Source organism: Chelonia mydas, chromosome 1 (assembly GCF_015237465.2).
Source record: "Chelonia mydas isolate rCheMyd1 chromosome 1, rCheMyd1.pri.v2, whole genome shotgun sequence".
NCBI classification, from domain to species: Eukaryota; Metazoa; Chordata; order Testudines; family Cheloniidae; genus Chelonia; species Chelonia mydas.
In genome coordinates this window covers 151,968,738-152,034,627 of record NC_057849.1, presented here as the reverse complement: position 1 = coordinate 152,034,627, position 65,890 = coordinate 151,968,738, and the positions used below count along the sequence as shown (strand labels likewise).

Below are 65,890 nucleotides of genomic sequence, written 5' to 3'. Positions count from 1 at the left end.
CTGCAGCGTGTGTGGCCGTGTGTGAGCTAGCGGTGATCTAGCTAGCGCAAGTACCAATAGCAGTGAAGCTGGAGTAGCATGGACTTCAGTGTGGGACAGCCACCCCCGTAAGTATCCAGGGTCATGGGTGGGTTTGTCTGAAGTGGAACAGAAACTAGAAGAGAGAAATGCTATGAATAACAGAGCAGAATGGCAGATACAACCAAAGGCAGGAAAGCCAAGAAGCCCATGCTGAAGCAGCTTCTCTGCTATTGGTACTCATGCTACCTAGATTAAATTTAGTTCACATCTGGGCAACCCACACATCTGCATGTGTTGCAATCACGCCTCTGACGTACAGATATGCCCACTGGCATTTTTGAAAGCTCTCCAGGGCAGGGACTGTTTCTCTCAATGTGTTCACACAGTGCCTAGCTCATTGGGACTCTGAAGTAAATGGGTTTATGATAAGGATGAATTTGACTCTTTGGGAAGTGTCACCCACCCATCCCAGTTGTTATTATTAAAATATATAAAATAGTAAAGTGAAATTAAAAATTAGAGAGCACAACCTGGAAAACATTAATAAAGTTTGGAAAAAATAATAGATAAAAATATTTAAACACAAATAGTTAACAGGATGCTAATAAACAATTCAATACATTTGTGTTTATCAGTCTATAGTATTTGGGGTGAACTTGGCCATATGTCTATATTGCGCAATGGGAATTAAACAATATAAGATGGATGTGATGATTTGGGGAATCTATGTACAGTTTATGACGTCTGTTTGAGATTATGAACGCTCTGTATATGTCTTTATGAAGCTGCAAACTCCAATTTGATTGTAAGGCTGGTCTTTGCTTTCCTGCATCCTTTATCTCCATCTTGGACTAAAATGCCAAGGTTTGGTGGCACAGGGCTAACAATGGAATGTCATTCAACTTTGATGATCATCCATTTAAATGGAGTACCTTGGACAAAAAGAGCTGGCTGCCATGCAGGGAAAAGCAATTTTTCAAGTCTCAAGTTGTCTAGGAGTGGTGACTAAGCAACAGGTCCCCTGTTAGGGGATTTTGATCACCTGTTGAGGCTGATCAGGGAGTCAGCTGACAAGGGGGCTGGTGGTTATAAAATTATGGGGCTCTCACCAGCCATTTTTTACAAAAAGCTTGAACAGGCAAGAGATGGAGAAAAGACCAGAGAGATGCCGTGTGCTGGAGGAGGAGCCTTGTGCAGGAGAGCCGGAAGGATCCTGAACTCTTTAGAGGACTCAAACTGAAGTCCAAAGAATACGTCAGAATGGTGAGGAAACTGAGGCAGGGAAATGCATGTAGGTGTTTTTATGATGTTTTTCTGGCTACTTATATCTACTGTGCTATCTGAGGAAAGAGTAATGTGTTTAGAAACCTTTGTAAAGCCTACAGGTGTGTCTGTTTGCGTCACATATTATATGTCCCTGAAGAGCTAAACTGTAAACCTAGATTATCCATGAAGTTGGAGCTGTGGAAAAGGGTGTGCTTGAGCCACTGGGGAATCTGAGGGGTCAGCACAGGTCCAGGGGATTGTGGGGCTCTGCTTCTGTGAAGGGGTTACAGACAGTCCCTGCTTAGGAAATGTGGCAGAGAGATCAAGGAGAGAGAGACAATACTGCAGCCTACTCAGACCCAGGGAAGCTTATGAGCACATGGGGCTGGTGAATTGGTACCCAAACACAGCAGCCTGGTGAGTGTCAAGCAGAGGGCTGTGTGTGACAGGGGGCTATCCCTTGTACAGGGGTGCTGTTTGCCCCTCCAGACTTTAATCAGGGCTGAATTTTAATTAACGTCTGAGCTCTGTCAGGTGCAACCCAACAGCCAGAGGTTCAAACCTCTGAGCAGAGGCTAATCTCTGAACCCTTTATGCCAAATAAAAGTGAAGGTTACAGCAATAGCTTGGAACTTGGAAGCCAAAGGTCCCATGGTGTGCCACAGACTGCCTGTGAGACTTCAGGAAAGTCACTTCGCCTCTTGGGCCCTCAATGCCCCACCTATAAAATGGGGCTAATAGCCCTTTCCTACCCCACAGGGGTGTTGTGAGGATAAATACATTAAAGGTTGTGAGGGTCTCAGGTCCTGTGGGTATGGTCTCTGAGACAGACAATAAAATAGATGTTAGAGGGCTGCAGCACATATTCTTCTCTTTGTATTGTCTGGATATTTTGACAACTTTTCTTTGTTGTTTGTTTTATGTCATTGATAATATGTAGCTTTTTCTTCTCGCATTTGTTCCCTCAATCCGTGCTTCCTCTGATCTCTGTTTTACTACAACACATCAAATATCAGTCTTCCCCCTTGAGTTCCCTCCCCCATACTTTTAAATGGGATTTTAACCCTAATGTTTCCTCTTTGGAGATTTTATTTCCCCTTTTTCTCTCCTTCACTAGCCCTTATTTTCCTGCGGTAAGCCCATAGCATTCCCCACCTTTACAAGAGTCCAGGGGCTTGTTCCATCATCTGCCACAGGGGGCTGGACCGGGTGGTATGTGGTACGAGCTAAGCGATGATGCAGAGGGACACTCGGCTTCTGCGACTGAGCCAGCTCAGTCTTCTACAAAGACAAACCTCACGCCGGCCATTCTGAGGGGCCTAGTGTAGGGCGTAGTGCAGTCACTCCATGCTGGTAACTTGATACTGTACTTGTCCTTATCGACAGCACACCAGGGGACCATCTGTGAGGATAACTGTTCAGTGTTTCCTTGGGCTTTCCCAGTGGGCTAGAACATCGTCTCCTTTCTTTTAATCAGGAGATGATGTCCCTGGAGAACTGCAGGTCACTCCTGTTACCCGTGCATCCCCCGAGTCAGGACAATAACAACCCCATTCCACCCCCTCCTTGTTGCAGTGCTTCCTGGGCCAGGGAGTGTTCTGGGGTGGCCTGAGGGAAAGGCATTGGAGGGAGTGTGGCTGTTCTGAGGCCCTGCATTAGCCATGGGATGCAAAGAAGGGCAGCTCTAAGGCTGCTGTAGTCTGTGCTGTGGGACCAGCTAGCACCTGGCAGTCCCTGACTAGAGGAGGCACAATCCATTTCCCTCCTGTTGAAGTACTGATGCTTGCATTAGAGCAGGGATGAATCTGGCTCAATCTGTCCAGGGGTTTGGGCCTGCAAGATGCTGAGCACTCCAGCTAAATCCAGTGCAGACCTTAAGCACATGCTTAACTTTAAGCATCCATTGACTTCCTAGCCTTTAAAGTCAAGCATGTGCTTAAGTACATTACTGAAATGGGCCAGGATGCTCCGCAAGAGCCCCCGGTGAGCGGAGAGTTGCACAGGTGGGGCAGTGCAAGGACGCCGGCGTTGCTACTGCTTGCCTGTGCTTATCTACTCCCCTTGGCAAACTGACAGCCCTGAAGAGTGAGGGCCTCTTCTGACACATCTTTCATGAGTGCTAAAGTCATGTGTGAAAATAGCAACAAGACATAACTTAATATGCATGGCCAACTTCTGCTAAAAGGCTCTCAGTGGAAGGAAGTGCTTCTACTTTTGTTTTAACAGCAGTACTTTAACGATGGGAATGGCTCCATTTGAGCCCAGGCAGAGATGATGATAAACTCCATCCTGTTTTATCTTCACATTGGTTTCAGAAAGAACTTGGCTGGTTAATATTAAAACCAAATGTTTAAACAGTAAAGTTGTTCTGATTGTCAAAAGGGTATTTTACCAGTTTCCCTTCTGCTTTATAATCTCTGCCAGAATCACAACTGCTGTCCTTTTTCAGCAGCAGCATGGTGCCTTCAAGGCAGCAAGAGATTCTAAAATGCCAATTTTAATCAAACACTTTTATTTCAAATACCATTTACAGTCTCCACAGCAGTGAGGAGCACTTTTCACTGTGCTGTTTTGGAGCACTCACTGGGCGATGTTAAATTATTCAGGACGGTTCAGCTGAATTATTCCATCACTGTAGCACTGAAGTATGTTGTAAGCATTGCCTGTGTTTAGCCGGAAAAACTAAAAAAGAAAAATGTCCACCACTAATAATACTGGTGTCTCTTTGCTTTAGTCCCACTTTAGCTATGGATATTGTTGGGTTAGTTCCTTTCACTTCCAATATGTGCATAAAAGCTGTCTTAGAAGCAAAACGTAGAAATCAATTTCAGATGAACACAGACAGATGTCCTATATACACAAACCGGTGAATGTATTTGAGTGGCTAGATATATAATGTATTAAGTTAGTGAAATATTCAACCCCTGGTGCAACTTAGAGCAGCTCAGGGGTGCTTTAAGTTATGCCTGTCTGCAGTGGCCCATAGGGCCATTCCTGCAGCCAGGGATTGCCAAAGTGTGGCACCACTCAGGCCATCTTCCCTTCCCCTGGCCATGCCCCTGACATGTTGCCCCTGTGAGGCGTGGTGGCATAGGATTTCTTCACTGCTTCTGTACTAACTCTGCATTGCTGGAGGATTCCCCAGTGCATGGGAATCCTCAGCTGGCCACTGCTGGAGTGGTGTAAAGAAGACTTAAAGGGGTGGCCATTTGTCTGGCAAATAACATGGGTAGCTGCTGCTCTTCCTTTGTCAAACTAAGCAGAACTGAATCCCCAAATGCTCCATTTTAAACTACTTTCTGCAGGGAGTCTGCCACAAACTCTCTTTCAATAAAGTTTGGCACTGCCACTGAGAACATAAGAACGGCCATACTGGGTCAGACCAAACGTCCATCTAGCCCAGTATCCCGTCTTCCAACAGTGCCAGGTGCCCCAGAGGGAATGAACAGGTAATCATCAAGTGATCCATCTCCTGTCACTCATTCCCAGCTTCTGGCAAACAGAGGCTAGGGACACCATCCCTGCCCATCCTGGCTAATAGCCACTGATGGACCTATCCACCATGAACTTCTCCAGTTCTTTTTTGAGTATATTAAAAATCCAACATTTCCAAGGGGCTTCCCTGCTGGTATTATTATGTCCTTTCCCAACAATTAAATTCAAGAGAGAATGTGTGCACGTACCAAATGGGTAAGGAAGTTGAAAACTCTCCAGATCATCTTATAAATAATGGTGCAGCCTGGATGATTCTCATGCAGTGGCTTTGAGTGAAGATGTAAATAGTTTGGAGCTCTCTACTGGTTGAAGTACAGTAACTCCTCGCTTAAAGTTATAGTTATGGTCCTGAAAAATGCGACTTTAAGTGAAACCATGTTAAGCGAATCCAATTTCCCCATAAGAAGTAATGTAAAAGGGGGGGGGGGGGGTTAAGTTCCAAGGAAATTTTTCACACACACGCACTCTCTCTCTCTCTTTTTTAAACAAACAATTTAATACTGGTACACAGTGACGATGTTTGTGAGGCTTGGTTGAGGTGGTGAAGTCAGAGGGTGGGATATTTCCCAGGGGATTTCTAACTGCTAAATGATGAACTAGCAATCATCTGAGCCCTCAAGGGTTAACACATTGTTGTTAATGTAGCCTCACACTCTACAAGGCAGCACGAATGGAGGGAGGGGAGACAACATGGCAGAGAGAGACAGAGTGTGTGTGTGTGAGAGAGAGAGAGAGAGAGAGAGAGAGAGACGCGCATTGCCCCTTTCAGTACACTGACCCCACTCTAAGTAGATCAGCAAGTTGAGACAGAAGCTGCTGCCAGAAGCTCCCTCTGTCCTGAACCCTGTCCTGTCCATTCCCCCCCCCCCCCCGCACTCAACGGAAATGGGGTAAGCGCGGTGCAGGAGTAGGAGGACACCCTGACATCAGCCTCCTCCCTCCCCGCCATGCACAGCAAGCAGGAGGCTCCCGGGAGCAGCTCCAAGGCAGAGGGCAGGAGCAGCACAGGGCAGTGTGGGGAGGGACACCTGAACTGCCCGGCAATTGATAGCCTGCTGGGAGGCTGCCGCACAGGGAACTTAGGGGAGCTGATGGAGGGCCGCGGGCCCACCCTGGTTCCAAGCCCCCACCAGCTGGCTCCACCGGGCTGCTCTTCCTGCAAGCCGTGGACAAAGCAGGTGGCTGCCAAACGACATTATAAGGGAGCATTGCGCAACTTTAAATGAGCATGTTCCCTAATTGATCAGCAGCGTAACAATGAAACAACGTTAACCGGGATGACTTTAAGCGAGCAGATACTGTACCTTTCTGCCTGTGGTAGTTGTGATCATTTGAGTGCTGGCACTAACCGTGCCCAGTTTTTATTGGAAGGGGACTGGTGACAAGCTGTCTCAGTGAAAAGTCCTTTGCTTTGGAAGTAGCGTCCTGTCTTGGTTCACCAGAGCCTACACTGAGTTTACTCCAGAATGACCTGCATTCATGTGTTCTCTAAGGCACAGAGGGTGAGTAAAGGGAGGGGTTAGGAGAGAGGTCACATGGGTTGAGAAGACTTCTCTTTCCGTGTCTGGTGATTAAGATCCATTGGATGTGTTTCGGTTTTATTGTATGTGATGTACCACGAGCTTTAACACAGGTGCAGATGGCAAAGTCTAAAATAAGTAGAACACTGGGCAAACTCACAAAAAAGACGCAAGTGAAAGAATCTGAAGAAAGCTTTACAAAATGGATCCTTTTATCAAGATCTGAGGACTATTGAAAGGCACATTTCACAACTGTTGAATTACAATGAAATTCCTGGACTTACATACAATATCCACATTCTTAAAAGCAGTTCATAACAATGGCACATTTTGAAATGTATATATTCCATTTCAGTTAATAACAGTGATTATTTGGTTAATACTTTTGGAGAACACACCACACCAACTATAGCCCAGCACCTGCAGAAAACAAGTTGTAAACACCGCATTAATTTAATCGGTAGACACACTCCGGCTTCTCTGAGCTCATCGTTTAGCATAAGAGAACTGCAGAAAGCAGTAGAGTGGTTTTAGGCATCCTAGTGTAGAAGAAGACAGCCTTGATTCAGTTTTTTCAAGAGGTGCAGATTAATGTTCATTCAGGGCCTGCATCTGCTCCCCTGAATATAAGTGGCTTCCGTGATGTCAGGATCAGGCCTTAAGCACTATTAAATCATTCTGTTTGTACTCTAAATTAACACGCTGAAAAGTGTTTATTTGGAAAACAAACACTCTAAAGTTCCAAGTGCAAGAAGCATTGTTGGAAAGTAGCAATAAATGTCTCCTGTATAACAGTGGGATGGCCAGAAGCATCCAATTAATGGCATTTACAAGGCAGTAATTCCAGCCCCACATGTATTTCCCCTGAAAGTAAGAGGGCAGTACAGATTATATGTGAAGGGAAACAGCAAATTAATAGGGAGCCAGGAAACTGCTGACACTGTGAAAATAATGTCTTTAGTATCCTAGGTCAGTTGGTCTATAACTTCGCTAATTCACTTCTGTCAACTTTAATAGTAGGCCAAGCAGCATTACAGGTGTATAGGACAGAAGGTAACAGATCCACATAATGTCCACATAATCCATAGCAAATTGACAACTGAGATACAGATCTCCACTGTCAGACAAGTGTGGCCATTTGTTCAATAACATACAGTCAAAAAGTTCATCTGTATTCTTTTTCTGGCTGTATTGAACTGGGGGGTGGGAGTAGAATGCTAATTATCTTCATTCAGCTCATGGCTAAGTTCTGTATCTCTATGTAATAATTACTCAAATATGTTTTTAATTAATTGTTGCTATTGTAAGTCAGATTGGCTTGTCAGTCTTATGTGCAGCAGGGATTTTACAGAAGAGCCCTCTAACCTACTCAACCTTTGCACAGAGATGGATTTAGAAACAAAGATATATATTAATTTTACTTTAAAAAAAAACAAACAAAAAACAGCAAATGGAAGAAAATATATTATCCAAGGGCATCTTGCCCTTTGCAAAGTTTCTGCTCTGGATTGTCCCCTCCAGATATTAGGAAATATATGCAATTGATTTTATGCTGTCAATCAAGACAAATTAATGTAGAAGGAAACTAGAAATGCCACTTCTTTCACCACAATAGATCTTTTTGTTGTTGAACTGACACTGATTTGAATGGTTTTGGTGTGTTAATGTAGACGTTCTTTTGAACACCTAAAGAAGGTCTCTTGCCCTTTCCAGCCTTCCGTGTGACTCCTCTCCAAAGATAACCCTTGGATTGGGAAGGGGAAAACAGCAAGTGTGCAATTTCCCATGGACACTCTTTAGTTTTGAGCTTGCAGCCCCTTTTTGTAGGCAAACAGCCCAATGGCAGCCACTGAAGTGAAGAAAGTGGAAAATCCAACGAGCTTCAGCAGTCCTGGTACAGATGGCAAGTTTCTCTCCCAAAAGGTAGTAGTGATTGGCTGGGCTGGGACATCCTGGAGGAGGAAACATTCAGTATTAGTGCAGGGTCACCTCTGCCATGAGAGGGAGAGTACAGAGCTCACGAATGTATTATATAAATCATAGGCTTCTCTTTCTTTTTAACTAAATGGGGGGCAGGAGGGGGTCCCAAAACACCTTCTGTTGTAACTTGGTCACAATATGGAAAAGGCTGAGAACCACGGATATAAACCAGACAACAGGTTAGGCAAGAAGGGTGGCCTTGTGGTTAAGGACCTAGACTGGGAGTCAGCAGAATCAGGTTCATTTCCTGGCTATTCCAAGACTCCCAGTAGTACCCTGAGCAATGAAATCATTCTCTCTGGGCCTTAGTTCCCCATCTGCAAAATAGCAAACAATATTTCCCTCCCTCACAGGGGTGTTGGGAAGATGAATCCATTCATAAGGTTAGGTGATCAGAAGCACTCATATGGCCCCATCGCTATAAGAACTTAGCTAGGGCTAGCAACCAGAACACTGTGTTTAGCTATTGCTCTATCAATACATAGGATATAAAGCTTGCCTCTGACTCTGGTTCAGGCATCCAGATTTCACCCTTTGAGATCTTTCCCATCTTGAACAATATCTGGAAGAAAAATAATGACACCACATGAACATTCATGTTTTATTTAATAATCATAGGCTGGTAATATATTAAGTAATGAAGAAAATGAAAAACTTTTTTTTTCATAAGCTAAAAGTCAGAGCAACTTGTGCAGCTTTCCCACTTGAGACCGTTGTCATAGGTTTCATCTCACCAGGCACAGGCGAAAAGGTTACCTGACAATCTACGACCTGAGAAATATTAAAGTAAGTTTAACCTTGTGTCACTCATGAGATTGAACATCTACTGGCAGTGATGCTGGTTGGATTGCCAATCACAGGGACAGGGCTGTAAATTTGTGCCTCTGAAGGTTCGATTGTGGAGTTATCCCTTGGCTTTTTGGGGAGTATAAAAATCAGTGTTTCTAAAACAACAAAAAACCATAGTGCTGTAACAAGGGCAGAGGTTTGCAAGGGCATAAAATGTCTGCAGCACAAATAGGTAAATGTCTCTGTAGCTACCACTGTTGTGGTGTGTAGAGGGAAAGAGAAGGAGGGGTGATCTGAAACACTTATGATTATTAAAATAATATACTATCATATCAAATGGAAGCCCTGGACCCGATTCTCAGTCCCACTAAGCCTCCTTTACACTGCTCTGCCAGAGTAAAGGAACAGTGGGGGGTAAAATATAATCTGTGCCCACTTGCAGGTCCTTTTATCCTGGGTACATCTACACGGCTGCTGAAAGCCAGCCTTCCAGTCCGGGGAGACAGACTCATGCTAGCTCTGCTCTAGCTATCACACTAAAAATAGCAGTGAGGACAGTGCGACAGGGATGGTGGCCTGGGCTCTCTAGCTGAGCCCAGACCCAGGAGGTCAGGCGGACTGGGGACTCGAGTGGCTAGTCTGTGCTGCCACCCATGCTGCAGTGTCCACACTGCTACTGTTAGTGCGCCAGCTCAAGCGGCGTGAGCACGAGTCCGTCTGTCTGGGCTTGGAGCAAGCCTCCCAGCTGCTGTGCAGACATCCCCAGTCTGACTGAGAAGCAAGCCCTGTATGTGCTATTTGTTTGCTCTTTTTTTTTTTTTTTTAAACAGACTGTTCGTTGCCCATGATGGATCGACAGACCTTAGCTACATGCTCTCTGTCAGAGAGAAGCAGAAGGGAGTGATCACTTGTCGTAGAAAGGTCAGATTTTAAGGGTCTATAACTGGAAATAATAGCTAGTGCAAGAAATACATAATGAGCTAAAACAAATAATGGACTCTGAGGGAAGTTGCATGGGTAGATCTGAGGGCAGAACTGGGCTTGAGGTGTTTATTTTTAGGCATAGGATACATTGCACTGGGTTGGATTTAATATTTCGGTAATGAATTTGATAACATTCAGATTTGTCTGAGACTTTAACTTGTAATGCCTCAAAGGATTTAATAATATACAGAATATAGTTAAACTTTGGCTCGTGGTGTTTTGGAATCTTGCCACTGTTCATTCTAGGAGCCCTCTTTCATTAGTACAGTTACAGTAGCTAATGAACCCAGGGTATGTCTACACTTTGAGCGGGGCAGATGATTCCCAACTCAAGGAGACCCACTTGTGCTAGCTCTCAGTGAGGGAGTAGGCTAAAAATCAAATGTAGCTGCAAGAGTGGGAGTGGTGGGAGGGGCTGCTAGCCCTGATTACGTACCTAGGGTCTCTGACCGGCACCTACTTGGGGTGGCCCTGTCACTCATGCCAGGACAGCTACATTCTATTTTTAGTGATTACCCCCCTGACGGCTAGTGTGGATGTGTCTCCTCTGGCTGGGAATCACAGCCCCAGCTCCAAATGCAGACATACTCCATGTCAGATACTAAGATCAAAATCTCCATGAAACATCTGGCCTCTTTTGGTCTTCAATAGCCATGATCAAGGAAAAGTGGCTATCCGTACCTCTCTTGCGGCTCTCTCTCCTGCCTGCACAGCCCCCTCCATGTACCCACTCCATTGGGTAGCAGTCTCTGTGCCCGCAAAGTAGATCTTGCCGACTGGCTGGCGAATGATCCTTTAAAACAAATGTAAAATGTCAAAGACCACTAACAGAAGGCTGACGATCATTTTAAAAGCAATTATTGCCCTTGACACTAGAGCCTGTTAAGTTTCTCAAGAATTCCTAAAGGGCTGGTATGGAAAGGGAAAGAAATACATTACGTTTTCCCTTCGGTTAGCATCTTACCTGCTCCTATTTACAACATGTTAACTTTAGTCAAGACACAGAAAATCAGAGAAAATCCAAGACGCAAACTGATCTCTCAGAAGATGTCTCATTTTAGTGCTTGGATAGGGAACAATCCTAAGAGGCACCAGAAATGCACTGTGGTTAAATGGATTTATTTCCCCTGTATGGCCGCTTTGCTTTTATTCTTCCATTACAACTGGATAGGAAGGATGCCTTTGCAGGGATGGGTTGCTCTTATATTTTGAGATTCAGCAGAACTTTCCCATTTGTATGGCTGCATGCTAAAGGGGAAGAGAGAGAGATGCTTCTGTGCGCAGAAGAGAAAGCTGCATCTCCCCCTTTAGGACCCTGCGCTGCTCTAGTTCAGACGCTAGCTGCACAAACTCCATAAGCTTCCTGGGCCACACAGCCACAGGAATTTCACTTCCTTTTCACAGAGGGAGAGTCTCTAGTGGTCACAGAGAAAACACTGGGTTAGACTTTAAACAGCTGCCAGAAACTAGCTCGGCCTCTGGGCAAAGCCATAAACCTCACCCATCACTCCATGGCACTCAGGCTAATAAAATATAGCACCCACATGTTCAGGGAATCCCCAGCATCCTGAAACATGGACAGGATATTCCCCAGATGACTGGCAGCCAGCTTGAGAAAAATCTTAAAAGGGCCATAGTGTGCCCCTGCCAAGGATGTATGGGTTGAGCTGTTCCCATTGTGTGCAGGAAGGAGTATCGTGTTCACCGCAAGTACTTCAGTAATAGAACTAGACTTCCGATCACTAGTAGCTGAAGTGGGCCATATGAACAAAGCAATTTTCCTATGCTCCTAGTTAGGTGTAAGAACTGTATGTCGTTGTTTGTGGGTTTGGGTTTACGTTATAAGAATTTTACTTATTTGTTCCTTCCCTGTGACTAACTGAATTAGCTCTGCCTGAGCCTGACCTTGCCGGTATTGAGTTAATGGCAACTCTCCCATTGACTTCAGTGGTCACAGCACCACTCTTCTAGAAAGCACTGAAGGAACATATTAAACATTTTAAGCAGCAAAAATGGTCAGTGACCTAGTGGGAAGAGGTCTTGTATTGCTGACATAGGTCCATTAGCCAGTGTGTTCTGTTTCACTGAAGATTATGGGTGAAATCCTGGTTCCACTGTAGTCAACAGCAAAACTCACGTTGACTTCAGTGGGGCCAGGATTTCACCTTATGCTGTATGTTCAACGTGTTTTGTATAGAAAGAATATTGTAACAATTACAAAGAAGTTACTTAAAAAAAAAAAAAAGCACAATGTTATCTTGTTTACCTTCCATATTGAGACATGATGCCTGGTGGGAAGTAGGCTGTATAACATCCCCCTGAATACTGTTCTTCACTCCAGTTCTTTTCTTCATAATGCACTGGCTGTAACAGTTAACAAGATGTGAAAGAAAGAACAAGCCCTTGGCTAGGATATTGGAAATAAAATAAGTAAATGTTTGGCTTTTAGGAAACAAAACTAGAATTTTTTTTTACAATGCTGATACAGGACTCACACTGCATGCTGTTAATACTATCCAACAGCACAAAATGAGCAGGTTTGTACTTCTATGGAGAACTGATCTCCCATATAATATAGACAACTTTGACAATTCTTATCCTCTTTTCTGGTATAGAGTCAGAGTTCTTGACTCCCGCTAGTGTTTGGGGTTCACCAGCAGCTGCGGAAGCGGGTATCATATGGCGTAACCTGCATTGCTTTTGAGAACTAAAATGTAAATGTTGTCCTTGCTTCACCATTCGGAAGAAACAAGTAGCACTACTACAATGTAAATGAAAGAACAGGCCATGGTTTCTCACATGTAAAGCCTCTTCTGAGCCCATCACTTTGGCATACAGCTCACAGATTTTTCTCTTCCTAAACACAAATATAAACAGCGATCAGAAAACAAATGAAAGAACCTCATTCTTTGCTGCTGTTCTTAACATTAAAATCTGTTTCAATACATGGTAAAGTTATTTTTGCACGTGCAACAGATTCCAAGTTCATACTCTTAGGCCAAATTTTCAAACACTGATGCCTAAGTGCTAAATCCTGATATCACATTTGGGAGGCTCATGTTGGACTGAGTGCCAATAAATGAACGTTTGTACAGTTATCTGAGGATGCAGGGTCAAATTATACTCAGATTCACTGGTATAAGTCTGGAATAGCTCCAATGAAGTCAATGGAATCACTCCAGATTTACAACAGGGTAGCTGAGAGCAAATTTCGACCTGTAAAATGCTCAATGGTATTTTATTTATTATGAATAACAAAATAAGTTTCAAACTGGACTCTTTTTTCATATATGGTTGTGGAAATAGTACTGTTGTAGACACGTATGTTTATACATGTATGTAAATAATAATAAATGTTAGAATATTTTTGTCTGGCCCTTAGGGGAAGGACACCGAAGGTTATGTACCTCAGCACTCCCTTCATGTCATTAATGGACCAACTATGTGAAAATGGTCAGGAAGGAAGCAAGCATTTTGGAATCTTTGCAGTAACCAGCAGTTGTCGCAGACCAAAACAGTGCCCCAGGACTATCTATGAAAGACAATGTGCTAGTGATAACATGAAAAAGCAGATTAAAATATCCTTAAAATGGATTCCCTGGGTGCTGTGCCTGCTTACGCAAGCTGAGTTTGGCCCTTGGCGTTTAGGAAATACTATTATCTGTAGTTGCTCTATGGGTATATAAAATTACTTGGTGAAGCATCCTAAAGAACAACTCTTTGAAATTTGTAAGTTCTTACCTCTCTTCTTTGCTGACCCGTGCAAGTCTATAGGCCTTTCTTGTAAGGATAAAACTAAAGACAAGAGGACATAAGTATTGTGCAGTGTCAATACACAGACTGATTTACAAAGCACACATATAAAGTCTTTGGTTTAGAAGACTTTACAATGAGTGAGGCAAACACACTCCTGGTAAGTCTCATTCTTTTACCAGATAAATAGCTTAATCATCACAGAATACATTTATCCATATTCAATAGCTTCTTGCATTATATCCAGAAATGATCAGCTTGTACAGAGATCACAGAGCGCAGGAGTAAAGTGCTACTTGCAGGAAGCTTACAAAACTGATTACCACGTGCTGTGCTAGCTGAAGCTTCCTAATGGGTTGAAGGTGTAGCCCCAGGTACAGCATAGTACAGCAATTCAAGGTGAAGGTGACGGAGGCATGGACTACTGACAAGGGAGAGTCTGGGGGAGATCTCAGAAAGGGGCCGAGCCCTTTGAAAGCAACTCCATCTACCCCTGCTAGGATCTGCACAGGGGTCAATAGTACCCTGTGGTAACTGGTATCAAAGAGAGCTCACAGTTCTAGAAGAATCAATAGACAACCCTATGGTGGAATGTTCAAAATTGCTCAGCATTGGCCTAATTCTCCTCTCACTGAAGTGAGCGGTGCAATGCCCATTGACTTCAGTGGGAACGGAATTAGGCAACACCCTGATCTTCCTCCAGTGTGAGGAGATAATCAATCAATACAAGACGTGCAGCCTCTCTTTCCATATCGAGATCTAAATCCGAATTGGCTAAGATCAAGACCTGAGTTTCCTTGAACTGGGCTTTAGTTTTCTTGTCCCTCTAAATTCCCAGGTAGCTGCCCCTCCTACAAGGCCACTAACACTTATTTTATTAAAAGATCCATGATTAGGTCAGCTGCAGGGCAATTGCAGGGGAGCGAGGCTACAGTATACACAACATATATTTTATGACAAGCAGTTTAGAAGGCTAGTCACATTCCTATCAGTAATTGCTCTAAGATGTTTTCAGCTAGAGTCAAATTGATTCCTGGAATAAGTCTATTGACCTCAGATGAATTTGGCTCCTGGAATCCTTCATAAAGTTGTGCATATTAGCAAAGAGATGATTTCGACATTGATTTTAGTAGCAAGAAAAAATATTTACATTCCTGTTGCTGACAGTAACTTGAGAGGAATGTTAGGGGGTTTCATGGTGTTCAGAACAAGGACATTTTAAAACTGGGTGTCCATAACGTTACACAATTCAATAGGAGTGTTAGGCTCTCTCTGTATGGTACTGTACTTGCAGTTATTTGGTATATATACACAAGTGTTTTTTCAGCTTGTTTGGAAGGTTCGCCTTGGATTTAAAATGGAAACATTTAGTAAACTTTTCTTTAATTTATATTCACTTAATTCACTCTTTTCAAAAGCCACTAAGTGCTGTTACACATTTTCCAGCTCTCCTTCCAAAATAAAATGCTAAATACTTGGCAGTTTCTCCAGAATTCCAAATCTGACACTGAGCAGCTGTGCTTTGACCGAATTACAAGATGCTGTGAGGAACAGTCCTTCATCTCTCCTCAATGCATTGCAGATTCAAGACAAACAATGGCTTCTGTCAACTGCATTTTCAGTATTCAGCATGGCCAAAAGAGAAGGCCCAGTATAGCCAGAGCAAGATGCTTGGTAAATTTGAGTAAGAGAGGTTTAATTTCTAGGGACCCAATTCAGCAAAACCCTTAAATGTGTGCTTAACTTCAACCATAGGAATAGGCACATTGGACAATGTACCTCCCTTCCCACCAGCCTCCTCACAGCTGGTGAAAAGCCTCTCTCCAAGGAATCCAGAAGCTTGAAGGGGCTGCATAACTACTTTATCCCACACAAGAGGATGCCCAAAGACTGCAGCTGGCCCAGTGTGCCTTCCATGCATCCTTACAATGTATGAATATCACCTATAGTGATTTGCATGCTTTCCAATCCCCTCTGTAAGTCCTTTAAAAAGCATCTAAAAATCTAGGAATATGGACTAGGGGCTCCTTACCCTATAATGGCAGGCACAGATCCATCAGGTTTGGAATCATCTAAGGTTATTGAAATTGGAGCTTCTTCGTCCTCAATAAGCATGCAGCCACAGTAATCTGACAGGAGAAAGGAAACAGATATAATAACTGCTGGGTGTTATTCACTGGTAGTAATGAAAAAAATTCCATAAAAAGAAAATGTAGAGCTGTTCTTCATTCACTGATAATACCAAGAAATCTGGAACCTCCTTCTAGCATTCTCTCTCTCCCTGTCAGTACAGTTTCCCAAACTGCGTGTATACACACATCCTAATTTGTTTTTAAATGGAGATTTTGTTGCTTTGCATGAATTTATTTGTGACTCACAGAAAGTTATGGAGACTTACTCTTATCAAATAACAGAAACTGAAAAAAAAATTCAGACTTAGTAGAAATATATTTTATTTGTTCCTCAAGTAGCTTGCCCAAAACAACACCAGAACCCTATTCTTGGCAAGCCTACTCAGTGGAGACTCAATCTTGTACTCCTTGTGGAACTCTCAATGGGGATTACACAGAAGTAGGGTAGAAACAGCAGGGGTAGGACATAACATAGGAATTGCCATAGTGAATCGGACCCCTGGTCCGCCCAGTCTAGTATCTCGCCGCTGATAGTGATCAGATGCTTCAGAGGCAGGTGCAAGAAACCCTGTAGTGGACAACGGTGGAATGACTTGGTGGCTGGTTGAAGAGATATAAATCCTCATAACATAAAAAAAATCCACCTGTTTAATGCAACGGTGGCTGTTCTGATATTGGAAATGAAGCATCCTCACACACAGTTCTGGAAACTTTTTTTTTTGCCCATTCTCTAACACTTAAAGACGATAAACCCGTGGCTTTAAAATTAGTGTAGCACTAAACTCCCAAGTTCTTCATTTTTCCCTGGGGTTGATACCCACATACCCATCTTCTTCCAGAAGGCCTCTTTATAGTACACCATGCATTTAATGACAGAACCCATAGGAAGACGGTGAATTAACTGGTTTCTCTCTGACGGTAGTTCTGGGTTGAAATGGATCTTTGTAGTCAGGCCTGGGGGGATGGCACTAATCACATAACTGCCCTGAAACACAAGGAATTGATATATCACACACACACCTTCAATCTTAGATATGAACATAAATATTATTTTCCTTTATTTAAGATGACCTTTGTGGCACTATAATATAAAATGACACAATAAAACAAAGCAGATAGAAGGTAGACTAATGTCAGAAGCCAACTAACAATACACTAATATGAGACCCAGTCATAAATAAATCAGTAAAGCAGATTTCAAAGACTTTTAGGGGAGTCTGAGAAGCAGAGACACACAAATGTGTGGTGCTGATTACATTTGGCTAAGAGCTGCAGCGGACATTTCCCCACACACACATACACTCTAAATGCAAATTACTATTATTTTTATTGAATTACCTCATATATCTCATGGTTTAGAGTCTCCACGATGACATTATCACCTGACTGATCAATGCAAACTACAGGCCTCTCCAGTTTAACTCTGCCTTTGAGGAGTTCCATTATCTTTTCTGTAATCTGACCAGAACCCCCAACAAACTTCCGCTCCTGGAAAAAAAAAAACCCACCAAGAAATCATCTTCAGAGTAGAGTCTATCATAAATTCTGTTAACACACGAGAAGATCAGGGTCAGATTTTCAAGTACACAGAGCGCACAAACAAGGCCAGATTTTCAAGAGTTGTTTTGAGTTAACTAATCAAGTTATCCAAGTACACTTTTTACTACACTTATATTTAGTTTGAACTACACTTGCTTTGTATGCTTGAAGGACACTCATACATTCAATAATAAGTGGCCATGGAAACCAAAATGGCAGCTATTACAACAGCAGCAAAAAAACCTATGTTGAAGGGATGTGGGGAGGGAAGTTAAATAAATTGTCCTGCTTTAACTTGAGGCCTAGATTGATTAGATGCCACATTGTACAGAGCTCCCATAGATGATAATCTGACACTTTCAAACACATATTGAACTCTTGCACTGTGTAAATTATTGATTGATTATTGATTATTATTGATTATGCATCTTTTCATTAACTGCAGAGAACTTGTTAAGTTTGTGCAATGGAAAAGGACCACCACACTTGTTCATTATGATCTCAAGAAAGGAAACATTTATGACATTCTGTACCTGCCCCCCATTGGTTACGGAAAATATCCTGGTTGTCCCCCCACACAGCTTCACGTACCACAGGAACCAGAGAGCAGAGACCTCATGTGGCTCAGAGGTGACATTGATATTCACAAAGAGAGTAGCAAACTCTCTGGCAGTTCTGTATGCAAAACAAAAGCAAAAAGACAACGAGGTTAGGAAGTAGATATTAGAGCTGGGTAAAAGTTTTTGGATAATTAGTACATTTCACCAAAAATGCATTTTTCAGGGGCCTGAAACAAAATCACAAATTCAGGTTGAACTTAAATAGTTTCAGCTGAAAAAAACTGGGGAAGTTTTTTTTTTTTTTTTTTTGGCAATATCAAAATGTTTTGGTTTTGACATTTTGTTTTGAAACTTCACTTTCAAAATGAAATATGATTTCAAAACAATATTTAAAATATTTCACTGCACCTGAACAAAATGTCTGTTTTTTTGTTTTGGTGAGAAAAACCATAACAATTCTGTTTTGGTTCAAAACAGGTTTTTGTTGTTGTTAGCCATTGAACTTAAATTCAATTAGTCACTAAGCAATAATAAATATTAATTTGCTGTTGGCTATTATTAGTTTTTCTTTATTATCTTTGAACAAGGTTATTTCCCGAAAGCGCACAGATCATTTTTGCTCAATTCAATTTTTTTGGCCGATAGAAAGGACTATTTGAATATGTTTATAAGAAGCTCCCTACCATTTACCCATTCTTATTTACCCTGCTTCTTAACTAGTTTCCCAGTTGCCCCTACTGCCACAAAACAAATATTTTCTCAACAGGAGATGCATTTGATAGCCAGTTAGTGGAGGTCTTCTGCCTTTCTCCTCCATGGGGAGCTCATCAAGTACACCACTCCCACGGTTTGATACATCCCTGGTAGCTTAAGGAGTACATTTCCAAGGCCACTCCTTACTCTCCCACATGTCACTGCAATAAATTTTATTGCCTCGTCAAATTTAAGTACTACAATGTACAGCAATGTACAGCAATCATAGTAAATATATATACAGAGGGCCAAATTCCCTGCTGGTGTAACTCCACTCAACACAACAGTGTTACACCACCAGAGAATTAGGCCCAGAGTATTCACCTATATTTCACTTGTGATTTGTTAATTAGCATACTAAATTAGATCATTTATGAAAGACAGTCAAAGTGCTTCCAGATAAAGTTTCATTAACAGAGAGAATCTCTATTCATCTGCTGAGGTAACCAACTTAGCAAGCTATCTCTGATGGAATATGTAACTTGTGAACTTTTACAGCCCTTTCTTACTTTGGCTCTGAGGGTAGATTTAATTTACTTAGGCATGCGCTTTACTTGCCTTTGCAAGTTATTGGTGTGGCTCTGAAAGTACCCAGCATGCAGAAAGATGAGTTTCCTACTTATAATACTACCATTCTGAGCAGTGGCTCAGAAACTTTGATTGGTTTGAAGGGAATAAAGCAGAGAGAGTTTTGAGTTTTTGAACATATCTCAGCTCAACATCCTCATTAAAATTACAAGAATCAGCAACAGAATCAGTTTTGTTCACATTGCACAGAAGCACTGTAGCATACAGATTATTATAAATCTAGTACTGCTTATACATCTGTGAGTTACTGACTTAGAAGAAAGTCCATTTGGTGTAGAAAGGACTGCTCACAATTACTTTTATAGACTACAACAGTGATTCTCAACCTATTACCATCATGGGCTACATAAGCAGCTCTCTATGTGTTATGTGGGCCGCATCCACACCTGTATATATACTACCTGTATGGCCCTGAGCATGTTACATGGGCCACAGCTGTGTGCTGACTGGGCTCCAGGTTGATAACCACTGGACTATGCATGGGCAGACAAGTGGCTTATAAAATTAATTGTATGGAAAATATCATGCAATAACGATCAGGACAGAAACCTAGTGGCCATATTCTGTAAGCCTCAGAGCAGGAGAAGGATTCGGAGAAGCACAATACCTTGAGGGAGAAAGTAGTCGGAAATCTTTGATATAGTGCTAAAAACTAGTAAGAAAGAAAAGGCAAACAGTGCTTAGCTGCCTAAATAAAAGGTACTGTACTAAGTATAGAGGTGGAAGCTATTCTAGTACAGTGTAAGGGAATGGCACAGCAAAGTGGGATAGGTTTAATACAGTCTACCTGGTTCTCTTTGCCTCATTATAGGGCGGATGCTATGAAATGAGGAAGGAAGAGCAGACCACAACTGGAGCTGCTGACTCCACATCCAGGCAGTGGTGTTTTTACTCAGATAGCACCTGGAAGTGCATGGCACTTTACAGACAAGGAAAAGACAATGCCCATTCCCACAAAAGCTTACAATCTAAGACCCTAGTGCTGCCAGGTGCCGAACACTGGGAGTTGAGGTGCTCAGCTCCTTGCATGTTCAACTCTCTTAACCTGCCCTCATAGACCAACTGCTGTAAAACCCATATATCATTTTTATTTATTTATGATGTTTGGGCTTGCTCTAATTAGTTAATTTTTTATACACCGCACCACCAAAAAACTACTCTAGTTGTGGCCTCACTAATGCTGAGCAAAAAGAAACAATCACTTAACTCGTTTTACATGGGTACTTCTGCTGAGACAATCTAGTATCACATTTGCTGCCTTTGTGACAGCACAGCACTGTTAATGCATTCAATTTATCATCCACTATACCTTTACAACCTTCCCTCTTCCTACTGTCTACCCAATTATCTTCTATTCTTTGCTGGAGCATTCAATTATTCTTCATACATTAGCCACCTTGCCTCTGTCCTTATTGAATCTCATTTCAGTGATTTCAGAAACATCTAATTTGTCAGGCTCATTCTATATTTTTAACTCTCTCCTCGTAAGTCATTACAATCCCTTTTCCCTTTGCATCATCTGCAAAACTGAAGTCTGACCTGACCCACTTGAAGTCAATAAGAGCATGATCAAGACCTCAGTAAGTGCACTTTACACCCCATCATATAACGTGCCAAGGAAGCTAGAGGATTTTAAAGTGAATAAAATGTTATCTACTTGGTCCAGCAAATTTTGTCGGTGAGCTCTTTCATTGTCATTTTGTCCCATTCTGCAGCATGTGGGGCCGCCCAGGGTGCATCAGCAGGGATCTACAAATGAAGGCAAAATATTAAACTTAGTGCATAGTATATTACTACCTAGTCATATTTAGTCTGCAGCCCCAGGTCTGCTAATATAGTGGGTCAAATTTGCTCCCACCTACTGGTACACTGGTGTAAATCTGGACTCTCTCTGTTTCATCAATAGATACACTCATGCAAACCCAGAGTAAAACTGAGGGCAGAATCTGGCCTTTTATTCACACTGTAAAACTGAACTACACATTTCATGCTGATCTGCTGCCTACAAGTCTCAACACAGGAATGCACTACTGTTTATTTGAATCTTGTCAAAAGAAAGGTATTATCAGAGATTTCTGGGAGAAAGCATGTAGTGTAGGTACATCATAATGCAAAACCTTACACATATGAGTAACTTGTCCTTGTGTGAGTGAAGTTATTGAGGTGTGTGAGTCTTTGCCAGATTGGCCTTCAGTTCAGTAGTAAGGTTATGGAACAGTTGACAGATACCTGAAAGTTTGGAATCCTCTGCAGGGATTTTTTTGCACAGTGGATGGTCAAGAATGTTAAAAGTTCCATTTCTGAAGCATTTACAAATTTTGGTTTTAAAAATGTCACTCTGAACTAGCCTGTAGTCCATCTTACGTAGCTGCCCACAAACATCAATATCATCATAACAGTAAGCGCCCCCGCAACTCCTATGCTGTCCTTCCTGGACCTACAGCAGGGGTAAGCAAGTGCTAAGCACATCCGCTGCTTTGCCCCATCCTTGAGCACGTTGGCAGAATCTTGACTTTGCCTCTTTCCCAATACACTGGACAGCATAGCTGCGCCACCATAGGAGGTAATACTCCCCTACTGGTCTGGATTAGTAACGTATTGCTATTCTCCCCAAGCAAGGCAGGAATCTTACCTCTGTGACGTACAGTGCTTTTCCTGGGGCCCTGCAGCTATATCCTTTATAAAGGGTAGACTCTCTAAACACAATCTAGGCTTCCATGGTCCAGGGTTTGACATTTTTAAAAGTCCTTTAGTAAAATAGCACATTTTAGCCTCCAATCTTTAGCCATAAAAATCACTTCTACCCTTTCAGTGCACGTGCCCTGATATCGTTCAGTGTTTCTGGTTGTTGTCTGACACTCCATATTGGAATTCTGAAAGGGTTTTTCTGAACCTTCATGTAAAAAAGCCTGTTCCCTGTGATACCAAGACTGATGGTGTAATCTCATGATAGATTTATATGCAGTCCGCATTTACATCATACCTCTTTCCCCATTTCATTCATTGTCCTCCACAGATTGTTATAATCCAGGTAAATTATGGGATTCCATATGGGAGGGAATGCACCCTGGAATGGGTAGGACTTCCCCTGAAATGCACAAATAAAGGTAACCAACTGAGATACAACAGAAAACGGATCAAGGCTTCACGGCAGCACAAATTAAACAGAAATTGCAGTTACCAAAGCAATATTATAATTAACTTTCAATCCAAAAAGTCTTTGTAAATGAACCCTGGGCAAATTTCTGCTGTGAGAAATGCTGATCAACAAGTAGGCCAGGTGACAAACTGTTAAGAAAACCAAGTTGTCTTAATAGGATCCAAAAATTCAGTTTTTCTAGCATCTGGTTTTAGATAATAGAGCAGATTTCAGCCATGTCTGAGGGCTTGTATACACATAAAAATAATCTGGAATAAGGTAGGGTGTGACTTTAAAATAGATTAGCGATTTCTGATTAACTCCATGTATGGATGCTCTTATTCCAGAATAAGAATGTCTTAATGCACAAAATATTCACACACAGGAAATAGCTATTCTGGAATAACTCCTCAGGAAGACAAGTCCTAAACGTTAAGTATTCCTTGCTGCTAAGCCTGTTACTGATGGCTGAAACTGAGACAATTTGGTAGCTCACACTGAATAAGCAACCAAAAGTTTGGATAAACTCTCAATAAGCGTCAGAACTACCTGAATGTCTTTGACTGCAGTCACCGATCATCGGTCACTAGGCTTAGAAACTTGGCCACATTCCTTTGTGATATGACGCATCCTGAGACAACACTAGCATCTAAAAAATTCTCTACTAAAAACAAACCAATTAAAAAAACCCTCCAGATGTTTTTGGCTTCAGAAAATAATTCTCGTTATGAATACATACAAAAATGGATCTGCCAGGAAACTGCTGCAGCTATACAGGCTACTTCCGATGACCTTGCGAAATCATTAAAAGGAAAGCAATCCAACGACACACATTTGAGCAGCTGGTTCTCTTGACAGCTCTTATCTGAATGAGGAGCTGGATCAACAGTCACCATATTTTCCTCACCGAATCATTCTAAACCTGCTCCTCTTGAAATCAATGTCAAAATTCCCATTGACTCTGTGCTGTGTGTGTGTGCGCGCGCCCTGTTAATTCTCTTCTGACTGGCTTTCTACAGAGATCCTCACACCAAAACCCTACACAAGGGCATTTCACCACCCGGGTTGGTGAGACTAGTAAAGAAGGCAAACCTCAAGATTTAGGGTCAAATTATGGCTGTCCTAGTGCAGATGTGCAGAGACGAGAGGATACAGGAGGCAGCTATAGTTCTGCACCGGGAGGGTGGGTGGCGTCGCCTGGCATAGCCAGTAGTATTTGACCCCTCAGTAAGGTGTAGCCATGATCCTTCTATCTCCACACAATGACCTGAGGCCAAAGGGCTTCTCTGGGATGGGATGGGGAACGTGGGCTACACCTTTGTCCCAACTGTAGCAAGAGCTGGTAGTGAACCTGCTCTCACAGCAAATCTAGGAGGTATAGTGCCAGCTAGTGGCCCAGCTAGGTATAATGCCTTGAGCCACTGTCACCTCCTCCCACTCTCAGTGCTGCTTAGGCTCCCAAAGTCCTTAAGGGTTGTTTTTTTTTTTTTTTCCAAATTATGTTGAGCACTTGAAAAAGGGTACTCCCTCTGGGTACTGGGTACTTGTTTAGCTCAGAGTTCTTTTGTAGCCATTCTCAACCATCGGGGCCACAGTTTCTCCCCCATCTTTTTTAGGAGAGGGTGGGGTGGGAATTGCTGCCCATAATCTCTTCTCCACGTCCCTCCAATGTGGCTGCAGTATGTGCACTTGCTGCTACCAGAACAGAATGAACGCTCCCATGAACCAGCTGCAAGGTAGTTATTCAGATCAAGACAAACTGCTTCCTCCTTCGCTTTGGGCAGCAGCTCTGAAGTGGAATTTGGAAGAGAACAAACTGTGCTGTAGGGTGGAGCAGATACGAATGGATGGATGCTGAATCATGACGTACTGGCTAGTACAGCAGAAGTCCTAGCTTGGTAAACTAATACTATTCATAAGGGATAAATGCTATAGGAAGGAGCAAATTATTTGGTTTTTAAAAATCTTTCTTACTGCTTTGTTTAAAAAAAAATCATACTCTGTATTTGTGGAGCTTAACTATTATTAATCAGGACTCTAGATGCATCTGAAATATCAGCACGCACTCTCTCATCATAAAACAAAGCGAATGCCACTGAAAGGCAAAGGGCAAGGTCTAAGTTCACCATCTCATTGCCTTAAAGATTAATTATTACTGAGGCTACAAAGCCAGGTGTTGCAATGCAGAGGTGACAGTGAGGGAATGGGCAGAAATAAACTCTCCCTTCAGAATGAATGACAATATGAAAACTTCCCACAGCTCTATCTCCTGCATGACTAGAAGATGGAACAAGCCTCACCCAACTCTTAGCTACAGAAAGCCAAAATAGATACAAGAAGGAGGTACTTTCTCTTTCAAAGAAGCTCAGTTTCTTTTTACTGTGTAATAAAGACCCTTCTTCACACAAACTGGCAATATGGATACTGAACTTCCATTGGGAATGGACTAGCTAACACACAACACCTCACATTTTAAGCCTATTTTACTCAATCCCAGAAAGTGTTTATTTTTTAAAAAAAAAGTGGCAGAGTCACTTTTGTGAATGTAGGTTCAAAATAAATCCCTCCCATCCCTTCCCTCCCTTATTCAAACGAAGGCACTCCTTTATCAGTGTCCACAGCAAGAGCCAGATAATAATAGCTGACAGTAACTCTACAGGCCCTCTTCCAAAGCAGCTCTGCCAATGTTAGCTATTGATTCAACTGATTTAGGCAGCAAAATGCTCAGATACTCCAAAAACTCTTCTCTGATTTACTGCAGTTGGAACTCCGAATGTGACAGACAGAATCTGCACGCTCTCTAGCCATACTGGCTGCGTCTACACTAGTGTTCTCCGGCACATTTCCCACTGCTGCACTAGCCCCAGTTCAGCTCCACTGCTAGTGCAGAGCGGCTGCCAATACTTTAACCACCATGTAATCTAAGCCTACTCGGAGCAAGTTTAGAAATGTTTAGCATTACTTCTGACACTCATTTCTTCTTTTATTATTTACTATTATTGGTATTGCAGTATAGCGCCTAGGAGCCCCAGTCTCAGACCAGGACCCCATTGTGCTAGTTACTATATAAACACAGAACAGGAGAGCTTACAGTCCAAACATTGAAATTATTGTGCTTTTATTTATTTTCTTTTGCTAAACTGAGGCAATAGCACTGGCTTGGTATGTAACAGCTTTCAGTAACTGACTGGAATTTTAATGGTATTTGGAGGGCCAAATCCTGGGCCCTAAAAAGTCAGTGACAAAATTTCTATTGACATTGGTGGACTGAGGATTAGGCCTTGGGTGAGGTGTTCGATCAGCGGCTCTGAAGACTAAATTTCTTCTGCTGACCTACAGCATTGAAAGCCTGAGCAGGGAGGACCAGCTGCACCAGCGCAACTAACACCTAGACAGAGCTCTGGCACAGAAGGAATGCGTCCATGCCCTTTCATGCCCCACCCTGGATGTGACAAACTGGCTTTCTAAAGAAAGTAGCAGAAAGGATCACTGGGGTCCCTTTATTTCATAGAATCATAAAATATGAGGGTTGAAGGGACCTCAGGAGGTCATCTAGTCCAACCCCCTGCTCAAAGCAGGACCGATCCCCAACTAAATCATCCCAGCCAGGGCTTTGTCAAGCCTGACCTTAAAAACCTCTAAGGAAGGAGATTCCACCACTTCCCTAGGTAACGCATTCCAGTGCTTCAACACCCACCTAGTAAAAAAGTTTTTCCTAATATCCAACCTAAACCTCCCCCACTGCAACTTGAGATCACTACTCCTTGTTCTGTCACCTGCTACCACTGAGAACAGTCTAGATCCATCCTCTTTGGAACCCCCTTTCAGGTAGTTGAAAGCAGCTATCAAATCCCCCCTCATTCTTCTCTTCTGCAGACTAAACAATCCCAGTTCCCTCAGCCTCTCCTCATAACTCATGTGTTCCAGTCCCCTAATCATTTTTGTTGCCCTCCGCTGGACTCTTTCCAATTTTTCCACATCCTTCTCGTAGTGTGGGGCCCAAAACTGGACACAGTACTCCAGACGAGGCCTCACCAATGTCGAATAGAGGGGAACGATCACGTCCCTCGATCTGCTGGCAATGCCCCTACTTATACAGCCCCAAATGCCATTGGCCTTCTTGGCAACAAGGGCACACTGTTGACTCATATCCAGCTTCTCGTCCACTGTAACCCCTAGGTCCTTTTCTGCAGAACTGCTGCCTAGCCATTCGATGCCTGGTCTGTAGTGGTGAATGGGATTCTTCCATCCTAAGTGCAGGACTCTGCATTTGTCCTTCTTGAACCTTATCAGATTTATTTTGGCCCAATCCTCTAATTTGTCTAGGGCCCTCTGTATCCTATCCCTACCCTCCAGCGTATCTACCTCTCCTCCCAGTTTAGTGTCATCTGCAAACTTGCTGAGGGTGCAATCCACACCATCCTCAAGATCATTAATGAAGATATTGAACAAAACCATACTGAGGACCGACCCTTGATTTACTTCCTTTCACCTGCTAAACTCTAGCGATTCTAACCACAGGGGCTGGATCTTTCCCTCAGAATTACTCCCTTGTCCCCCACAAAGTAAGGTAGAGGTGTGGTGGGGTATGTGTGGTGCTGGTGACTTCTACAACAATAACCTTCCTGGCCGGCCTGGACCCTGTGGAGAGACCTCAGTGAAGTCTGGGATCTGTAGATGGCGAAATGATGCGCTGCGTACAGAAGGGGGAAGAGTCAAGCGGGATGCACCTTTTACTCCCCTCAAACCAGTGAATTAGAACAGTGGACAATTAATACAGCGTGAGGCTGCGTTAACTTCTATGTAGTTCTTCTGTGCCAGGGAAGGCAACTTCAGGAGGAGTGGGATCCTGGAGGAAGCAGCAACTGGGGAAGTCCTTGACTACATGGCTCCAATGGAGCCACACTGCCAGGGAGATGATGGGGCTGAGATTAGAGGTCCCCAAATCTAGCATGTAGACACAGAACCTCCATGCAGATAGCCTGGGCCTGCCGGAGACCTCAGGAGATCTGTGGAGCATGCGGGGCAGGGAAGCTGCTACTTCAACCCAAAGGACTGATACAAGGAAAGCTCCAAGGGGGAAATCATTGATCTATCTATGCAGATACTTATCCTGGTGCCCATCACTGTAGTTTCTGACCATCTTCCATCCCCATGCCATCTTCTTGCATGGGTGTTTTCAGGGGAGGGGGAAATCCAGGCCAAGTGGTTATTGGCCCAAGAGTTTATATAACTGCTCTTAAAAGTTGCCACATCCCAAGCAGGGCATCAGTGGCATCTTTGTTCTTTATAGAGGGGTTCACTGCGGTGAGCAAGGGTTGAAATTATCTCATTTTTATGCTAGTTGTAATGTTCTGGGTGGATTACCTTGAACTACTGTTTCCTTAACTGAAAAGCAAATAACCTCCTGGCTTGGTTCCCATGCTAATAGCCAAGCTGCCTGACTAACCCACAGAGTTTATTTAATTTTTCTTTCCCTAGGGTGTTGAGTACTTTCCTACAGACTTTAATCCTGCTGCCTGCCTGACTTAGTTACCTCACACCAAACAAAAGAAAACAATCTGATGCTCCACAGCTCAGTGCTTAGCAAAAGCAATTTGGAGAGAAGGCTTCTGTTAGAGCTGCACTGTGCACACACAGGGCTAAATGGTGGGATTTAGCCCACGGTAGGATGCACTTCGGAGCCATCCCACCCCAAGCAAAGTTCAGGGAGATGCAATCCCACCCTAAGCTTCAAGATGTGCAAGGGAAGTGCACAGCTGCACCCACCTTGAGGATGGCACAGCCTACTCCTCTCTGCTGATCTGGGGGCTGGGGGAGGGAGGGCAGAGGTGTGTGTGTGTTTTGAAACGTGTCTCTTCTCCCACGCCTCCTTTGGGGCAATGTGCACCACGGTGGTACCTAGAAGAAGTAGCCCCTGTGTTCCCCTGAATGCAGGGACTGAGACTGCCCTTGGGCCTTGCACAATGCACACAGGTTGGGCTGGAGCGGTGGTTCCTTATGCCATCATGCCCTTCTTCCCAAGTGCTCGTGCATAAGGAACAAGAACATTCAGATTTAGAATGTCTGTCGTTCCCCTTATTGGATCTGATTCTGCAGTTCACAAATCTCTACACAGACTTGCTCACACCTTCGCCGGCTGCATCTTCATCCCCGTGTATGTAGACGGACGTGCCAATTCTGCTTGAGCTACTGTACTAAAAGGTACCTAGGGGCAGTTTGGGCCGCGGTTTAGGCTAGCTACCAAAGTATATACCCAAAAGGTCTGGGAGGGTTTGTATTCAGGTAGTTAGCCTGAGCTGCCACCCATGTTACCCCCAGCTACAACGCTATTTTTCATGTGCTAGCTTGAGCAGAGCTAGTGTGTGTCTGCGTACCTGAGCTGGAAAGCACGCTCCCAGCTGCAGTATAGATGTACCCTTTGCGTGGAAGAAGTCATTCTATATAAGACACCATAATTTACATGCAAACGACTGCCATTTGCCAGAAGTTCATATGCTTTGAAAACGCTGAGTGAATGCAGCACAACCAAAATTAAAAAAAAAAAAAAAATCCCTGATCTACCCATTGATTTTGTGTATCAGTGTGAATGCTGCAGACAGACACCAATAGGCTACACATTTTGTAAGAGGAGCTTCATTTAACACCACAGCAAGGTACCAACAGCTATGATTTCTAGAAGCTTCTGTTCAACTGACATGAAAGTGAACATGGAGGATAATGGGACTTTCAATGAAAGTAACATATCAGACAGAAAAAAAAACACCCCCCTACCCCCACCCCCCGTCAACCAGATCTGTGAAGGAAGAAGTCCTCCCTTTCCCCCTCATTCCTAAAACACTCTTACTGGGCAGGGGGCCAATAAATAAAGAACAGTCTTGCTGGAGAGATAGCCTAGTAGCTAAGCAAAATCTACATGCCAAAACCAAATATATTTAGTGTTTCAGAATATGAACTAGCTTTAGATTCATGTTGGTTGACATGGTAACAAGTGGAGTTCTTTCTATAGAAAAAGGGAGAACAAAAAATGCGAAAAGACAGACAGCAGGTTTGGGTTTGGATTTTTTAGGTACACAGTGGCTGCAAAGGAAATCCATCTACCAGTGAAAGCTCATGGTTCTTTAAAAGCAGAGCTTTGGAGCTGTGCTCCGGCTCCGCTCCAGCTCCAGGCAAAAACCTGCAGCTCCACTGCTCTGGAGCTGCTCCGCGCTCCAGCTCCGGGCTCCGCTCCAAAGCCCCGTTTAAAAGTGCAATTAGTATAATATACTTTAAAAATTCCTTCCCCAGAAAGAAGTTCACAGAATGTCTTGGAGTACTCTAAATCTCTTTAGTTGCTTCCTAGCTAAATTCCCTTGCTTCTAAATTAAATGTTTCTAAGCAGTATCCTAGAGCAAAGCTTCCTGACTCATGTGGGAAAGTGCCGAACAAAAAATCTCTGTGAATCTGTGGTGGGGCATGAATGGTTGAAACTGTCACAGCAAAGTCTAAAGCTGGCTTGGGCTTCCTGGACAATCTGTCCATTCCCCTCTCTGACCTCAGCACAGTTGGAATGTGAACCTCAGAGACAAGCACTTGGGAATGGAGCTCCCTTTTTAACCACAGCTAAACAAACTATGACAAGCCTTAGCTGAGAGAGATACTGTATTATAGTTAAATAGAAATGTTCAAAATCTTGCCCCCGAGTGCTTTCCGTTCAAATGTGGAACTTGGTAGCAAATCCACAACTTACAATTAATTAACCTGGTAATTTAAATAGCAAATATTTTCCAGATGAATAAAGGAATTTCATGCCCATAATTCCACGTATCAAATAGTCTGCTGACTAACTCTACATTTTCTGGGAAGTACTATTGTTGTTGTTTAGATTCCAGTAGCATCTAGAATGTGCTAGGCATGCTTCCACCCATGAAGACACAACCCCTACCCTAAAGGGCTTATAATTTAAGAAGCCAAGAAACATATGAACGGGAGGGAGAGGGATAAAACATACAAGCAATTATATATATAGCCTTGAATGCCCCTTAATGTAGTCGGTATTAAGTAGCTACCTTCTTGTATGCATCACAGTAGAAATGGATCTTGAGAATGGATTAAAAGGGAGATAGTGTAGTTGCCATCTGAGAATGTGATATAACACAAAATCACAAGGGAAAGAAGAAAGAGTAATGGAGATCCGAGGGGAAGAAAGCAAGTAGTTGAGGGCTGGAATTCGTGGGAGGGAGAGAGAAATAGACCATGCTGTCAGGTTCTGTCCTAGTGTTTATGTGCCTCCCACAAAGGGGGATATCTGAGATTGATGTGTCTACTCTTGCAGCTTGGGGTACGAGGAGGAGACATACTTGCACTAGCAGTCATTGAGCTTGTGCACTAAAAATAGAATGTAACCACCAGAGTGCAAGTGGCAGGAGGGGCTAGCCATCCCAATTACATACCTGTCACAGACCCCTAGTATGTACTCGCGGTAACTAGCCCATCTTGCTGCTCTCACAGCCACGGCTACGTTCTATAGTTAGCATGCTAGTTTGATCAGAGCTAGCGCAAGTACGTCTCCTTGAGCTGGGAATCGCACTCCCAGCTCCAAGTGTAGATGAACCCAATGTTACATTAGACAACCAGTGATGGGTGGGATCTTTGTGCTATAGTGCAACACGGAATGATGATACACTGAAGAAGGATGAGGAGGAAGGGGAACAGCTGACAGAGAAAGAAGGCAGCTTCTGATAATTTTGCCTTCCAGCCCCTGGAATAGCAGTCCTACTGGAGAAAGGGAGGCATTATTTATTTAGCACCTATGGCAGTCAGCATGTTAAGAGCTTAATCTGCTTTCTGTTGCCCTGATCTGAGATTTCAGAAGCCCTACATGTAGAAGAAAGGTAGCTCAGCAGGATTGCAAGGCCAAATCCAGGACTAGCCCATGGCATGTAGGATAGTTGACAAGCTTGTAATTCTGCTTCTTATTCAGGAACACACTTCTTCATCAAAGAAAGCTGATGGGAGAAGCACGGTCATTAGCTAAAGCATACATAATGAAACCTGGGACAAAGAAACGTGGATCTACAGTGTCAAAATGGATTTAGGGTATGAATTCATGTATCCTATTAGAGGCTTTTAGCACACAGGACAGGCAGAGTCATTTAAGAAGGAAAGGCGCCCACATTTGAGTTTAAATTAAATACAGTAGGCTAGATGTTCAAATAGTGCAAACCAGCATAGCTTGATTGAAGTCACTGGAGCTATAACAATTTACAGAGCCTGAAAACCTGGTCCAAATTTATTTTGTAAGCATTGTAACAGAAGTAGAGCTGCTAAGTAATAACCTAAGAATATTGAGATGTAATACTGCTATAAATACTGTAGGAACTGATACCTAATAATCTAAGAATGTTGAGATGACAATTTTAGGAACATGGTATGTGATCTGTTCAGTGAGGGGAAGTTATTGTGTAATTGGGTTAAGGCTTTCCTGTATGAATGTACTGATCTAGCTTAAGTGGAGACTGGGGGAAAAATAAATAGGAAGACGACAATGGCCCAGATATGGACACATTTGCAAGGCAATGGGCAAAGCTATCTACTTCAAGGATTTTTAATCCTGTATCCAACAAAGTTGTAAGCCTTTTTCTGCCACGACTAGGAACGAATAGATCAAAGGGCTACAAATTGTTGGGGATTGGTCCTGCTTTGAGCAGGGGACTGGACTAGATGACCTCCGAGGTCCCTTCCAATCCTGATATTTTATGATTCTATGAAACAGTTAAAAGATGACTAGTCTCTGGGACACGGAGTGATCACAAAGACTAAGCAGCTTTTAAAAGGAGACAACCTGTGAAGCAGGGAGAAAGAAATGGTTTGTGAGTTAAGAGAACAAATTATGCAAACCCTAGAGGTCTCAGGGGGGCCTTTAGGAAGCTTAGAACCACCACCATCCCCATGTGAAAAATGGCAAATGCCTAATAGGCTAGACATACATGTAGTATGTTTTCTAGTTTTTAAGATCTGTTTTCTCTTAAATGCTTTGGTTCTAAATAGGTAATATTTTGCTTTAAGGAAGCTGCCTGGTCATTGTTTACTATTGTCACTGCTCCTGGAGGGAACAGAACTGCAAGGTCTGAGCCTAAGTCAGGCCTGCTGAATTAATCATGGTGCATCACTGGGGACTGCAGCTAAGGCCTGGCCTGAGAATGAAGGAATCACATGATTCCACCCCAAGAGAGAGGTGATGGCTAAAGGCTTGAGACCTGAGAGGAGGTGAGCGCACAGAGATCAGAAGGGGTCAGAGGTGCAGTTAGCCTTGTTACTGTGAAAAGTATGTCATATCTGGTATTATCCTACACGTTCTTTATAGGATTTTATTTATATAACAATGTTAGGCAAATCATTTACATGTAAATATTTTCATAAATGGCATATTTTGAGTGTTGTTAGAAAAATAAAATGTGTTTTAAAAATAATTTAAACTACAAAACTGTTTTTGTGCTTCTATGACTGGGTCTTCCTGGTATTTTATATCAGAAACTGTTTCTCAAGGCCCACTTCCAATTTTCAGCTGTTCAGTGTTTTTCTTCAGCGAGGAAAAAACAACATTCCATTAAACTGCTGTTTGTTCAATGGAAATGGCCACTTGCCCAAGCAGCAGGCAACTTGCAGAACTGATCAGCTATTATCTTGATGTCACTTCATTAAAGGGAAGAATGTATAGAGAATTTTAAGGAAATAAAAAAGCAGGTAGTGTGGCCAAGCAGGCATGGGAACTGTCATTTTATTTAGATGTGGTCATAGCTAAAAATGTAAATTGTTGCCAGAGAAGTAGCTCTTTGTTTGGCATTTACTCCTTGTAGGGCTCAAAACCTATATGGGTGTTTTTCCCCCCCTCACTTTACAAGGTTATATTAGAAAATAAAAAAATTAAAGAGCAAAGAACTTTCACATAGAGCTGCTTACAGCTTCTATAAATGCTTCTGATTAAAGTCATATGAGTTTTCGAAAGCAGGATGCAAAAGATTGGACAGCCATCCAGAAATATTGAAGCTCTACAAAGCATATTTTCAAAAATAATTAGGTACCAAATTTGTCCTGTCTTAAAATTGTAACAGTCTAACTGAATCATGGGTGCTGGAAGGACTGCAAAATGGGGAGGAAACACGGGGTCACAACGCCACTCAAATTTGTCCTGCCCACCCCACTATCATGACAACAGAGGAGGGGTGCTGCCGTTACTACACCCATCTTCAGTCAGGAGCCAAAAGGGGTTGGTGGAGCCCCTGAGCCCTTTCTGAGTTCAGGTTCTCAAAAGTGTGTGGTTGCAGGGTGGGGGGGGGGGGCTGGTTCCCCCTTGTTTAAAGGGGGAGGGTGGAATGACCATTTGCTCCCCCCAGCACCTGTGGACTGAATATATTTTACACACTTTAAAAAAGAAAATCTTTGTTTCAATTGCCAATAAATCAAAATGGAAAAGCAGTATCTACTACAGATAAATGCATACTGAACTACCAAAGAGGCACTTTACACAGGACTCTTTTCACAAATGCCAGTACTTTTCAAAGTTCAACATTCTCATTAGCTGTCTGTGCAGAAAAGAAGATTTAAATCTTACCTTCACGTAATGGATAAGACGCTCTTTTATATTGACTTTATAGGTCTCTATACCCAGTTCCTTGGACAATCGGAGGATTCGGTTTTGTGTAGGTCCTATATATGCTCCACCTACATCTACATAATTAACTTGCTTGTTCTGTCAAAAGAAAAATTGCAAGAATCAGAAAGGCTAGAGGATGGCCTGCAGCAGAAAGCTCTAGGAACTGGAAGGTGGTCTTAGATATTGCAGAATCTCTACAATGACCTCTGTCCTACACCCATTGTGGTCAATGACAAAACTCTCATTGACTCAAGCAGGTATAGGGTTGAGTCCTTTAACTACAGAATTCAAGAAGCTCTATTGTCTCACTGTTCATTTCCTGATAGAGCAAAGAAAGTTAATGCTGGATTCTCCACTGAGGTCTAAGTTATGTAGTTATTTACACTTGTGCAAAACTGGTGCAAAGTGAGTGTCAAACACTGCTAGATGCATCCGATGAAGTGAGCTATAGCTCATGAAAGCTTATGCTCAAATAAATTTGTGCCACAAGTACTCCTTTTCTTTTTGTGGATACAGACTAACACGGCTGCTACTTTGAAAACTGCTAGATTAGAATTCTCCACGCCTTAAAGCAGTCATGCCCAAATGTCAATGAGTAGATGAGGTGCAAAGCAGTGGAGAACCAAGCACACAGTTCTGATAAGGAGGGTTATGAGAGACATGGAGGACTATTACACATGGTAATGCTATCATGACAGTTTGATAATTATTTTCAGTATTTCAATATAGTTTCCCCTATTATCTTTTTAATCATTTGAGGTCCTTAGCATACAAGATGCAATGTTAAAATCTAAATAAATGGCCGTTAAAAAAAAAAAAAAAATCTATCCCTACCTTTTCAGAATCCATATTGTACTGTGTTTCTGTACTGAAAGAGAGGCCCCCCCACAATCCTTGCAGAAGGTTTCCTCTATTAATATTTACAAACTGAAAATAGATCTGGTAGCAAAGCTTGCCATTTCTGTCTAGGTACTTACATGGCCCCTAGCTCTGCTGTGTCTGAGCACCTGTATTTGAAAACAATAATCCTGTGTCTGAGCACCTCTTGTCTGAGCAAGAGTATTTGAAAACAATAATCCCTTCTCCAGCACCAGGGGACTGGGATGTAACACAATGTGAACATGTAACACTGCTGCATTAGTGCCTGGCAGTGAAGGAGCTCCATGCAGAACTTTGAACAGCATCAGATACACTTGGGAAGAAAGCAAAACACAAGACACACATACTATTGTTAGCAGGCTGATTTCCCAAGACAATAATTCTGTTCCATTTTGTTTATAGCATGAGTTTTAAATCAAGTATTTTTAATGTCATAGAAGGATGTTGTTTATGTGCTGGGATCTGAAGTACAATGGTTGCTATTGAATATTAATATTTATCCCCAGTTACCACTCAGTGGTGTCTGACATAATTAAGCATCTCTCTATATTTAGATTCAGAAATAGCTGCAATATTTGTACATCACAGTGTGGTATCTCAGGTAAATGCTTATTTTGTTAATGACAACCAATGTAGTTGGGAAACAAAGTAAGTGAGCTGTAGCTCACGAAAGCTTATGCTCAAATAAATTTGCTAGCCTCTAAGGTGCCACAAGTACTGCTTTTCTTTTTGCTGAGACAGACTAACACGGCTGCTACTCTGAAAAAAGTACAGTATGTTTTTGTAATAGTTTTGTTACAGACAGCCTTATAGGGAAATGGCATTAAAAGAAACCTCTGAGCTGTAATGACAGAGCCTTATGTCATATTAATATTCAAGAGCCTTGATTGCTTCTTATCACAGATCTGTGAAAGTTTTCAGTCTTCTACTGGATTGTACCCATGTAGAAAGAGTGGCCATTTGCCCTAAAACACCACCTTTGGTCCTTCCAAACATACATCTTTCTACAATATGATCCTGCTGTATACGGCATCTATAGCAACCCTGTATTTTCTGACATCATAACTAGCTATTATCATATTGGTCTGGCAACTTCCTTCCACCGGCACACGTATATAAAGTAATAATGATTTGGACTCTCCTCTGCAATGGACAGAAGTCTAACTTGTATCTGAAGGAGGAAGGGAATAGTTTCAAATTCAGTGTCTGATATACATTAAGAGCACTGGCAACCACTGTACATGCCACGTAATCCAAATGAGATGTAGTTTTTAATAAGCAACCTTTACATTTATACCCATTTTAAATATCCACATCATTCAGAACCTCTTACCATCCTTAGCCCTATGCGCCCACAAAATCAAGTGTTACTGCTGTCAAAAAGCACTTACCTTAACCGTGAAAGTCCTTCCTCCAACTCTGTCACGGGCCTCTAAAACCACAACACTAAGCCCAGATTCAGCCAGCAGCTTGGCTGCTGACATACCTACAGGAAAAAGAGAAATCATCATTTTAAAGTATAAGACCTATTCAGAGCAAGAAGAGCTTTTTAAAAACAACAAAACTGTGTGGTCAGAACTTTCCATGCTGTCTCCAGAAGACGTGAAAAGCTTTAGCACCCTATTAAATGTGAAATGCAATTTCACTACAGAACCATCTGGTTAACATTAACTTTGAGTTCTCTGTGTAAAAAACACTGGGACAGATAAAATCCCAAAGACTCAAGCTTCATTGTCCAAGGTTTTAAAAACGTATTAAGATTTTAGACAACAAAATATCTGCTATTCAGTGCAGGGACTGTTTCTTTCTATGTGTTTGTACAATGCCTGAAGAGATAGGCCCCCCGTGTTGATTGTAGCCACTAGGTGCTACAAATAATATATGATAATGATATATAGAATGACATCTCCGGAAAGCAGCCTTTCCTAGTTCTTCTCTCTCCCATCAACTCTCTGTCTCACTCCCTGCCACTACCCCCGTCCACAGTCAGAAGTACAGTACATTTGATATAGGGATTTATTTTAATGCAGCAGGGTTTGGCCCTGGCAATCAAATTGGCTGAATGGGGATGCTTTGCAAGATAAATGATTTTCTCTTCCAGATGATCTAATTATGAGAACATATGATGGAGATCAGAGACACAGAAAAACCAATAGGATAGCAATCCTCTTTATTTTTATGAATGTGAACCAAGATTGTAAAAAACAATCACAAGTTTGTCATTAACCCATTGTTCCTTAGGCCAATTTGGCACAGAGCAGCTTCTTTGTTTTGAAGTATCGGAAAGATAGTCTTAGCTTTCCAATAAGATACCCTGCAGTAAGGAACAGTAATTTAATATTCATGCTGATCATACTCCTTAGAGAAGTGATTTAAAAACCACTGCTTTTACACACACACACACACACACACACACACACCCACACACACCTCAAAAGGCCAGATCATATATCATTCTATGGACAGTGTAACTGTGTGTTTGCATTTGTTCTGAAGACAAAATGGAGTAATCCCTATAGCCCTTGTCCAGATGATACTTTATTACATAGGTAGGAAAAACATTCATAAGAAAAAAAAATCATTCTCAGAAACCGAGAAAGTTAAAATGCCCTGTTGTTGCACAAATGAAATATGTGATTATGTGCAGCTGTGCTGGTAGAAGTTTGAAATACTGTACTGAAAAAAATAATTGCTAGTGAGAAGCTTGCAAAAGTGTCTAACTTGGGTGTCTCCAGTTTTTCCCTTTACATTCTACTTTCACCACATAGTTTCTCATTACTGCTTATAATTTGGTGCATTTGAGAAAATGATGAGAAATGCTAGCCCATTAAACAGGACACATTTGAGCAACAACAACAACATTTATTGTATCAGGAAAGTGGTGATATCTGAGTTAAGGAGGAGAAAGAATATTCCCTTCTGGTGCTTCCATTGTATTGTCTCTAAATGTCAGCTGTGCTGTGAGGTTCATTGACCCATGAGGTTCCTTTCTCCCCCTGTCAGTGTCAGAATTATGCAGGTTTAGCTCAGTATAAAGGGAAAGAAAAAGGGGAAACCCTACATAGGTGACAGCTGAATAAAAGGTATCATAGAGCTAAACTATACCTTTAATGCATAGCTCTGCAATAGGGGCAGCATAGAGACACTGCCTCAAGGGAGCACTAAGAGGGGGATCTCAGAGATACAGATGTCTCCTTGAGCAGCTTGGAGTATGCCTACTGCTAACACCCCTTAACCTGGCACAGCACGCTCTGCACTAGTTCTACTCTATCAGCAGGGGGAGGGAGGGAGGGAGAAGACCTTTGGGGTGCTGTGCTTGGCCCTGTATGTAAATTGTGTATAATCTAGCCCATAATGACATTCCAACAAGACAGGGTAAAGAACAGGGAAATGGGGCACAGTGTTTCAGTCTGATTCTCCAAGCCTTAATCACGCTGGGTAGCACCTTCCTTGCACACAAACAGCCTCGTAGACTTCAGTGGAAGCACTCCCGTGACTAAGGTACTAGGCTTCCTTCCTTTTGCGCCCTGTAGTAGCTGGTGGCCAGCACCGTGGGCAACACATGCTGTACCTTTTCCAGGAGGCTAGTAGTTACTGCATCAGTGTGTTCTCCCACCACCCTTGCAGGGATTCTCTCTGCTTCTCTCTGCCACAAACAGAATGCCTCCAGCAGCTGGTGCTGGAGCAGTGCACCACTGCATTCTCTACCCCCACTAAACATAGCTGAGACTATAAAAGCCACAACAGAGACAATAATTTGGACCATGTTTTCCTGTATACCTCTTTTTGGGGGGTGCCAAGTTTAGAAATTAGCGGTGCATTAGCTGGTCTGGTGAGCCTGCCAAGAACGTGCCTTGTTTATTCTCAAGCTGTAGAAGTCCACTTGTTATTAAATCAGGATAAACAAGGCAAGACAATTTGTACAGCCTCCACAGGGGTTTCCATGACAACCTGAAATCAAGTTCCATCCATTTGAAGACACTACAAGAAAACTGTATTCCAGTTAATTTTTGTCATGCTACTGGAGACCCTAAATGATTCCTGTCACTGCCTTCATTTCAGAAGAAATAGCAATAATATCAACCAAAGCAGTCATCAGACGTAAAACACAAGATGTACAGTGTGCACTAAACAGTAAAATTAGATAAGAGGAAGATAAATTAATGTCAGCCTGCAGAACACAAGCCAAGTCTAACTGGTGAAAAATACAGCTGCTGAGAAAGTATACAGCTGTCAAGTAACACCGTATTTGGCTTGCAGATAGAAGTCCAGAAAAAGCTATTTGCAAGCACAATAAAATTAACCAGGCCTTTTAGCTCACAGGGTAGGAAGAATGATCCAGTAGATAGGGTATAAGACTCAGACTCAAGAGATCTGAGTTCAATCCTGGCTTAGCCACAGACTCCCTGTGTGAGTTTGGGCAAGTTGCTTAGTTTAGTGCACTTTGTGCTTCCACTCTTTGTCTGTAAAATGGAGGTAATATTTTCCTACCTCACAGGATTGTTGTGATGATAAAATTCATTAATGACTGCAAAGTGCTCAGATGCTATTCTGATGAGGTCCACGTAAGTGGACTATTCAGTGTAGCTCTCTAAGGAAGTATTCATTTTATGTGAAATTTGTATTAGACTGCCAAAATCAGTATATATTGTGGACATTCCTTTAATACCTGACCTTCAGAGTTGCTGGTGCATCAAAGAGTCTAGAGTTATGCCATAACCAGAAGGAATAATTATTATTTTACTTACAGATAGCACTTTCCATCCCGAGAGATCCAAAGCACATCCCAAATGATATACATAGAAGATCACGAGAATGCAGCCACAGCGAGACCAGAAAGCAGCACCCTGGTGGACTATTAGCACACAGCACACTGCAAAAGTTTGAGGAACAGTGCGGTGCAGAGGTAACTATATTTCTATCTCTGATATCACAGTACCAGGCAAAGAATATGTCTGAAACCACACTATCAGATCCAGAATTACTGGATGAAATCCTGACCCTATTGAAATCAATAGGAGTTTTACCATTGACATGAGTGGGGCCAGAATTTCATCCAGTGTTTTCAAAGTTACTTACATCAGGAACAACCATAAGCCTGGAGACCAGCTATTTGATGTTAAAGACCTTTAACCTGAAAGAGCAGGCGTTGCAAGTGCCTAGCCTCATGCAATAGGCAGCCAAACTTACTGGCCTTTCAAGACACATATGACAATCTTCAGAAGTTCAAGAGCCCCACTCCTGCTGAAGCCCCAAGCCCCAGCAGGTGCGCCCTGCACGGCTGAAGCCCCAAGACCCCCTCCCTGCTGGAAAGAAGCCCCTATCCCACCACCTCACTGCAAGGTAGAGGTCCTGAGCTCTCCCCCACCCCAAGTCTGGTAGGTCAAGAAGAGGGGGCTGCGTGGGAGGCTTGCAAGCTGCACTTTAATGGTGAAAGAGCCGCATGTGGCTTGCGAGCCAGTTTGGCCACCCCTGTAGTAGGCTGAGAAGCAAAGTCTTGTCTCAGTCATGAATCTCTTTCTTTCCAATGGCAGCGCAATGGCCTATTGCTGTACATCCCTGTGTCAGACTATTCGCAGCCTAGCTTCTCTGCAACCTCTATGACTGTGAGATTACATCTTGGGAAATCTTTTTAAAAACATTACGGCAACGCAAGAAGTTAAACTACTGTATTGGGGGGGAGGGGCATATGGTTATGGATGTAAATTTTCAAATAATACTCATGATTTTAGGTGCCAGGCTTGAGGAACTTTAAACAAGAGTGGTTTTCAGAAAATGCTGAGCATCCAACCCTCGCAAATCAGGTCCCTTTAAGGCTTCCCAAGCTGGGAACCTAAAAATTAAGACACCCAAAATAAATTTTTTCTACTGCATGCATCCGATGAAGTGAGCTGTAGCTCACAAAAGCTTATGCTCAAATAAATTTGCTAGTCTCTAAGGTGCCACAAGTCCTCCTCGTTCTTTTTGCGGATACAGACTAACACGGCTGCTACTCTGAAACCAAAATCAATAGTCACTTTTCAAAATTAAGGCTATCTTTTTGTTTTTTAAATACACAGAGATAAATATCTTTCACCTGTCAACCTCTTTGTCTGTTCATTTGTTTACTATAGGCAACAAAGAGACCAGCTTAAAAAAAAACACTGTAGGCTATTATTTCTTAAAGTATTATGGCAATTCACATATTCTACATAAAATTAGCTACTAACCCATTGTAGCAGTAGTTTGGCTGAGTCTGAATGAGTAATAAAAGGAAAAAAAACTCTTTAGGGGGTTGTCTGCAATTTTTCCTGACCTTAAGGTGTGAATATTTTTCTTTTTTTATTCTCCTAAGATTTATCAGTTAGCAGTAAAGTAAGGCAATTATCAATAAATCTTTATTACATTAAAGTTCTACTATAACAACATGCTAGTGCTGTGATTACTTTTACTGCTTCAATGATGGCAAATCTAATTATTTCCACACACAATTGAGAAATTAAATCTGGCAATGGTCACCTTAAACTCAGCTCTCATTAGTCAAACAGAAATCTTTGCCAAGCAAATGTGGATGTGCCAATCTGAGCTGCAACACATTTCCACCATATCCTGAGGGAGAAACTCTCTCCTCTCTTCCCACTCCCATTTCCCTTTTAATGGAGATTGGTTGGGTACCACAAATACACGTTTAAGTGAGTTGTGCCTGATTTTCTTCTCCGTTACACTGGTGTAATTTGAGAGTTACTTCACCGACATCAGCGTGGTTACACCTGGTATAAAAGATTGCAAATGAGAGGAGAATCAGGCCCATTTTTCTTTTCAGACTGTAAAAGGATCCATCTGAGATCACTGAAGAAAAACAACAAACAAGAATGAAATGAATAAATACATTCATTTCAACCACTACCTTTTTTCACAAGACAGCAAAGCCATTTAGGAGCTGAAAAAAATGCTAACTACCATAACTAGGCTAAGTTCATTTCCTCTTTGCAATCTCCCTTCACCCAGAATGCTACTAGCTTTCTATTTGTCTGAAACTTTACTTGTTCTTCCTTATATCCACTGACAGTTTAGGCAATATTAAGGATGAGGGTTCATTTAGTTTGTGATTTTAAGATCACTGGTTTCTATGTTTGTCAGTGTTAGTTTTCTTGATCAACTCATTTCTCTCAATCAAAAAACCCACCCTCTAATTGATTCATGGCATAGTTTTCAGAACAATGCAAAATAAGTGATCTCCATTTCAGGATACACTTTAACTGGAAAAAAGAAAAGGAGTAATTGTGGCACCTTAGAGACTAACAAAGGTGCCACAAGTCCTCCTTTTCTTTTTGCGAATACAGACTAACACGGCTGCTACACTTTAACTGGAGGCACTCTACTCCAATACGATTCAATAGCACTACTGTCTGAACCATTTAAATAGATGAAGACCCTACTTTGAGTTGGGCAAAGACAGTTTCCCTATGAGCATCATTAGAAAAATCTCAATGGGCAAAGGAAAATGAAAATTCTATTCCTACGATGCCTTCTTTCTCACATGCTCATCCACTGTCATTTAAAGTCCAAATCTCCCTACACTAAATACAGTATGTTCCCCTCAGTTTATTCATTTCTGTTTGTTTTTGTGCTAATACGAAAGTTAGTATGGAGACATGGAGTTGAAATAAAAGTGTTATTAGCTAAAAAAAAATATTGAATCTCTACAACGTGGCTTGTGGGATCTTCCGGGTATTTTGTGGATTTTCTACAGAAAACCTTGCTAAATGTCTTTCTGAACACACACAGTCAATCCTGCGTATTAAATGATACCCTTCAGATGAGTATTTATCAAAAAAACTACTATTGCAACATTATGGTTGAGATCTTAGTTGCACAAAAATCATGTAAGTCAGAATCCAAGCACTCAAAATAATGTGCCCTTGACTGTATGGATTATTCTATGGTATTTGGGGAATATTTCATAAACACTGGATACTTAATATACTGGCTGGGATAAACAGTACACAGAGGATTCCTCAGATATATAGTTAACAGGAATATATCTTCCTATGTGGGAATTCAAATAACTTTCAGCTAACACAAAGATACAGTCCAAAATCCAGAACTCAGGGACATGATACAGGTTTGTGAAACTCTGTTAGGGACTTTGAGTCTATTAATCAATAAATCCAACTCATCCATATGCATAAATTTCATCAGTCATATGACAGATCTAATGGGTGCAATAATCTTCATTTAATAAGTAATCCAAGATATTTCAAGTTACGAATGCAGGTTATATGTATTCTCTCTTTTATGTCATTGTTTTAGAACAGTGGTTTTCAACCTTTCCAAACTAATGTACCCCTTTCAGGAGGCTGATTTGTCTTGAGTACCCCCAAGTTTCACCTTACTTAAAAAGTACTTGCTTACAAAAATCAGACATAAAAATACAAAAGTGTCACAGCACATTATTACTGACAAATTGCTTACTCTCTCATTTTTACCATATAATTATAAAATAAATTGATTTGAACATAAATATTGGTACTTATATTTCAATATGGTACTTGAACATGTTTTTCACTTGTGAGCCTTGTCTGAAGCCCAAGCCCCAGATGGTGGGGCTGAAGCGTGTAATTTAGCTTCATGAGGCCATCTTTGGTGTGCGGCCCCAAGCAATTGTCCTGCTTGCCACTCCCTAATGCTAGCCCTGCACTTGCGAACCCCCCAACCTATCCCATGATTGTTGTAAAACCCTGATCTAGATGAGTTGAGTACCCCCTGGAAGACCTCTGCGTATCCCTAGTTGAGAAACACTGTTCTAGAACACCGTGTGTTAGAGAATGCAATTGAATGAAAACTGCTATATGAAGAACATTTGGGGACATTTCTTTGTCTCTTGTACAAACAACCATATCAATGACATTTGCACCAAGGAGTGTATTTATCCTAACTGAGAAGCACGCCACATGTTACAAAATGCTATAACCAATATGCACCCATTAAATACTATTACTGGGCTTTGTGTAATTTGTGACTACAGCAGTTCTGAATGAGACATGAAAAATGGGAGGCAAATATTATGAGCACTTCTGCCCATACTGAATAGGTGCAATATGTTGGGTATATCCATTTGATTCTGCAGTTTCTGCACAATGTTTTTATTTTTCCCATAATGATAATCAGATTGCTAACTGAACACCATCAGAACTAAGTTAGGGTGATCATCACCTCTGAAATATGGTCACTTCTTTGGGTGTCTAAATACAGATTTAGGTGCCTAACTTTAGGTACCCACATTTAAAAATGTTCACCAATGACTATCAGGATCTATATTATGTTTAGGAAAGAATTACCTAGGAGCATGAGCTGAACTGGATAGCTATAGCAAAGCACATGGTAGATGAAAAAAACCCCCACAGAAGTAGCATGCATCTGGTAATATGAGTTAAATATTATGGGCCAAATTCTGTGTAAATCTAGGAGTAACCCCAAAGAAGCCAGTGAAGTTAATACACATTTGAACAGGTGTCACCAAGAGCATTTCCAAACATCTTTATAAATGGAAAAATCAGAACCACCACGTACAAGTTGAGACCCATTTCCTATAGGAAACTAGTGCTTAGAACTATATCAACTTTATAAAGAATGTCATACCTTCAACTGTACATTATAAGGTTTTCAATTCCATGAAAGGATTCTGGAGATGAGCTAAACTTTGAGAATGATACTTGAATGGCCCATGTTACGAGAACAACAATCAGGCATTGCATAGGTCAGCCCTTGTTTTTTTTTGCAATCTTTAGTATATTTGTTTAAGAAATATGCAAACACTTTTTTCCTATTGGAGGACACTGTATGTAATTTCATATAACAACAATTGAATATTTCTGTGTGTGTGGATTAATACACCATATTTGGGGTACTTGAAAGAAGCTGGATTATTTTACTACAAACAAAGATTTAATTTTCATGAACGTTTCTCAATTCTGGTTGAAATTGTTACTGTATTTGTACTAATACTGCTGTCACCCCTTCACATAATATCTGAAAACTCAAGTACTTTATTAGGCATATTAGCCAGGCTTAAAGGATTTATGCAAAGCAAACCCAAACATTCTAAAACAGTGTTTAATTCTGATCTCTGGCATTCCTGTGCAACTCTCACTAAAGTAAATGGGAGTCATTCACAGGTACATGGAGCAAGAATTTTCTTTATCGTATAAAAAAGTGTGTGTTCAAAATATTGTAGCAGGTGAAATGTGAAAAGCCCAGAATTTCTGAGGGACCCAGGCTTCTAGCAAGGACATCTTTTCTCAAAGAAAAAAACCCCGTTTTAACTGTCATACTGTAATTTGGAAAGATCAATGTTAATCAAGAAAATATAAACTACACCTGTGCTGCAACCATTTAAAAATAGTGTTTGTGTCACAGTTGAATGACAGATTGAATTGAACCTATCCTAAACCTTGGCCTACACATGTGAAAACAATAACACTAAACAAGAGCCATCTAGTTCACACACACACCGTTTTCTTACTGGCAAGACAGCAGTAACAAAGTGCAAGAGCGAGATATGCATTAAGAAACATCTGAAATGACAATAAGGGCAACTTCTACTTCTCTTGTAACTTCTCAGAAGTGAAAGACAAACTCTCCCCATGCCTACGATTCTAGTCTGTTTCAAAAACAAGAAAACCAAGCCAAATCTTTTATCTCCTGGCCCCATTCAGTTTCATTGTACAGTGGGGTTTACACGCCATTTCATTACATCGTACCTAACTAGGGTGCTACATTATTTACTAATATTGACACTGCTGTAACTTTACAATTCTATGAAAAGGATTCCCCACTTAAAATCAACCGATGGTTGTGGTCAGCCTGTTGGGACATTTGATAACTGACTCACTGCGTTGCTGCACTGAAAATGACCTCTTTCCTCAAACCAGTAACAAAGATTTCCACATGCACTGTAAAAAGAAAAGGAGAACTCGTGGCACCTTAGAGACTAACAAATTTATTTGAGCATAAGCTTTCGTGAGCTACAGCTCACTTCATCGGATGCATGCAGTGGAAAATACAGTGGGGAGATTTATATACACAGAGAACATGAAACAATGGGTGTTACCATACACACTATAAGGAGAGTGATCAGGTTAGGTGAGCTATTACCAGCAGGAGAGCGGGGGTGGGTGCGTGGGGGGAACCTTTTGTAGTGATAATCAAGGTGGGCCATCTCCAGCCCTTGACAAGAACATCTGAGGAACGCGTGGGGGGGGGGGGGCGCGTGGGGGGGAATAAACATGGGGAAATAGTTTTACTTTGTGTAATGACCCATCCACTCCCAGTCTTTATTCAAGCCTAAGTTAATTGTATCCAGTTTGCAAATTAATTCCAATTCAGCAGTCTCTCGTTGGAGTCTGTTTTTGAAGTTTTTTTGTTGAAGAATTGCCACTTTTCAGTCTGTAATCAAGTGACCAAAGAGACTGAAGTTTTCGACTAGTTTTTGAATGTTATAATTCTTGACGTCTGATTTGTGTCCATTTATTCTTTTATGTAGAGACTGTCCAGTTTGGCCAATGTACATGGCAGAGGGGCATTGCTGGCACATGATGGCATATATCACATTGGTAGATGTGCTGGTGAACGAGCCTCTGATAGTGTGGCTGATGTGATTAGGCCCTATGATGGTGTCCCCTGAATAGATATGTGGGCACAGTTGGCAACGGGCTTTGTTGCAAGGATAGGTATCAAGTGTTCTTACAACTACAATACCCACCTGCTGAAGTGAAGAAAGAGATTGACAGAGCCAGAAGAGGACCCAGAAGTCACCTACTACAGGATAGGCCCAACAAAGAAAATAACAGAACGCCACTAGCCATCACCTTCAGCCCCCAACTAAAACCTCTCCAACGCATCATCAAGGATCTACAACCTATCCTGAAGGACGACCCATCACTCTCACAAATCTTGGGAGACAGGCCAGTCCTTGCCTACAGATAGCCCCCCAACCTGAAGCAAACACTCACCAGCAACCACACACCACACAACAAAAACACTAACCCAGGAACCTATCCTTGCAACAAAGCCCGTTGCCAACTGGGTCCACATATCTATTCAGGGGACACCATCATAGGGCCTAATCACATCAGCCACACTATCAGAGGCTCGTTCACCTGCACATCTACCAATGTGATATATGCCATCATGTGCCAGCAATGCCCCTCTGCCATGTACACTGGCCAAACTGGACAGTCTCTACGTAAAAGAATAAATGGACACAAATCAGACGTCAAGAATTATAACATTCAAAAAACAGTCGGAGAATACTTCAATCTCTCTGGTCACTCGATTACAGACCTAAAAGTGGCAATTCTTCAACAAAGAAGCTTCAAAAACAGACTCCAACGAGAGACTGCTGAATTGGAATTAATTTGCAAACTGGATACAATTAATTTAGGCTTGAATAAAGACTGGGAGTGAATGGGTCATTACACAAAGTAAAACTATTTCCCTATGTTTATTTCCGCCCCCCCTCAGACATTCTTGTTAACTGCTGGAAATGGCCCACCTTGATTATCACTACAAAAAGGTTCCCCCGCCCCCGCTCTCCTGCTGGTAACAGCTCACCTTACCTGATCACTCTTGTTACAGTGTGTATGGTAACACCCATTGTTTCATGTTCCCTGTGTATATAAATCTCCCCACTGTATTTTCCACTGCATGCATCCGATGAAGTGAGCTGTAGCTCACGAAAGTTTATGCTCAAATAAATTGGTTAGTCTCTAAGGTGCCACTAGTACTCCTTTTCTTTTTGCAAATACAGACTAACACGGCTGTTACTCTGAAACCTGTCACATGCACTGGGGCAATCTTCCAAACAGCAGCGTGATAGTGCCAAGGGAGACTGTTCCGCTTCTGACGAAAGGGGACAACAGGGTTATTGCTGCTGAGAGGGGAATGGTTGAGACCCTAAAAAAGGAAATATGAGCCCAAAATGAGAAGTGGAGAGAAAATGTATAAAGCATCCTGCTCAGACAATCTATTATCGGAGATACTTACTCAAAATAGGTCACAAGAGTGCTTTACCCTACACTCCTTATAAGATCAGTTAAGTAAAGGGAAGCCTAACCTGGGCTGATTATTGCAACGGACACCTATGCAACACATCAGTATCAACAGAGTTCAGTCGGGAAAACATAACTCCTGACATTGCAACAGTTATAGCTGTTGCAGCATGATAGAGGCAGTTACAGTTTCCTTGCCACCCGACTCACCGGACTGCGATGGGGCAAGGCTTTCACCCATTGCCTTGGGGGGCATCACATTTCAGCTTGCATACAAAACTCAGGACCACCCGTAGTGCAGCTGCACCTTTTGCTTCTCCGCTGTGCCAGGTCTGTATCAGGGTCAAGGGGCCTGTGACGATTTTGCCTCGGGGCTGCACTTTCGCGGGGGCTAAACAGGGGCACCCATCAGGCACACAACCCGTTGCCATCCCCAGGGCGTGGAACTCAGAGGCGGCGGGGGCTGAGAATGGGGGGCGGGGGTAAATTACAGCCCCCTCCTCTGTAAAGGATGAGTTACAAAGGCAGCGAGCCCCCAGCCGTGACACGCCAGGGGCCGCACTGACCTGAGATGCCGCCCCCAACAACGATCACGTCGCATTTCTCGCTCATGGCTCTGCCTCGGCTCCCGGAGCAGCTGCCGCTCGCGCCTCCCTCGCTGCCGGCCGGAGTCTGACAGCGGCGCCCCCGCGCTCCCGGCCCCGCCCGCCGCCCCGCCAATCAGGGCCCCCGCCGGGGAGCGGCCCGCCGGGGAGTTCCGCCCGCTGGAGGCGGGGAGCCGGCCGCGGGGGTGCGGGGAGGGAGCGCACCGCGCCGCGTGTCAATCAGGTCCTGGGAAAAGCGGGGCGAGCTCCCCGCGCCCTCCGAAGCGCCCCCTCCCGGACTGTCGTGGGCAGGGAAGACACCGGCGGCCGGTCTCGCGTCCTCTTCTTCCCTGCGGGGCGCGGCTCGGGTCTCCTGGGGATGAAAAGTTCCTTCTTGCACGGGCCAGGGGAGCGCGCGCCCAGGACAGCGCCCTCAGAGCAGCAGTGCCTGTGAACGCCTCAGCCCCTCAGGCAGGGCTGGATTACTGGGGAGGCAGACCAAGCACCTGCTTAGGGCACCAGCAAAGCAGCAGGCACCAAAAAAAAAAAAAAAGAGATTTTTTTTTTTAAATTTGATATTTGATATTTCCAAAAAAGCACCAAAGTAGTCATCATGGGAAAAATCAGAACTTTGTTAGACTTCCTTACAGTCCACTACACACTCTTCCCCCCTTTTTCTGTTCTCTTTTTATTACTTATCCCCACCTAAACCAGGAGGGGCATCCTACTAAGGTAGATCGGAATAATGCGAGGAAATCAGATCCTGTCATGTATTGCAATAAATTTATGTTTTATTATTGATATAGTCTTCCGAGTATAGCTGAAGACCAATCACAAAAGGGAGAAACTATACAAGAGGCAGAAAACATTGCAAACAAGATGCAAGGACTAGAGTCTGTATTCATGTTGACCTTGTGGAATGAAATTTTACAACACTTACCACACAAGTTAAGCTCTCCAAGAAAAAGAATTGGATTTGAAAACATGTGCAGACCTCTGTCAATCATTAGCAGACCATTTACACACTTTGAGGAATGATTTCGAAAGATTTGAAGACATATCAAAAGATATGTTGCCTGATACTAACTACAAAGAAGCCCAGTCCTGCAAGTGAAACAGGAAAAAGCAAGCAAATGATAGCAGTGCAACGGAAACAGCATTGAATCCTAGAGACAAATTTCACTTATCTACTTACTATACTATAATTGATACACTTGAAGCTCATATGAAGAGGAGAGGCGAAGTGCACAAAGAAGTATCAAGGAGATTTTCTTTTCTAAACGATATGGATTTATCTGACGAACAATATTCACAAGGTTCCCAAAAGCTAGTTGACTCATACCCTGTTGACTTGAACATGAATCTCTGTGGAGAAGTACGGCAGTTCCACTGTTATATGTGCGAAAAGTTTAAAGAAACAGGAAAAATGAAATTCAGTCACATTGATCTTCATGACACAATATTGAAAGATGGAATACAATGTGTATTTCCAAACGTGGAGATCGTGCTATGTATTTTTCTATCATTGATGGTTACTAACTGCTCTGCAGAACGCTCTTTTTCTCAGCTGAAAAGAATAAAAAACCCTCAGAGAACAACATTGTGTCAGGACAGAGTTGATTCACTTTCCCTATTGTGTATGGAAGCAGACATGCTCTCTCGAGTCAGCTTCGATGAACTTATCCAGAATTTTGCAATCAGAAAATCTAGAAAGAAGCTATTTTAATTTCAGCATACATGTAAGTTTTGTGTCATTTCGAAAAACAAAATTTTATTTTATGGTATAGTATTGTTTTTATTTTGAATTACGTATGGGGGGGCACCATAATCTTTTCAGTGCTTAGGGCCCGTAAAGGTCTTAATCCAGCCCTGCCCTCAGGTGATCCCCAGTCACTGCACAGCCTAAGGACCTAGACCAGGGGTGGCCAAATTTACTGACTGTCCCAACCACATATGACAATCTTCAGAAGTTCCAGAGCCGGGAGGCACCTGCCAGGACTCTGGGCTTACATGCCGCCACCCCAGATTTTTGCCAGGGTTTGCTGGCCCTGCTTGGTTACATGGTTACACAGCAGCTGCTGGAGCCCACAAGCTGGGAGCTACAGCCATGGGGAGAGGCAGCAGCAAACAGCTGGGAGCTGCAGGGAGAGCTGCTGCTTTTGCTGCTGCCTCTCCCCAGGGAGCTAAGGCAGCAGCAGCAACTCCCTGCAGCTTGCCACTGCCTCGCCCTGCGGTGCTAACATCTGGGAGCTGGAGGGAGGGGCTGCTGAGGGCAACGGGGGCATGTCTGGAGGGGTGATGCAAGTTGTTGCGGGGCAGCAAACCTTTAAATTGTGCCACCCACCTCTCAGTGGGTACCAGTTGTCTCTGGCAGAAGCGCATAGTCCCACCACAGGATAGAAGCCCCGAGCTTCCCTTCTACCCCCAATTTGCTAAGGGGAGGGGGGAGCGGGGAGGTGTTCTGCGAGCCGCACTTTAACTCTACAAGAGCCACATGTGGCTCACGAGCTGCAGTTTAGCCATCCCTGACTAAGAGGCACAGATACTTTGATGTCTTTTCCCTGATAGGTAACTGGGACTGCGCTGCTAATAATCTACAGTTTGGGGGGAAAGATGGTTCTACCTGGATCCTGCTCACTCTTTCCTTCCCCTCTCCCCCCACCCGCTCAAAAAAAATCTCTGTAATTTGAATGGCCTATCAAAATAGTCCAGTTTTTAAAAAAAATTAGTTCCTGATGTCCTCCTACAGCATCACAAACATCTAGATCCAGTACTGGGAGCCTACCCACAACCAGACAAATTCTGGCTCTGATCCTCCAAATTCCACTGTCTAAAGGGAGAACCAATATGGCGACTTTGAGTCCAACAACAGAAACAAAAAATCAAGATTCCAGTGTAAAAACACCAGAAAAACCTGGATTATCTCATGGTGTAAGGGGGAAGGTCCTCTCATGGATTGGTAACTGGTTAAAAGATAGGAAACAAAGTGTAGGAATACATGGTCAGTTTTCAGAATGGAGAGAGGTAAATAGTGGTGTCCCCCGGGGTCTGTACTTGGACGAGTCCTATTCAACATACTCATAAATGATCTGGAAAAAGGGGTAAACAGTGAGGTGGCAAAATTTGCAGATGATACAAAACTATTCAAGATAGTTAATTCCCAAGCAGACTGCAAAGAGCTACAAAAGGATCTCACAAAACAGAGTGACTGGGCAACTAAATGACAGATGAAATTCAATGTTGATAATTGCAAAGTAATGGACATTGGAAAACATAATCTCAATTATACCTATAAAATGATGGGGTCTAAATTAGCTGTTACCACTCAAGAAAGAGATCTTGGAGTCATTGTGGATAGTTCTCTGAAATCATCCACTGAATGTGCAGTGGCAGTCAAAAATGTGAACTGAATGTTGGGAATCATTAAGAAAGGGATAGATAATAAGACAGAAAATATCATGTTGCCTCTATATAAATCCATGGTACGCCCACATCTTGAATACTGCATGCAGATGTGGTCGCCCCATCTCAAAAAAGATATATTGGAATTGGAAAAGGTTCAGAAAAGGGTAACAAAAATTATTAGGGTTATGGAATGGCTTCCATATGATGAAAGATTAATAAAACTGGGACTTTTCAGCTTGGAAAAGAGACTAAGGGGGGACATGATAGAGATTTATAAAATCATGACTGATGCGGAGAAAGTAAATAAGGAAATATTATTTACTACTTCTCATAACACACAAACTAGGGGTCATCAGATGAAATTAAGAGGCTGCAGGTTTAAAACAAACAATAGGAAGTATTTTTTCACACAACGCACAGTTAACCTGTGAAACTCCTTGCCAGAGGATGTTGTGAAGGCCAAGACTATAACAGGGCTCAACAAAGAACTAGATAAATTCATGGAGGATAGGTCCATTAATGGCTATTAGCCAGGATGGGCAGGACTGTTGTTCCTAGCCTCTGTTTGCCAGAAGCTGGGAGTGTGCGACCGGGGATGGATCACTTGATGATTACCTGTTCTGTTCATTCCCTCTGGGGCACCTGGCATTGGCCACTGCTGGAAGACAGGATACTGGGCTAGATGGACCTTTGGTCTGACCCAGTATGGCCGTTCTTATGTTCTTATGATTCAGCATCTGTTTTTGTTAAAAATAACTGGTTGTTTGTTTTTGTTAGTTTGTTTTTGGAATACACTGTAACGCAGATTTAGGGCAGAAAAAGGATTTATGCCTTAATTTGAAAAAAAAAGTTAATTGTGTTGACATTTGCACTGTTGCATAGTAACTTTCTGCATCATGGTCTCTGTGGTAGTAAAATTACAGACCAAGCTTTATTAGCCTTTTTATTTAGCTAACTTTTGTTTTCTGTAAGATGTTATATAAACCAGTTGGTTAGCCTGACCTTTCTAGTGATATAAGTGCATATGAAAAGGACTCAGCTGGGACTGGGTGAACCAGTGACACACAGATATTGCTCACATCCCCATCAAGGTTCCTCCACACCCACCTAGGGAGCTGGGCTGGGGTGGGGGGAGCGAGGAGCAACATGAAGTGCTCCATGCATCCAGGTCATTTTCCCCTCCTGTGCTGTGCTGTGAGGGGAGCAGCAGCTCCTGATGCTGAATGCAGGGAGCCCTGAGGTTGCTCTTCACTCTCTCCCTCACAGCCTCCTGGGTGGCAGGGGGAGGGGGGAGGGAGAAATGCCAATGTGCATCCAGGTCAGTTTCCCCACATGGGCTCAGGAGAGGGGTGGGGGTGCAGGGGTTATAGATGGGTTCGAAGGGACTTACATCTTCAGCAGCTGAACCTGCTAGGTCTTGGAGTTTTGAAGTTCAGACCTAGAAAGCAGCACTTCATTCTCTTCTTCACCCCACTTCTAAAGGGAAACAAAGGGTCTCCCCTGCCAGATGCCAAAACGACCTCAGAACACAGATTGCACCTCCCATAACCTCTCTATGCCTTTTAAAACAAATTTCAGTGTGGACTACAACATTTTATCAGATCAGCAAATCTAGTTGGTTGGATTTCAGCATTCAAATCTAACTGGCAAATTCCGAAATCTGACCCTCATTCACACTTATGCTGGTCTGGCTTCCTACGAGGGCAACCAGATAAACCATGTGATGGCATTGATTGCTACGAACTCTGACTACTCACAGTTCCATCCCCAATGTGAGACAACACGCACAATGGCAAGAACTGCACACTTATTGTATGTAACAGGACTGGGGGCCAGCAGCCAGGAAAATGGTCACAGATGGCAAATATCTGTACAGTGCAGTACCACAGCCGCTTGATTAACACACATACAGGGAGCCCTGGCAATGCCATATCTCATCCACACACACACAGCCAGAATCTATGGAAGGCAGGCAGATGTTTAGAAGGGGTTTGTACGATGTAGCCAGATCAAGATAATTAAGTTCAGTCCACAGAATTAGGGAAACAGAGGGTAAGGCCTGGAACATTGCTGTAAAGTGTGAAATTCTGTTTGTCTCTCTCTGGTGCTTTTTAACCTAAGAGCCACAGTGCCATGCCCAGAACTAAACATAATGTACAGCAGGAAGAGGCAGTTTTCTTGGGCCTTTTGAGCACAAAGGAATGTGGTCTGACCATGTGCCCTTTCAGTGTGGCTATGCGGTCCAGCCTTGGCTCTTTCAGTGGAGCTATGCCCCTTTTGGCATTTCTGCATGACCAAAGCATGCAGCTGGTGTGCAACAATGCCCTGCTGCTTTGGAAATGAGAAGCAAAGCAGCACAGGGTTTTGCAGGTTAACTTGTACCTGTTTGTCCCTAAAAGAGAGCATTGTACACGGTTTCTTCTGCTTTATGCAGCATGGAAGAAATGAGACAATCTCAGTTTGTATACTGTGATTTTGAAATTATTCTTAAAAATTATTTCAGTACTCACACTCTGTATTATGACATAAAACCCTTAATTACCCTAATGAAATCCCATGCAAATTATGTAAGGAGCATTAGAAGAAAACTACCGTGACAACGTAAATTCACTTTTGCTTGCAACTGTAAACAAAAATCTCATAAATCTAGCCTGTGGGACAGCAATAGGAATGGTTTGACCTGCTATAGCAGCTGGCTGTAGTTCTGGAGGAAAGGGCTATGTATGTTTTTTCTTACAGGTAGAATTCTCTGCCCATAAAACTAAATCAAAAACTGTTAATGTGAGAGTCAGTGTGGATAGGACACTGTACTGGGTGTCTGAAGATCTGGGCTCTAGTCCTTGCTCTGCCACTTGGACAATCATTTCATTTCTCTGTGCCTTTTCCCTCTTTACCCTGCTTCTAACCACGAGTTGATAGTGTGCTTAGTACAATGGTACCCTAATCTCAGCTGGGGCCTTAAGGTGTTACCATTATAAATCATCATGTTGATTGTACTTTTTCCTCTTATTGTCTAAAATACCTTATTAAAGTAGAGTGTATAGCATGGATAAAAACAGGAGTTTGTCACAGTAAATAACTGTGTGTGTGGTTTAATATGTAGTTCTGTTCTCAGAACCCTGGGAACCCCCACGAATGTGAGATATTACACCTAACTGGGGCTCTTTTACCTGAAAACCTAGTTCTTGTGCTCGTAGAGGTTACAAGACGGGCAGCATTAAATCATCCATTCTGTTCGAAAAGGAGAATTTTCTCTAAAATACAAAGGAACAGGTTTGCAAAGGTCTATAGGAAGTTAGTATCCAGTTATAAAATGATTCCTGGAAAAACATTTCTCTGATGGAGGCAGCTGTCTGTCCCCCAGAAGAGAGTAAGTAAATTGGATTACATGAAAGCACTAAAGATAAAGGCAGATACAGTACTCCTAACTTGCATTTATGGTTAATATCTTTGTCTTTGACTACTCACAGTCAGAGCTATGGGCTTTTCCATGTACCTTTCTCAGAATATTTAGTCATCACTATGCCTGAATGTTTTTATGCCAGCTGCAACGTTGTTATGGAAGCAAGTTTGGTTTCACCTTAGTAAACACTCTTCTATAGCTCACGTTTGTGTCTCCAGAGACCTTTTGTCTCTCTGGGGTGTGTAGTTCATATTCTGATCCCTTAGTGAGTAATCTGATTAGAAATAATCCCATTTACTGTATATCCTTCCAACAGAACTCTCCTAGCAATACCCTTTTCCCTCTCTCCCATCCACCTTCCTAAGGAATAATTTTTTTAAACAAAAATCTCAATTTTCTGTATTGGACCCAATTAATTATTGTGATGATTTGCGGAGCTTATGTACAATTTATGAATTCTGGCTGATATTAAGGAGCTGTTACTATGAAAATGCTTTATTTTGAATACCTGTCGATGTGTATATTCACCATAAGCGGGCAGGGCTGTGTCATGTCTCTGCCAGACTAGGGACAAGGGCAGGTCCTTAGAACTCAATGACCATTGATTCAAGGTAAAGTGCCAGGGGCCAATGGGTTTGCTTGAGCTGACAGAAGATACTTCCTCCTCCTGGCTGAAGGGACAGGGGGAAGTGGAGAGAGGTAGAAAGTTACCAAGCAAGATAAAGTGACAGGTGTCCAAAGTAAAAAGTTATAAAAGGACTCACATTGGAAGATGCATGGAGATACACAAAAGGAGTTTTGGAAGGAGAGATTCCATGTCCATGTTTCAGAAGAGCAGTTATGCAGCTGTGCTGGAAGTATCCTGGATCCCACAGAGCACTCTGATGCAAGCCCAAAGAATGCTCTGGAGTGGTGAAGAAACTGAGGCAGGGAAATGCTTGTTAGTTAGTTAGCTTAGTTAGTACACATTACGCCTCTGGCATTTAGGGCAGCGACGAAGCCAGCTGCGCCCCAGATTTTTCAGCTCAGCTTCCACAGCTCTTCATCATGTTGTTTTCGGGCAGCCTCGTTTTTGCTTACCTTCAGGTGTCCATCTTATTGCTACTCTGGTGATGGAATAAGTTTCCATCCAAACCACATGGCCAATCCATCTCCAATGCCTCCTGGCAATGATGGTGCTCGTATTTTCTGGGCTGCACTGTGCGAATAAGTCTTGGTTTGAGATTGTTCTGGGCCAAAAGATACAGAGGATTTTTCTGAGGCAGGTTATCTGGAATGAAGACAGTTTGGACATGTCATACTTTGTCATTCCACAGCATTCTGCACTATAAAGTAGTAGTGAAAGTACGCAGCTCTGATAAATCTTGAGTTTGGTTTTGGTGTTGAATTTTGATGATTTCCAGACTGTATTGGCATGTCTTCTGTTGTACGCCACCTTATCCAGTCGATGGTAATGCTGAAGAGGATTGCAGACATGATATACCCCTGACATACTCCTGTTTTGACTTCAAAACTGAGCTCACTGTGGTCAACTTCTGAAGTCTCTGTCACAGCTAACTGCTGCAGGTTTCTGTATTAAGAGGTGCCATAGATGTTAATAAAAATTCAGAAATCAGTGACTTCTGAAAAATAAAATCACCTTTTAATGGAATACTGAGCAGTTGCTCAAATTTTTTTATGTCTTGTACTTTATATTTTTTTAACACCACCATTGCTGCAATCTCAGACAAGAGAAAAAATTCCTCTTTTATGTATATAAATATTACAGGTACTACAAGGATTCTGCTGCTTTATATTACATATCTTTGCTAGGTACCCAGAAAATACACTTGTTAATTGGGTGACAATTTTCCCCTTGATGAACTAGTTTATTTTTAATAGATTTTCTCCTCCTTTCCCATTAGAATGTATTCACTGGAAAAGGCTTCCAAGGTTCAGGTTTGGGGCATGCAAATGAATTCTTGGCATGTGGATTTTGGTTAAATAGATTCTATTGAATCTGTACAGTTTTTTTTAATGTGGGGTTGAAAACTTGTGTGTGTGTGTGTACCCCACTGCAAGGCATTTTATGTGCATGTAGCTCCTCTGCTGCAAAGCAACCTGGAAAGTAACAAGATTGCTCTGAAGAGGTTTGGGAGCAGACATCACTGTTAAGAGTCTTATAGGACTGATACCTTATCTGAAACGCAGCTATGCTGAGGCAGCTATATATCTTTGATGGGTGACAGTGTAAAAGTGCAGGTCAGGTAAGTACCCAAAAGTCTGGATGGTTATCTGAACCATCCAAATCTCTCAGGTCTGCAAAACTAGACTCTGATCCTGTAGTCCTTTCTCAGACTAGTATTGGGTTCAGTGGGAATGTGTCCTGAGTAAGGACAGTAAGATCAGGAAATCTTGCTGAAAATATCACAATAACAGACTTTCTCCTCCTGGTATCTTGGCATTTTCTCATGGAACTTACAATACTCAGTGCATATTATGGGGTTATGTTTACAATATAAATGTAAACCAAGGCCCAGATCCTGAAGTGGGATCTTCTAGCTCCTTATACCACATTGTAGCTGTACGGAGTTACAAGGATCCGTTCTAACAGATAGTATGCTGGAGTCATATTAAAACAGTATTACAAGGGGTTGCAGCAGCCCCTCACTCTCAGGATCCCCGTGCCATGGCCTCATCAGCCCTGCTTAGAACTCAGGGACAGACTCCCACAGCAGTGGGGTTCCCTTTATCATTGTGCTCTTGTGGTTTGGAGGTGGGCCAGGGAAGGGGAAACAGGAGAAATGCCTTTAGGAAAGAAGGCCAAGAGATGGGATGCTTGAAGCTGCCAAGATGCTCTGGACCATCAAGGTGGAACCCAAACAACACAATTTCTGAACTTTTGGAATTCATTGGTTTGTGAGTGGCAGAGTATGACTGCTTACTGCAGTTACTGGGCCATTCCTCTGACTCCTTAATCATAATGACATTCTTAATCTACTCCAGCTTGTTGGTGACACTGGGCATCATACTAGGTAACTCGTGAGGGTGGAAGGCCACGAGTGCCGAGGAAGCCCCCCCGCGCTAGGCCCAGACAGACCAAAGCCTCTCCATTCTGTGAACTTTCTGTAATCCTGCCAGACTATGAGAAAGCTAGTATAAAAACAGAGACAGAAAGCTGCAAAAACAGTTTAGAGCAGACAGCCTGCTCTCAGAGACAGCCTTCAGACAGCTCCGGCCAGGGTAAGCGTATAGATAAGAAAGGAATGTTTTGCACTAGCTTTCTGCAACACAGGAACGGATACAACCAAATAAGGCAGGGCTTACATAATGCTAATGAGGAAACATCTAATTGGCTGTATTATTGTACAGGGCAATAGGTAATTGGTTGTATATGCTTCTGTAGCTAAGTTGGGAAAAAAGGTATAAATTGTATGATGTAATCTGCAGTCGGGGCTGCAGGATTTGAGACAGCTGTGTCTCCCTGGGCCTGTTTGCAGCTGCAAATAAACTCTCTGCTTCTCCACCCCGTTGTGATTATTGGGTGATGCATACCGGGCAACGAACTCCTACTGTTGCTTGCCTTGGGCACTCTGTGCCGGCAACAAGCTCAATGGTGTATAATTGAAACTTTTTGAAAACAGGGGGATGAACAAGAATATGGCACACTGGGTCCTCAAATATGCAGGAAAAGGGTTAGTCATTACAGAGATTTAAAGAAGACACAGCCGTTGCTCTGAAGAACTGACAACCTATGTGACACAAGCACAGAACATAAAGAGAGACAGAGGAACATGTGTTTATGTGACAGCGAAAGCTGGGAGCTATAACAACTCATATCTTCTGTGGATTGGCACAGCAGGGGGACATGTAGCACACTCCCATCAGTGGGTTATACTTATTTCTCACAAACTAATAAAAATACTGTTTTCATGATAGTCTAAGTAAACATTTGTTACTTCCTATGCCCCTAGGAAATAGTGAAAGCCTCAATAATAGTTAGTAACTAAAAGCAGGTAAAGGGATAGCTGAGGCAAAATTGAATATGTACAAACCAACAGGTCCTGGCAATAATGCATTCAACAAATTTTAAGGGAATTTATTAATAAACCTACCAGTAATCATTTTTTAAAATTCAAGGAGACACTGGGGTCTCCTCAAGGACAAAAAGAAAAGAAAAAGATAGGCCACAAATTTTTACAAAGGGGAGCATCTGCATCCGGGTAGAACCATCTCCATATGTTGTTCCCTTTATACAAATACAGATATATAATATCCTCAAAGGCACCTTAAGTTTGGTCCTTGAGGCTGGCACACTGAGGACAGACTGTGCCTCCCCTACTTAGGCTGAATAGTAGTTTACTCTGCAAGTAGCCCCTTTGAATTCAATGGGATTATTAGAGTAAGGTATCACTCATGTGAGCAAAGATGGCACAATCTGATCCTTAAAGAGAAAGGCAACTTCCATGATGTTCTGTAGGTTCTGACTACATGCTGGATGGAGTGGCCTTTTTGCAGAAAAAGTAAAGATTCAGCATTTTAGCTAGCTTCTATAGAGCAGAATGCAACTAAACTCAATTCTACTATTGACTAGTGCTACTAGCCAAGGGGAAGAATGGAGATGTTCGCTTTCCAGATGATTCACTTCTCAGCTGTAAAAGGTTCATTCTGGCATTAGAGTACACAGCACCCTGATAAAGAAAAAGTCTTCATAGTAAGACATTTAAAGAGCCTATCACTCACGGTTGCCAGCACACTCTTAGCTACATAAAGTCTTTTACTTTAAGTTTCCAGGAGACAAACTCTGATCTGCCAAAAGCTTCTGATGTGGTTCATAAAAGAGTTATCGTGTCTTTTTGTGGTTGAATAACGGCCAGAAAAGCAGGACTTTACAACTGTTCAGGATCTTTAACAATAGTGATTATCTTGATTCTCTGAGTGATATTTTTATCATTAGCAAACATAAAATAAAAATAATTCTTTTAATTTCTTCCTTGGGTCATTTTTTTAATGATATCCTCTGTTAATTCACTGACGCGTCTTCATTGCCTACAGAGGTTCTCCCATCCACCACACCAGAGCCACAAAGAGAAACACAAAAGATCAACAGATCTTTGGAAAACAACACTAACATCCAAAGACTGAAATATTTCCTCATGGCACAAGTCTCCAGGAACCTACAGTGTGTAGCTCCTAGAGAATATAGTCCCACGTCAAAATAGTCAAGACTGCAAAAGACATTATCTACTAGCATGGGGTAGTATAGTTTCCCACTTGGATTGTGGCTTAACTTGCAGCATCACTAGTAATAATTTGGCTGCAAAGAATTAACTTCTGTAGCCCCTTAATGCACTGACTCAACTGTACTTCATATTAATCAAATCTTTCTTTTCAGTAGAAAATGTTTTTGTACACTAGGTATTATTTTGGATGTGTGCATAGTGTTATGTTGATGTGTTTTAACATATACAGTCAAAGCATGTTTAACATTAGTCTGAAAAGTGTCCTCTGTGTTTACGCACTCAGAATATACACTCCAGTCAAACTGCATTGTTTTTCCAAGATCTGCTGTTGTAGCAGAGGAGAATCAATAACAGACATTCAGTTGGCACGTGGTTTTACCATTGTTTCCAAATACCTGTCTGCACCTGGGCGTTGTGGGATATTAATGGCTACTCCAGGAGGGAGGACAGAAATATTTTACAAGTTCCTATATTTAGGGAGGAGGTAGGGCCTTGTATTCAGTGAAGATCAGATTTAACGAAAAAGGTTTTAAGGGAATAGGAGCCTCCTGTTTTGTTTTATACAAAGCATTGGAAATGCTTGCTCTTCCAATCTTGCAAGTTCTTATTTCACATACAGTAACTCCTCGCTTAACGTTGTAGTTATGTTCCTGAAAAATGCTACTTTAGGCGAAACGATGTTAAGCGAATCCAACTTCCCCATAAGTCTTAATGTAAATGGGGCGTGGGGGGTTAGGTTCCAGGGAAATTTTTTTTGCCAGACAAAAGACTATATCTTATACACACACACACATATATATGTACACACACATATACACAGTATAAGTTTTAAACAAACAATTAAATACTGCACACAATGATGATTGTGAAGCTTGGTTGAGGTGGTGGAGTCAGAGGGTGGGATATTTCCCAGGGAATGCCTTACCTTTAAATGATGAACTAGCACTTGGCTGAGCCCTTAAGGGTTAACACATTGTTGTTTATGTAGCCTCACACTCTACAAGGCAGCACAAATGGAGGGAGGGGAGACAACATGGCAGAGAGAGACAGGGACACACACCATATGTAAGAGAGAGAGAGATACACATTGCCCCTTTAAGTACGCTGACCACACTCTAAATACATTGCCTTTTTAAATAGATCAGCAAGTTGAGGCAGCAGCTGCTGCCAGCTAGCTCCCTCACTCCTGAGTCCTGTCGTGTCCCCCACCGCTCTGTGGAGATGGGATAAAGGAGCAGGGGGCAGGAGTGGGGGTGGGACACGACTGACATTAGAACCCCTCTCCCCCGCCACCCCCGCAGAGCAAGCAGGAGGATCCCGGGAGCAGCTCCAAGGCACAGGGCAGGAGCAGCACACGGCAATGGGGGAGGAACAGCTGAACTGCCTGGCAATCGATAGCTTGCTGGGCAGATGCCACACAGGGAACTGAGGGGAGTGGAGTGCTGATGGGGGGCTGCCGGCCCACCCTGGTTCCAAGCCCCCACCAGCTAGCTCCAACGCCCGCTCTTCCTGCAAGCAGTGGACAAAGCAGGTGGCTGACAAGCAATGTTATAAGGGAGCATTGCGCAACTTCAAACAAGCATGTTCCCTAATTGATCATCAACGAAACATTATCTGGGACGACATTAAGTGAGGAGTTACTGTAACTGTGAAGCAGCTGAATGAAACAGAAGTGTGACTATCCCTGTGGGTACTCCTGACCCTGCCATCTTTGCATTACATGGTGATCAGCAGGGCATGCCAGGTTATTGTTCTTCAATACAATTGGTAACGGAGGAGAAGTAAAGTTTGATGCTAGGGCTTTGACTGAGAGAGGTACCAAAGCATAGTGACCTGCTTGGATCTTGGAGGGAGAAGCGCAGGTTGCAGAAGGAAGTGTTTGCTGAAGGCAGCGGAAATTAGTCTGTGTACACCTAGCTGGCATGCTAGGGGCAGTTGGAGCAGCTCTATAAAATAGTTATTTTAATAAAGAACCAGTTTAAATAAGAACCGAGTTCTCTCATGTTATTACCCAGCAAGTGGTGCATGAAACAATGTGCCTAACTTTAAGCGTGTGTGCAGTCCCTCGGGGAGGGGAGTGTAGATGGACTCAGTCCTTTGCACTGACCAGCAACACAGTAAGTTTCCGATGTTTTTTACTTAAAAGTCCACAGTGTAGCGAAGGTGGAGTATGAGCATGTCTAAGAAGACCTGGATTAAATACAATCTGCATCAAGGAGTAACATGACACTGGCTGAGTAATGTCCTTATTAATGCAGGATCAGGTTTGTCTTGCATTTTTTGCCCCGCTCAGCACTTTTACTTTGTGCTTATATATGAGCTTATATACACCCCACACCTGTGCTCCGCAGAATAAAACCCTGACAGAATTCATTTTACCACCTCCACAAGAAGTTAACTGATTGCTTTAATGAAGAATACCTAATGTACCTTGTGCTAGATCCTAACTGCAGCTAACAAACTGCAGAACTAAAAAAGGTTTAAGTCCACAAATTGGCTCGATGGAATTTTTAATTAATCAGTGGACATTGTTGATGATTGGAAGCTTTATTAGGTATGAAATTGCACTGCTAACCCTTATTTCTCATGCATGTCTTCGACTGCAAAAGAAGGGAGTAGTGAAGAGTGGGCACCATCTCTCACTGAAAAGCTCAAGAATCCTTGTGATAAATTAATGCAGAGAACAATGAGATTTCCAAACCCAGATAATAGTTTTTACCTTAATGGTCCTTATTTAAGTTTGCCTTCATGACCTATTGTCAAGGTTCCTCCCCCACTCTGAACTCTATGGTACAGATGTGGGGACCTGCATGAAAACCTCCTAAGCTTACTTTTACCAGCTTAGGTTAAAACTTCCCCAAGGTACAAATTAATTTTATCCTTTGCCCCTGGATTTCCACTGCCACCACCAAACTTTAACTGGGTTTACTGGGAAAGCGTAAACCTGTCATGGTTCCTTCCCCACTCTGAACTCTAGGGTACAGATGTGGGGACCTGCATGAAAACCTCCTAAGCTTACTTTTACCAGCTTAGGTTAAAACTTCCCCAAGGTACAAAATTATTTTACCCTTGGATTTCCCCTGCCACCACCAAACTTTATCTGGGTTTACTGGGAAATGTAGTTTGGACATGTCTTTCCCCCCCAAAATCCTCCCAACCCTTGCACCCCACTTCCTGGGGAAGGTTTGGTAAAAATCCTCACCAATTTGCATAGGTGACCACAGACGCAAACCTTTGGATCTTAGAACAATGAAAAAGCATTCAGTTTTCTTACAAGAAGACTTTTAATAGAAGTAAAGGAATTTCCTCTGTAAAATCAGGATGGTAGATACCTTACAGGGTAATTAGATTCAAAACATAGAGAATCCCCCTAGGCAAAACCTTAAGTCACAAAAAAGACACACAGACAGGAATAGTCATTCTATTCAGCACAGTTCTTTTCTCAGCCATTTAAAGAAATCATAATCTAACACATACCTAGCTAGATTACTTACTAAAAGTTCTAAGACTCCATTCCTGTTCTGTCCCCGGCAAAAGCATCATACAGACAGACACAGACCCTTTGTTTTTCTCCCTCCTCCCAGCTTTTGAAAGTATCTTGTCTCCTCACTGGTCATTTTGGTCAGGTGCCAGCGAGGTTACCTTTAGCTTCTTAACCCTTTACAGGTAAGAGGATTTTTCCTCTGGCCAGGAGGGATTTTAAAGGGGTTTACCCTTCCCTTTACATTTATGACACCTATATTGAAGGGGAATGGATACTCATCAGGGATTGAAGCACATCTTACACCCCACACCCACACTACCCTTTCTCAATTAATCTTTTGTTTTAAAATAATGTATTGGCTTTTTGTATGGATCAAAGAAGAGCAAGAATGGGGGGTAGCTGTCATAGTAGAGCCACTGGGCTAGATCCTCAACTGGTGTAAAATTACATAGCTCCATTGGCTTCAATGGCTCTGTGCTGATTGACACCAGCTGAAAATCAGGCCCTGAATTTGCCAACCCTTGCGTTCTGAAGTAGGAAGTCCTTATTTCATTTCCCGTGGGTGGAGATTTTTAATTATTCATCACAATTTGATTTATTTGCTTCTGATAGTGCTTGTGGCAGATGTGACAGTGTCCTGCAATATCCTGGGCAAACTTTATGGAATAAGTTAAACCTTATTGAATTACGTTTAATACCTTTGGGGTCCATTGTTTTGAAAATGCAAATGTTTGTGTGCTATTGTGGGGTTGTATGGAACTTCTTGAGCAGGAAGACCGGTTTAATGAAATTTCTGGGTGATATTAGGAACTTCAGAGGACTTTTTGGGACAATACGTGTGAAGTGGATTTCCTAGGGAATACTGGGGTGTGTGTTTATGACTGGAATGCAGATGACCCACTTCGAATCCATCCTTTTGAAGCTACACCTTGGGGAGAGGAAACTGAGTGTTTACTGATTACCTGTTTCTGAAAACTCCAGCCCCAAATTGCATAAAGGAGGGACTAAACTTTACATGAGTGTGCTAATTCTGAGCTGAGGCTGTTGTGAATTTGTGACCACAAAAGAGACTCATTTGAGGACTTACCTACCAAAGCCCATGTTGGAGAGAGCTGCAGGGGTTGGGGGGCGGGGAATCTCTGTTAAGCTTATTATCATGCGTGTAGGTTCTTTTACTATTATAATATGTTTTCGCTGTAATGCTTTTTACTTTAAGAATAAAATAGGCTTGCATAGGATGTGCTGTATGGTAACATAGCTGTTGGCAATCACACTGTCATTAGTCTTTGAAGAGAAATTAAGCAGGCCTGTCTGGGCAGATTGCCTTTTGCTCGGAATAACGGTGAAGGCAGGGAACTGTACAGCCTGGAAATACCCTGGTCAGGAGGGAGAGAGATGTGGCTCTGCACCCAAGAAAGGCAAAGGTTAGGGGGGCAGATGCCTGAGAGTGGGTGCCCTGGCTGAACCACTAAAGGGAAATATGAGTGCAACTGATCTGAACTGTGATGGTGCTCACAATGTGCTAGGCACTGTACAAGCACAAAACATGGCCCAGTCCCTGTCCTTGTGAGCTTAATCTACCCTCTTTGAAATGGATGAAACCACTGTAGCTAGTGAACAATGGACATTTTAACATTCCATTGCTGTCCTGACAAAATATTTAAGGAGCAGATGTATCCTAGTGAAGTCCTTTGATAAACAGGTAAAGGCTTTGTTTTTCTGTTTTAT

General features: G+C 42.5%; 1 protein-coding gene across 2 annotated transcripts; it reads right to left on the bottom strand.

Annotated features, from left to right (window-relative positions):
- Positions 1-6,496: 6,496 nt before the first annotated feature.
- LOC102935766 (amine oxidase [flavin-containing] A) lies at positions 6,497-48,789 on the bottom strand. 2 transcript variants are annotated; one of them, XM_037902756.2, is made up of 15 exons: positions 48,631-48,789; positions 36,425-36,519; positions 34,113-34,250; positions 22,364-22,468; positions 21,038-21,129; positions 18,013-18,154; positions 17,279-17,428; positions 16,766-16,925; positions 15,841-15,937; positions 13,797-13,850; positions 12,855-12,912; positions 12,322-12,419; positions 10,737-10,848; positions 8,782-8,844; positions 6,497-8,254 (listed from the first exon to the last, which is right to left on the bottom strand). In XM_037902756.2, the coding sequence occupies exons 1-15, from the start codon at positions 48,674-48,676 to the stop codon at positions 8,099-8,101; spliced, it is 1,566 nt and encodes a 521-aa protein (XP_037758684.1). In that variant the 5' UTR covers positions 48,677-48,789; the 3' UTR covers positions 6,497-8,098. The 2 variants fall into 2 exon arrangements, with proteins under 2 accessions (XP_037758684.1, XP_007064505.3); XM_007064443.4 differs by having other exon boundaries at positions 48,275-48,731.
- Between the last annotated feature and the right edge of the window lie 17,101 nt (positions 48,790-65,890).

Excerpts from the sequence above, each read along its gene's own strand:
- LOC102935766 (XM_037902756.2), bottom strand. The coding sequence starts at position 48,676 with ATGAGCGAGAAATGCGACGTGATCGTTGTTGGGGGCGGCATCTCAG. Across the intron at positions 15,938-16,765 it reads GGCCTTCTGGAAGAAGATGG|ATTACTGTGGCTGCATGCTT; the intron begins GTATGTGGGTAT and ends TTCTCCTGTCAG. Across the intron at positions 12,913-13,796 it reads CGGGTCAGCAAAGAAGAGAG|GAAGAGAAAAATCTGTGAGC; the intron begins GTAAGAACTTAC and ends ATTTGTGTTTAG.